This window comes from Protopterus annectens, chromosome 16.part0 (assembly GCF_019279795.1).
Source record: "Protopterus annectens isolate FY-2018-M chromosome 16.part0, PAN1.0, whole genome shotgun sequence".
NCBI classification, from domain to species: Eukaryota; Metazoa; Chordata; order Ceratodontiformes; family Protopteridae; genus Protopterus; species Protopterus annectens.
Genome location: NC_056750.1, coordinates 721,412,345 through 721,484,433, shown reverse-complemented (window position 1 = coordinate 721,484,433; position 72,089 = coordinate 721,412,345).

Below are 72,089 nucleotides of genomic sequence, written 5' to 3'. Positions count from 1 at the left end.
TATGATCATTTTCTATGAAACACACGTGATAGATGATTACATGGTAAGTTCTCTGTCTGCGCAGACCACACTTCTAGCTTTTAAACTTTAGTTTCAAAGTCCTCCTCATAATACCAGGCTAGCAGAACTGACAAACTGACAGCCTATTCAAACTTCATAACTTTCAAATGCCTCTTGCCATTTCTTTTACTGAATTGGGAACTCATCCATGTCATGAAAAAGTGCATATTACTGCAAGCCATTATTTTAAAGGTAGGATACTGTCTATTTTAGATAAATAATATACCATTTGCTATTTATCTGGAATTATTGTACTGAGCATTATAAATGACTTTTTGGACATGGTAGAATGGCAACCATGCAATTGTAGTAGAAATGAAAAGAAACTGCATCACACCACAGGACAAAATATAAAAAAATGGCATTACATCTTTCATAATATATACAGAAAATGGGAAGCAATATGAAAATCAACAGGAAATATCAGAGCCATGAGAATTCAAAGCCCCCTTCCCCCCAACAGTGTACACTTAGAATTAAAATAAACTCATTTACAATTTATTTGTAAATGAAGAAGAATCCAAATTCATAAATAATATTTACTTAATGGCATGCTGGTATTTTCTTCTAGAAGGTAAATTTATTTCAATGAGAAAATATGAAAAGTGTGCAATAATTCTATAGGTATAGCAAAGAATACATTCTTTTTTTAAAAGGGACCCATCAGAGATGTCACTTCATGAGTGAACATAAAAGTGTGGAACTCAAAGTGAGTAATTGATAGCAGTGGAACAGAATGCTGCATCCTTTAAGTGCCCACATTGTCATCCTGTGAAATGCCCTTAGCAACAGTTCGATTGTTGTAAATCAGAAAACATACATTGTCAAGCTTTAGATAGAGAACTATCATTAGAGAAAAAAAGAAGACAAGAAAAACATTGCAACACCCGCAGGTTTGATAAGGAATGATGCTATAAGCATACAGACTTCTAAAGTTGCAATGAGTATCAGTACTCACTAAAACTAACTAATACAATACTAATGCATTTTTAATTAGCCTTCTTACCAAAACTGAACTGAGGCAAATATAAAGGTCATCTTAAATCATGTAATCAATTGACAAAGGCATCTGTAGACTGGGATTTACAATATACAGCTATACTGCAATATCTCACTATAATTCACTTGCCTAGTTCATTGTTTTGGGATTTGTTGTATGTCTTTATTTTGCACTTTTGGCATTCCCGTCTCACTGCCTTCCAGTATGGTGTTGTGGTCTTTTGTGCTTTTGATAGGGACCCATATATAAATAGACAGAAACAACAGTACCTTCAGACATACTTGGCATGAATAATGACACCATTAGGGGTGGAGTTTTGGTAAGATAATTTGTCCAATCAGAGTTGAGTATTAGCTGGGTTAAGCTTAACTGTATCATTACACAAAAGACATTCACAAACGCACTTCACATACCCCATGAAACATGTATAACATTATATCTATACCCTTACGTAGCCCTTAGCATGCACACACATACACACAAACACACACACGAGCACGATCTTTAACAAAAATGAATACATATACAGACACACAAACTAGCAATCCTTAAAATGAACACAGATATACACACATGCACATATATATATATATATATATATATATACATATATATATATATATATATATACACACATGCAGTCTTTAACAAAGATGAATATACATACACACAATCTTTAACAAAAATTAATAGTCACATAAAAAAATCAACAATACTGAATACCTACACATATATGCACATACACACAAAGCTGCAAATGTAATGCAGACGTTTTTAGTATAGCCACATTTTTTTTTTCTTTACAAACAACTTCACTTACCATAACATGAACAGCCCAAACAACAAAGGAACAGTTAGTGTTCCTACGTTTGAAATTTGCTTTTGACAAGCTGAGATTATTTCTACATAGAAATAAACATTGTTGATGAAAGGTACATTAAAGTATATGATCAGGGGATAGATGAAAAGAAAAACCTGAAGTGAATTAAACATGTTTTAAACAATTAATGATGTTATGACTCCAGAGAAAGAGTCTTGCAAAATGTTTAACATTTTGTTTAAAAAAAAAAAAAAAAAAAAGTATTAGAACTCGCTTCTTAATCGCTTGATTTTTGGAAATAAGGTAAGTGTTAATTGCCTTAAGGAAAATCCTCCCTGTAAATCAATCAGCAACTGCTTGTTATACAGGATAAGGTGTTGTGGGAGAAAATTGCTCTTCTTGAAAACTCTTGTCCACTAGTAAACCTGAATGGATAACACAAAGATAGCAGTGATTTTGCTTTAACTCACAATGATTCGAAGTAACCATTATGTGAAAATAATCCATTAACCAACAATGAAAATTCAAGTCAGGTCAGGTATCCTGTTATGTATTGAACTTGAACAAAGACGGACATAATTTTTTTTTTTTTGGTGGGAGGGGGGAGTTGAACCAATAACATGATTGTGCATATTTTGCATGTCCCGTTTCTTTTTCTGCATTAAAATTCCCCAGTGCATATACAATGGCTATCTCCATAAAGATCCATAACCTTGGGCCAACATTTGATGTGGAACATACATGCAGAATAATGCTCCAGAAGAGTGAGATGTAAAGGAAGGCAAGAAATGAGAAATTTATGTAATGCTATGGTGAATAAAAAATGCCAAAAAGAAAATGTATGCATACTGCATGAAATTAGCAAAGGAAATATTTACTTTGGCTTGTTTTCTTTTCTACTAAAGTATTTGCATCATTTCTTAAAATGTGATATTGTAATAAAGATGTTTAAAAAATGAAGTCTTTAGAGAGAAAGAGAAAGAAAAGGAACATTAAGCAAAGGGAGGACATTTTCCTCCGTTAGTCCTGCTAATATGCTGAGCCTGTAAAGGCAAATTGATGACGGGAGATTAGCAGAAAAAAACATACAATGCTTGCCGGATGTTAAAGCTTCCTCTGCTACCATCTGCAGCCTTGGTGGTAGTAAGGGCTATAATTCTGGTAACTACCAACTTTAGTATCCATTTCAGCCTCTAGTGGTTGCGGGGGTTGTTCATAGGCATGTACTAGGCTAGCTGCTCTCGCTAGACATTTTAAGACTAGCCAATTTTCCTTTATGTGCTATACATAGCCCATATCATTTGGTTATACAGTAAACTCTCAGTTAACAAGAACTGAAGCAACCAGCACTCTCAAAGCAACCAGCAAAAATATATTGAAAAAATACAATACAATTTTCATGGGTTGCACTTTCTGCCCCCCACCCCACAAAAACATACCTTACGTTTTTAGACTTTTAGTGTTTTAAAAAGGAAGATAGGAATAAATTCCTTCTCTCCCAACATGAGAACAAGTCAAACCAAATAAATAGTATAGGGTACAGTATTAGTCAACCTTATTTGTAATAGCAACTCTCAAGCAACCAGAAACTACAGTTATCCGGCATCTACCAATACCCATAGGTGCCGGTTAACTGAGAATTTACTGGAGAGTGGCTTTACCCATTACCCAGTTGATTAACTACAACTTCCTCCTCTGTTCTCCTGAAACCCATGGTGACAGCAAGAGTTACAATACACTTTTTCTGTCTCCCGAGCCTTTGATGGAAGTAAGGATTGCAGTTCCTGTAATTATTACCTCCTTTCCTCTTCCCCACAGTCTTTGTTGGCATTAAAGAATCTCGTCACTTTACTACACAGTTTTCCATCCCTATCTTTCACAGGCTTCAGTTGCAGCAAGGACTATAAGCTCTGTAGTTCATTCTCTTGCTCTGTCTCCAACATACTCTGCTGACAAGGGCTAAAATACTAGTAGCTGCCTCATTCTTTTCATTCACACATTCCTTTTTGTAATAGCAAGTGATACAATTCCTGTTATCACCTTCTCATCTCTCTTCTGCAGCCTTTAGTGACAGCAAGAGTTCTAAACCTCGGTGGTAGCACTATGCTCCATTTTCTGTCACTCCCCTTCTTAGTCATTTTTTTATAATCTTCAAACTCTACTTTTACTGACACTTGAAATAGGAGTACTTCAGTCTTACTCCTGTTTTTTTTTCTGCAAGGTTGCCTGTACCTTGTAGACTGCTTGCCTATTCAAATTACACCTAAGACCAGATAAAAAATGAAAATCCTATTCAGCCCTAACTTCTTTATCCCCCCCACCCAATTCCTCAAGATCTGTATGGCCTTAATCAGTTAAAGCACCAGCCTTAAGTAAATAATTCTGCACTCATTTTCTTCAACTGCAAAACTATCCTGGCATGTTCTTACTCATCAGAAAGATTCTCACTAAACTTTATTTCACTACTATTAAAATGATTTCAGCTCTGGATGTCCAAATGAATCCATGATCAACAATAACTACTTCAACATGTAACACACAAGTAAAACACACAAATTGCTTAGTTTTGCTCAGGAGTACTCCATTTCCTTAATCAAACATCATTGTTAAATGCACCTCTATCCCTGAAAATTAATTGAAATAACACATGCCCTGGGATTCATTAATGCCTACACTAAGTGTACACCATTCTGAGTGAACAGACAATGCAAGCATAACTCATACCTTCTTCCTCCTAGTTTTAGTTTTCCTACTGATTTTCTTGTCACCTTAAATATCAATTGGGATTCATAAATGCTACCACAAAGACTAGACTACTTAGTTTAATCTTTATGTGTGACTAGAAAGCACAACAAATGTGGTAAGGATGTTCAGAGCATTTGTACTTAAGTACAGACATTAATGAATCTAGCCTCATCCCAATTACCTGTCCAGTAAATCCTACCTATATACAGCTACTCTATAGCCAAAACTTGGAATTCCTTTCTCCAGCAACTACTATCTATACCCAACACTCATAGCTTCAAACAGCACCTCACAAATTATTTCACTAATCACCTGTTATGCTCCTGTACTTTCTCTGGCTAAGCAAAGACACACCCCTACTTTCTGTCTCTCTCCCTTTGAAACTCAATATTGTTTGATGTTATTGTTTATTGATGTCATTTGATTTTTGGTTTGTATTTTTGATTTTATCAGCTATTAACTTGATTTATACTGTACTATGCAATTATGTAAACTTCTTAGTAATCATTTTGTACTATAACTTGCATTCCTGAATACAAATGTTGTAACCTTTACTTTGGGATGTTTTCTCCCTGGGTTTCCGCTAAAAAAGGGGCTTTTTTTGCCAGTCGGACACTACCCGGTTACCAAATGTAAATAAACAAACAGATAAAAATAAATGTATATGCAGATTACTATTCCTCAGTAAACAGAAACATTTCCTGTGGATTCCCACAAAAGTCCATTCAGTAACAACCTCCAGGGAAACCTCCTACCAGTTGACGGCATGATGATGTACTGTTCACTAAGCATGGGAAATCAACTTGGGGAAAATCCTACAAAGCTGCTGTTTGATTGTGAGCTACTTTGGAACTGGTTAGCTAGCACCAAACTTGTAAATACCAGCAGGATTACTATCATTCTGTTTGGCACAACTCAAAAGATTAAACATGGCACTACCTCTATAATGACTGATCTGTCTTGTAACATTTTGCCTCCAGCTACCTTTCAAAGAAATGTGTTAGATCGTTTTCTGTCTTTTACTCTTCATGTAGTTACCTTAGTTAACAATATACTAGGACAACAAAGCAACCAATTCAATATCCAAACTTCTCATTCCAGAAGCCAGATACTCTACAGCCATGAATGTACTCATTCCTAAGATCGAACAGAGCCTGCATCTTATTACTGAAAAACTCAGCTGCTAATACCACCTTATTAAAACAACTGGGAATAAAACACTGCACTTTATCAACTTAGCTAACAAGATCAATGACCACTGCACTATAATGTAGAACAGTAGATGATAATTAGTTTCAACAAGAAATGAGCTACTGCTAAACGCACTAACTTAAAGGCCACTCTTTAATACTAGATACTGTCCTCATTTAATGACCAGACTCCTTAAGGACTGTAATTAAACTCGTAGAAATACAGTTAGCCAAACACCATTACAAATTAGCCATGACTTAAAAAGCTTTCTTTAAAAATAAACCTTCCATTTGGAACAAACTCCCAGAAGAAATGAGAAAAGTCAACACACTTACTAGCTTCAGACCATAGCTATAAAACTATCTGATAAAACAGAATGCCTGTTAGTGTTTCAGAGAACTGTTCTGGAAAGCACTTATAAGGTAAGGAACAATTATGCATTCTATCTACTTGCATAACACTAATTAAGCTCTTATCATATTCTGTATCATTAATGAGCTGTACCTACCTGAAAATTCAAAATAATCTGATCTTAAATGAAAATTCAGTAATATGCTATATCTATAACTATATCACTGTCAATGCCAACATAAATTTCTATGTAAATAGATGTACGTTCGGTTGCATGTTCAGCTGCATTATCTGGCCTGACTGACACTGGTTGTGATGAAAGAGTGTCTTTGGACCAGTTTTCCAAACAAATTAACAAATTTTAAACAAATAAATGAGCTTCTTACAACATTTTAAGTGTTTTAGAATGACCAAGTGGAGAAATTTCCTTTGTAGATTGACCCACAGTATTACTGCCCTGGAGCAATATTACCTTGGCTTTGGTTCAGTTACTTTATTTTATCTTTTCAAACCACATTCATGCATTTATGACAGTGTTACATCTCTGATAGCTCCTTGTTAAATCTCTTCATTCTGTAGTGTTGCACTGTCCATAAAATCTAACATCAATTTTTGATATGACGTGTCTGAATTTGCTAATTATTCTGCAAGGTACAACCTAATTTATGCATCACAACTAGCATAAACAAATTATTTAGATCGGAAATCCTAGACTTGATATGTTTCTGAACATAAGCACTGGTTGTGGTTCCTTATAGCATCCCCTTTTCAACTTTAATCATGGTTTCACAAGCAGCTTGTATAAAAGTTTGCTTTTGAAATGAGTGTAATTTATGCATCTCGTTCCTAAATAAACTTTACTTTATTTTTTCCAGTTAAGCTGAGATATCAACTGTCACATCAGGCGACACAGAAAGAGGAAGGAAGAAACAAAGGCAAAACAGGTTTCTAAAGCTTGTGTGACTTATGAAATAAAAGTTTTAATATCTTCAACCCGAGTTAATGTAATATTATATTATGAATGCTCTATAGATATTTTCTAAAAAGGTTCTACACAGACATGAACCTGGTGGATACATTTGTGGAATCTGGGTTGTTTGTAAGAACGTTAAACTTGATATTATGTTTTAAACAATATAAAGATAAACAATACAGCCTTGGTAAAAATATCTAAGTGCAAGAGCGTCTTCAAACTCTTGTTGCATCCCAGGGTGGCCATTTTTAATAAGATGTGTGCATATATGGGGAAAATCTAAGAATATATTTTATAATCTCAGAAAACATCAACATGCTGTTTTAAAAATGTATGAAGTGATTAAGGATATCTGAATAATGAAGCCTGAAACTGGTTAAGTGGTGGTAGTAATTGACTCCTGTACTTATTCTGATAAAATGTTACAGATACTCATGGCTTGCAATGGGTTAAGTATTGCATAATTTAACATCAGTATTACATCAATATTGGATGATTTATTTCTACAGGGTATGAATGATCTGCTGCAGTAGCATTGTCGCCTCACAGTTAGACGTTGCCCGTTCGATTCTCAGTTAGAGCGTCTCCTGTGTGGCAACATGCGTGAATGGGCGTTCCTTCGTTGAAGGTTGTGCATTAGGCCCGGCAAGCCAGTATGTAAAAATCTACTGCCAATCATTAGTGGACCGGAGTTCCACTGTGGTGACCCCTAACCAGGAAAAGCTGAAAGACACAAAAAAATGAATGATCTTGAATTAAAAGATACCTGTTTGTTTAAGGCTGGTTATTCTCATTTTTGGAATTCCTTAAATACACAAATTGATTGAATATCCCCCTTTTGAATTGTAATGTCATCTATTGAATCAGTTACCAAACAACTGGCAGCTTCTATGGATGCAAAATAAAAAAATAGAGCATACACATATTACACTATTAATGGCATTTTATTGAATTACATTTATCAATACTAACATACTGCAGCTCCTGCATAACGGTGTCTACAAGATTGCAATTGGCCACCACAGTCACTAAAAGCAAAACTTGTTTTTCTCCAAGCAATTAATCAGAGTAGGTTACACATATAAAACACATTTCAAGCTTTCTCTTACAGCACTGTGTAACTAAGCGAGTCACTATTTTGGTCAGCCATATGGCTCTTTTCTACTTGACTGTTTGCCTCCTTCCCCTTTAACTAAAGTACAAAGACTAACATTTGTCTCTCTGACCCCAATTTTTACAGGTATACCTTGTACCTTTCTGGCTTTCTACACTCATAGATTCCTGTTTGAAAGTTTTACTTACTTGTCTGACATTTGAACAAGTAACCCTTGTAAAAATCCTAAAAATTGTATACTTCTGGTCTGTCTTTCCTACTAAACCTAAGTAACATTAAAGTGCTGAGTCCAGGTTTTAGGCCCTTACATTAAACTTACCGCTGGTGCGGTGTCTTGAGTCAATCAAGGTCTCCCTCTGACCTCTCCTACTGCCTTCTCTTTTCCCCGCCCCCTCTTTCCTAAAACAGATTAAACTGCTACAACTTAGTACAGGCATTGGTCCATCCCTGCTCCACCTGCCGTCGCTTCGTTTGGGCTCGCTTCACACCCCACCTTGCACCCAAATCCATCCCGCCCCTGGTGCTGCTACATTTACTAGTACTAGACCACACCCCACTTTTTTAAACCAATCTGTAACAACCTGTCACTCAACAGCACCACCCTAAACTGGATACCACCAGTCCTCTAACTCTACTATTCCTTTTGCCTAAGTTTCAAGCCTCATTCAATAGCTATGCTATCACCCAAAATATTCTTAACTCTACTGCTACCCCTGTCACTCATCCCATATCATCTTACCACCTACGAATAATCAGGGTAACCCAGGTTTCCACTACCCTAAATTCCAAACATCCATCCCATCTACAACAGATAATAATGCACCCTTACTCACCTCCCTCATGCTTACCTCCTTAACCCATAAATACTACCATCTTACTAGACCTAGTTACATTAGTCCTAAAACTAGACACTATTACGAAACTTTATTCAAAATCTTAAAACTCATACTCAGTATACACTACAACCTTAAAAAGATGGTGACATCCACCCAAACTCTGGTCCATCCCCACCTGTTGACCCTAATCCCCCTACTATATTCCCCTACCAATATCACTCCAACAAATATGCCTCCTAACTCACTGCTGGCCAGCCTTCTAAACAAATAAACCTCCTCACTCACTGCTGGCCAGCCTTCTAAACATTAGGAGCATAAATAACAAAACTCAGCACCTGCATGCCCTCTTAGCTATTCATTCCCCAGATATATTATGCCTAACAAACATGGCTAAAGCCTGCCACCAAGGACCATGAGATTCTGCCACCAGAGTACAACATGATTTGACTAGACCATACCACCAAAAAGAGTGGTGGGGTAGCCATACTATACAAGTCTACCCTGTCAGCATAAACACCCAACAACCACTCCAGTTCAATAATGCTGAGATTCTTATCTGAAAACTACAAATTAATAACAAAAATATAAACTTTGTCTGTGTCTACATTTCCCCAGGGAGAAACTTAAAAATGTTAGAAGACTTCTTATATTGGTTATACAATAACTACCCTGAAGAAACAAATGTTCTTGGGGATTTCAATATTGACCGGAATACTTGCTCTTGCAAAACCCCCACAACCCACATAAACCTCTATGGATTTGGTCAAATCATAACCTCCCCCACCAGGATAGGAAAATCCAATAACAGAGAAAGTACCCTAGATTGGATAGTCATCAATACCCATCTTCAATCCTATAAATCTGGCACTTTGCCTGATGACCTAAGTAACCACTGTCTCACCTATGTAATCAAGCTCAAAGTAGACTGCTCCTACAAAACCATCTCTAAAGCATTAAGAAACAACAAGAATTTTATTCTCACCAAGTTTCAAAATGAACTTAAGGCATGCATCTGGTCAGTGCTAAAAAGTCTCCCTATAGATGAAGTAGTAGCAAACTTTAACACAAAATTCCTTGCTATTCTTAACTTCCATGCTCCCAGCTGCACTATTAGAACCAAAGTTAATACTGCACCATGGCTTTCTAAAGATACCAGTACCAACATTTCAATCAGAAACAAGCATGGGGCACCTACCGAAAAACAAAAGCCCCACTTGATCAACTAAGATTCAGACAGCTAAGGAATGACACCAAAAAGTCCATACCCTTCGACAAAAGGAACTACTAATACCATCTACTGCAAAAACACCAAAAAAGAGTTCTGGGCAGGAATAAACAAACTACTCCACCAAGGCCAAACCACCACTCCACCCCCCTCAGCTTCCCAGCAAAAATCCACAGTAGACACTGCTAATAGCTTCAACAGCTTCTTCAGACCCTATCCAGTCTCTAGCCAGCCAATTCTCTCACAATGGCTCTAATTGTAATGCAGCCAGACCCAGTACCCAAACATACTTCACCTTCCAACCTGTTCCTACTCAACTTACTCATGCCCTACTTAAGAAGCTAAGACCCACCACCCTGTCTGCAGACGTACTCCCAGCAGATTATCTGCAAAAGGCTGCTGACACCATAGCATACCCCATCTCAATCTTGATCAACAGAGCTATATCTGAAGCTACTGTACCCGCTATATGGAAAATCTCCCATGTCATACCTCTCCATAAAGGAGGCAGTTCCACTGAACTGTCAAACTTTAGACCCATAGCTATTCTGTCACCTCTAGCTACAATTATGGAGACGAGTGTACACACACAGCTCATGCATTACCTCACACAAAACAAGCTGCTGTCCAACTTTCAGCATGGCTTTAAGCCACACCACAGTGCTACTTCTGCCCTCCTCTCTCTCTCTAATGTCATTAACCAGAACTGTAATAATAGCAAACTATCCTCAGCATTCTTTCTACATCTATCCAAGGCTTTTGACATAGTTGACCACAAAATGGTTATAAATACCTTGAAGTCTTTCTCCTTAAACAACCATGCACTCCAATGATTCATAGATTCATACATTAGTACTAGGCCAACTGCCCTTGCGAGCTATTTGTAAGCCTAGCCAGTTACCCCTTGTAAGACTCAAGCTTTGCACCTTGTGTTTGTAAGGCAAACACCTTAACCATTAGGCCACCCTCCCAACCCTTATGGTTTCAGTCCTACCTGCAGGGCAGGCAACAGGTAGTCCTATGGCAGGACAAGCTATCAGCTCACCTACCCATCACATTAGGAGTCCCTCAGGGCTCAATACTAGAACCCCTTCTTTTCTCCATCTTTATCAATGACATTCATTCAGTCACCCCAGATGCTACCTGCATTCAGTATCCGGATGACTCCACCTTGATTTGTTCTGACACCTCATCAGCTACTCTACTCACATTAACCCAAAATACCTTCAATACAGTGGAAAAATGGCTCTCCAATCAAAATCTAATCCTAAACCCCAACAAATCTAAGCTGCTCCTCTTTTCCCCTCCCACACACAGGACCCCCCTGACATCCTTCAGCCTAACCGCTAACAATGGCACTCTCATCTCCCCAGAAGCCCAAACTAAACTACTGGGTGCAATAGTTGATAACCTGAAGTTTGATGTGCATATCAATCAAACTATCAAAACCATTAATAAAAACTTAGCTCTCTTTACAGAATCAAACCTTTCCTTACCCCACTTGCTAGAACTGCAATTGCCCGTTCCCATCTACTATCAACTCTTCTCTATGCCTCACCTCTATTCAACAACTTAAACAAAACAGATCTTAATAAACTATCATCCTGCTATAACCACATTGCCAGATTTGCTACTGGCAGAGCCTACCGGATACAGCACTGTCACAACCTAAATCACCTAGGATGGCTTGAAATGCCTAAAGTCTTTTACCAACCAGAAAATACACCTGCACTAAAAAATATTATCAGCCTCTAGACCAGTACCCGGCCACTGCAATCATCCACTAGACTTCTAGTTCAAACATACAAATCCAACTACTCAGCTGTGGACTCTCTGTTTGCCAACTCTTTTGGAAAAACATGGAACAGACTGTCAGCTGACTCGATCCTAGAACCCTCACTAACCCTCACTAACCTGATTCAAAAACAAACTCAAGAAATACTTCAAAACTCATTTATGATGTCCTTGCACTAACCCTGACTAGTGACCTCTCTATTACTTAGGTGCCTTACCTTCAACTACTTCTAACTTTTTCTACCACACCATTTCAGGGAGGGTCAATTGTATACCTGCTGCTAAATGTGTGTTAAACCTGAATGTAATCTTATGCTCTGGGAGGGTGGCCTAATGGTTAAGGTGTTTGCCTTACAAACACAAGGTGCAGGGTTTGAGTCTCACAAGGGATAATTGGCTAGGCTTAAAATGGCTCGCAAGGGCAGTTAGCTTAGTACTAACCTATGAACCTATGTATGTATAACTTTGAAAATAATGTTATGTTTTGTAAAGTGTTTTATAATAAGTTAGTACTACATGTACTAAATGCTGGTATTGCTTATTACTGTAATCTGCTTGAAACTAGCATTTACTAAATGTTCAATGTGTATTATTATCTTGGAGCTTTTCTGCCCGGGCCTCTGCTGAAAATGGACTTATATCCAATCGGACTACTTTGGTCATCAAATGTAAAATAAATAAAAATAAATAATTTGGTGAAAGATTATTTGTAACAACTGATATACGAGAATTGTACACTTCTGTACTACATAATGAGGAACTAAAGTGGTCCTCTGGGGCACTGTTATATGATAAATCATTATTCAATGCAATAATAAAATTGTATGTTTATGGAATTAATCTTGAAGAATAACATTTTATATTCAGAGGGAGAATATTTCCAGAAAAGTGTGGGTGGCTACTGAAGTAAAATTAGACCCTCTTTTTGTGAATGTTGTTATATGGTACTGAGAATCAGAGTATAGGGCACCACAAATTGGCAATGAAGGTTGAGTAATAGTTGATGTTTTAATTGAGATTTTTATCTTATGGAAATATAGTATTTAATAATTTAAAGTAATTATTTATTTAATTTCTACATGTCATTTCATTATTTTAATTTATGTACAGATATACAACAAAAATAGCCTACATGGATACGTTACTGTACAAGGATTATAGAATGGGAGGCTATATGTCAACTGTTTCAGAAAATCTACCCATTATGGCAAAAAAAGAAACCCAGTGAAAAAACATTTCTGAGGTGCTTTGAGAAAACTGTATTATGCCATCATGTGGAATAAAAAAATAATGAATTCTAATATTGTAACACTACCCTGCAAAAAAGATCCATCATTTAGTGAATAGTCAGCAATTTTATTCAGTAAATGTTCAGTTTATTTCCCTTAGAAATGAGCCTTATAATCTTAACACTGCAAATGCTCACATCCTGGTGAGAAAGTGATTCATTTCAGTGCTTGTGAAATTGTTAAACAGATCTCTGCAAGCCGTATGACACAGATCATGGCATTGATCCTTTACATCAAGGAAATAAATGGGAGACTTAAGGTTTAGAAAGTGGACTGGCTACACTGCCATCTCTTACTGATTTGCTTATTTAATAATAATAATAATAATAATAATAATAATAATAATAATAATAATAGTAAACCGAGGAGCCTCAAAAAATGTAATATAGTGTCCACATTATGTATCAATGTTTTACGGCTAGACTTTTGATTTTCTACTGCTACTGGACTAAAATAAAAGTTTGCTAAGGATCCAACTTAATTAAATATAATCTACTGCAAGGTTTCTGAAACCGGAGGTTAGAGTATTTTAATAAGGGTGTCCAGAGTTGAAAACATTGCATTTGAAGACAATGTATGCCTTTTATGCCTTTGTTTGAATAACTTTCAGTAAAAAATAATAAAATAAAAATAATAAAAGTCAGTATTTCATATATAATACAGGGATCAAAGTCACCACATTATTATTATTACTATCATTCTCATTTTATATTTTAATAAAATAGCTATTCTGCAGCTATATGGCTTTCTGATAAGTTAGCAGCTTCATCTACAGGGGTTGGTTCTGATCTCTAGTCACTGCCTGTGTTTGAGTTCTGCATGTTTTCCCAGGGTCTCTGTCTGTTATAAGTACTCTGGTTTCCTGCTGACAAAAATGAACATTCTAATTGATGGGTAACACTAAACTGTACATTTATTGTTTGCATCTATCCCTGTCATTATGGCACAGATCATGGCTAAAAAGGGTACTAATTTTCTTATTATATTATCAAATAAATGCATTACATTAAATGCTACTACTAATACTACTAATAATAATCACAAACTGAAAAAAAAAACATAAAAATGTAATACCCAGCTATGGGGTGTATTGTCACCCCCCACACAATGCTTTTTTTTAGGCAGTGCCTTAAGGACAAACTTCCTGATGTAAAATCATCCTCAAGGTTATGCTGCTAAATGCTAGGAGTCTTAACACAAAACTTCACTTATTGGAAGCAGTCTTCATCTTGAAGACGCAAACATTTGTGCAGCCACAGAGACATGGTTCAAGGCTGTGGCAAGTACCCCAGCCATACTGGGTTATACCTCCTTCCACATCAGACCACAAACTGAAGGACTGAAAACTAAAGGAGGCATTGTGTCAATATTCATTAAAGATAAATACACTTCCATATTTGTTAAACAGTATGATTCCCTGGAGATACTTCAAGTGCAATTAACTGTTGGTAGGACACCTATTCAAGTCATTGCTAGCTACGGAACCCCCTCCATGAATCAGGACACCAACTATGCCTATTTGGATCTACTTGAGTCTATCAAGATACATCTGAACACCAGGATTTTGGGTGACTTTAAATACCCATCCATTGACTGGGTAAATTACTCTTGTTCAAACTCACTTGCCCAAGGGTTCCTCGACTTTGTTAACTCTAATGCACTGGACCAGTCGGTTGACACCACCACAAGGGGTGTCAACATCCTGTATATGCTGCTTACCAGTATGGGTGACCGCTATTCCACCCCCACTGTGATATCTTCCTTGGTGAGATCTGGTATCAAATCAGTCTCATTTGAAGTAACTATCACACCTGCCCCCCCAGCAGCAACTAAACTAAAATACTTCTCCAAAGCAGATTATAACCTCTTACCAGATGGTATAAATAGCTTCACTGCACCTCCCCCCTCAGATGGAACTGGCAACTATATCAAGTTCTATACCAATGCTTTATACAAACGCATGTATAACTGCATTGACTCAGCTGTACCTGACTGAACCAAAACAAGCTCCTCAAGGAAGAGCAAACATTTCTGGAGGACAACTGCCATTAACAGAATTTACAATAAGAAGAAGAAATTGCTATCTAAAAGTAAAAGGAAGTGAGCTGTAGACTGGAAACACTCCCTCCTCAGCTTAAACAAGAGAATAAGACTTTTTGTAAAGTCCTCCAAAGCAAACTATGAATCCAAATTAGCTTCCTCAACTAAAGACAAACATAAGGTGTTCTTTAGTTACATATGCATCCTAAAAGAAAAGGCTCAGACTTGTGCCAAACTGGTAGTTAATGATGCCACATATACTGAGGATATAGCTAACATGTTGGTCAACAGGTTAGGGGAAAACTTCACTTCCTTTTCCCTGCCACCCATATGCCATGACATCCCTAACACCTGTCCACTACCTTGTATCTCTAAAGAGCAGGTCATAAACACTCTCGCTAAGGTCAAAAAGACAGCATCTACAGGAACTGATAACATCCGAAGCTGCATCAACACGGGATCCAACAAGAATTAGCAACACCATTAGGTACTCTTTTCAATCATAGTCTAAGCACCGGCTTTGCCTCAGCTGAGTGGAAAATGGGAACTGTTATTCCCTTGCACAAAGCTGGTACTTCCACTGACCCCAGGAGCTATAAACCTATTAGCCTGACTAGCCATATCTGCAAGGGAACGGAGCGAATCATCATGGACCTTATCAACAAAGATACAGGCAATCTCCAACCACTTAACCCTACTCAGTTTGGATTTGTCAAAGGGATATCATATGCCTGTTAAACCTGGTGGACTTCTTCAAGATAGTCACTGAGGCCCTGGATACAGCCTACCTAGACTTAGCCAAAGCATTTGACAGTATGTCCCACTCAAGCATCATTGACAAACTCACCCCAGCTAGGTATCAACCCTTATATCATTAGATGGGTCTCTAAGTGGCTCACTGATGGAACCCATATAGTCAAAATAGTTGAATCTTCCTCCAGTAGTAGACCTGTAACCAGCGGTGTTCCACAGGAATCAGTGCTGGGAACGCTAATGTTTGGAATCTATTTCTTTGAAATACTGGCAAAAACTATACGTCTGTGGCTGACTAAGTTTGCTGATGACTGCAAACTGGGAGCTGTCTTAGAATTTCCAAATGATGTCAACATCCTACAAGTGGGTCTTATACAAACAAATGACTGGTGCCTAAGTCATGCCCTTAAACTCAATGCCAAAAAAATGCATTATTATCCCTTTCAGTAAGGGTGATGTTCCTGCTAAATAGCACATCAATAGCAACACCTTAAGTATGTACTCAGTGGTGAGAGACCTGGGCACACAGGTTGACAGCAACCTTACCTTTGCCCATCATGTCTCCACATTGGTAAGAAAGGCTCACCCAGACTCTGCTACACTTTGCTGTGAGGGAAAGGTTAGTTTGCTTTCTATTTGTTGTATTTTGTATTACTTTGTTGCCTTTTTCTATTTTGAATACTGTGATTTTTCTTTACCTTGTCTTTTACTTGTATTCTGCTTTTAACTGCATATTACAACTTGAAAAGAGACCACAGCTCTGTCTCTTGTGAGACAGGCAGAAATTAGAACAGGTCAATTAAAAACTCACACAGAAGATAGAACAGGTCAGTTAAGGTTAATCATATGTGAACTGAGGGTGTGGAGCTAGGAACTAAACCTTCTATTTAAGGGGTAAAATAGAACATTTCAGAGTTTTACTAGAAAGGCACGCGCAGACTCTGCTACACTTTGCTGTGAGGGAAAGGTTAGTTTGCCTTTTAATTGTTGTATTTTGTATTACTTTATTGCCTTTTTCTATTTTGAATACTGTGATGTGTTTACTTTACCTTGTGTTTTACTTGTATTCTGCTTTTAACTGCATAATAAAACTTGAAAAGAGACCACAGCTCTGTTTCTTGTGAGTCAGCCAGAAATAATTTGTCCCACCCAGTTACTGTTGTGTTCTTAAACACCACTGTCTTTCTAGTTGCCTGCCCCTTATGTTAATTTGACCATATATCTCATTTCCTCTCTGCTTTTACTGGCTTTTGTGAGTAAGCACAAAAGTATAATTTTGTGAAATCACTCCCCTTCAACTATTTAAATTTATTGGCCATCCTGCTGTAATCCATAGTACCAGAATACAAAAGTGACCACCCCCTTTCAATCTATCTTGCCATTTTAAAAATAGTGACTCTCCACTAAAACTTAACTTTTTAGACTGGTAAAACTTAAGTTACCTACTTTCACATCTAATTCCTCTAGTGTACACTGCAGTGTTTAGGATAAACCATTTTTTTTCATCTTACCTTTAAGCATCTATTGCAAGACCACCAGTTACTGCTTCTCAGTAGTCATCTTGGGATTAGTGCTTCTGTTTTCTCCTGGTGAGAGAAGGAGTGCAGTTACATTATTTCATGGAGACTGCTGATCACCAGAAAGCTTAATAACTGCTTTATAGGTGACAGCTTGGAATTTGTGCTTATATTCTGATCCTGGTGAGAGTAGGAGCAGAGTGCACTGATTCCTTACTCTTTCTGGTTGGAGTCCCTTTGACTACCACATGCTCTAAAACCTGCTGGAAAGCACTAGGAAGCTTTAAACTGATACAACCACTCAAATCTCTTTGTTAATAAGGGAGAAATTAATCATAGGCACTAAACAGCCTATAATTGCAAAGGACCTTGCCAAGGTAAGGGAAAACAGCTCTTGTACTTTACAAAAATAAATACATAAAGCACCTAACCAGGCATGTCCAAGGGTGAGCTTCCAGTGATTTCTCCTGACCACCTGGTGAATCTGGACATACTGGGGCAATGCAACAATTGCCTCATGTACACAGACAACCTTGTCCTCCTGCCACCCAACACTAGAACCTGCAAGAGATGCACTTACATAGTCAAATTGGAAGCAAAGCTCTCTCCAGCCAAGATTGTGCTAGACAATCAAGAGAAGGTTAACGTCCACATTACACCTCAAGCAACACATAGCCCTTTAAAACCATCACCACCAACACCCACACATAGCAACAATAAACCCACATATAAGGAGGCCCTTAACATTAACCTGCCCAAGCAACAAGGACCTCCAAAGCTGAAACGCAAACAGACACCAATCAAAGCCAAAGTATCACATAGCTCACAACACCTATATGCCACCCAACAACAGCCCCTAAGGCAAGGCAACGTACCCAACACTTTAGTCAAAGGTAAATCTATAGTCAGGTACACTGATGTCCCACTCACCAGGCTGAACAAGGAGAAAATTACAGTCAGCTGCCTGTCAGATGCCAGGATCCACCACATAACGCATGCACTCAAGTCACTCCACAACAAGTACAAATACGGCTCTGTCATTGTCCATGTTGGAGTGAATGACTTGAGATGTACCTCCCTGGACTACATGAAGAGAGACATGGAAGAGCTCTTGGATCATGTGGCCCAGGCAGGTATGACCCTTGCCGTGAGTAGCATCCTGCCTTCACCCAGAATGATACCACAGTACAAGAACAAAATGACTGACTTCAACAATTGCTAAGCTTCTGGTATCATTCAAAGGGGATCCAGTATCTGTCTGCCTGGGACGACATTATTGACACACACCACGATGCTTTGCCAGAGATGGTCTGCACCTGTCGTTCCTGGGATTCAGGTTGCTGGCTAAGGCTTTTCCACCCCTATAGTGCCTTTTTTAGGCAGGGCTCAAAGGACAAAACCACCACCATAACAGGTACAAGTATGCAAAATCTGAAGGTAATGCTACTCAATGCTAGAAGTCTAACCCTCAAAATGCACTCTCTCGAGGCACTCCTAAAAATGGAAAACATCGATATCTGTGCAGTAACTGAACCCTGGTTCAAGAGAGCACACCTGCAATACCAGGCTACAACTCTTAACACACTTTTCGGCCTCCAAACCAGGACCGAAACACTAAAGGTAGATGAGTGTCCATGTTCACCAAGGATATTCAAACCTCCAGGCTAGTTGCCCAACACAATGCATCTGAAATTCTCCAGGTGTACTAACATTAGGTAAGACTGCAATCCAAATTATAGCTTTCTACAGACCCCCCACCATGCCTCAAGATTCTCACTACACCTTTCCAAGACATATGGGGAAATATTAAGATACAAACACCCTAATACTTGGTGATTTCAACTACCCTGCCATTAACTGGGAAAACTGCTCATGTACCAACACCTTCCCCAACGGTTCTTGGAATTCATAAATTCCAGTGCCTTGGATCAACTAATTTATAGTCCCACCAGGAACTCCAATATCCTGGACCTGATCATTACCAACATGGGAAATCGATGCTCCAAACCAGTTGTCATCCCCTCGTTGATTAGGTCTGACCATAAGCTAATCACCTTTGACATCCACATCCCACCCCCACCCCCAGTAAGGAAACATCTGTAAAAAAAATTCTTCAAGGCCAAATTCATGCTACTCAAATCAGACATGACAAATTTCATGACACCCATGCAGATGGGAACTGAAAGTTCGACTGCTGAATCCTACACTAAAGCACTGTATGAGCACATCCACTCATGCATGAATCGTGCCATCCCAAATAAAACCAAGACACTTTCCTCCAAAAAAACTAAGCTGATCTGGTGGTCCCCTGTCATAAACCAACTATACAACAGAAGGAAGAAACTGTTGCAGAAAAGAGGAAAATCCCAGGATGCAAAAAAACTCCCTTACCTGCCTCAGGAAGAAGCTAAGATCTCTCATAAAATTCTCCATACCTAGTTACAAAAATAAAATTGCCAAAGATTCCAAAGACAACCACAAGGCATTCTATTGCTATGTCAAGAATCTAAATGGCAATGCTCAGATCTGCTCTGACCTACAACAGAATGGCATTAAATATACTGACCCCAAGGACATTGCCAATATCCTGGCAGATCGATTCAGTGCAAATTCACCCCCCTCTCACCCCCTAAAAGGCCCATCTCAATAGAGAAAGATTGCCAAATTCTGGTAATCACAGCCACACAGGTAAAAATGCACTCTCCAAAGCTAAAAATACAGCATCCATGGGACCAATAGACATCCTGGGCTATGTACTACATGAACTACAAAATGAACTGGCACCTCACCTAAGTGACATGTTTAAACATAGTCTCACCTCAGGCTTCATGCCCACTGAGTTGTGCACAACTACAGTTATCCCACTCCACAAGGAGGCATCCACATTGGATCCTGGGAACTACCTTCCCATCGGTCTGATGAGCCTGATATTCAAGGCCATGCAACATATTCTCATGGAACTTGTTAACAAAGACATTGGCAACCTTCAAACATTGGACCCACCCAGTTTGGGTTTGTGAAGGGCCGATCGTGCCTCCTGAACCTGACTGACTTCTTCGAATCAGTATCCAGAGCTGTGATTGAGGGTAAGACGGTCCACACAGCCTATCTGGACCTCACCAAGGCCGTCGACACCATCCCCCACTCTGGAATCATAGATAAACTTACTAAGATGGGCATAAATTCCTAAGTTACTCAATGGTTTGCCAACTGGCTTAATGACAGAACCCACACTGTAAAAGCAGCTGAGTCCAAATCCAGCTCCAGACAAGTGACACATGGAGTACCTCAGGGTTAAGTCCTGGGATCGCTCTTGTTTGGCATCTATTTCTCTGAAGTACAGGCCAACACTAAGGCACTCTGGCTAACAAAGTTCACAGATAACTGCAAACTGGGAGCCATTATTGAATCCCCAAATGATGTGGATATTCTACAAAATGGCCTTACAGAAACAGATGCTTGGTGCCAGAGCCATGGGCTCAAGCTTAATGTCAAGAAATGTATAGTTATCCCCATTGGGATAAAACATGTAGCCATGAATTACCATTGCATGCAGTACTCTAAACACCAAAAGTGTGATGAGAGACTTAGGGACACAGGTTGACAGTGGTCTTAACTTCAATAACCATATCGCCATTATAGTCAGGAAATCCTTCTATGTGGTATACCTCATCACTAAGGGCATTTCATCTAGAAAAAAGAGGTCATTGTCCCAATGTACTCATCCCTCATTAGACCCATCATAGAGTACAACACCCCATTTGGTATGGACCTCACAAACCATCTGCAACAAATGGAAAGGCCACAGAAACAGCTCACTAAAAGAATCACAGGCCTAAAGCAGATGCCCTATGCTGATCGACTAAAAAACCTCCAGCTATACTCTGTTGCATATCGTCTATTCAGAGGCAATCTCTGCTTAACATACAAGGCCATGTCAAACCCAGAGCTGTTGGACATGGTACACTTAAAGAAATCCCACTCCGTCAAAGCCACACGGTCTAGGGACCTAAACCTTGTCATCACAATGAACAAAACATGCTGGAGGGATAGGGTCCTGACCCAGAATCTCCCCATACTCTGGAATAGAATGCCCATACATGTCAAGAACACCACCTCCTTGGCCCTCTTTGAAAGGAACATTGATGATTGGATGGGAGATAGGAATTTTACCCCGGGGATCACATCAGTCGCCCTGCTAGACAGTGGTCCAGGGAAGTAAATATTGTCAGAAGAAATATCCAGTGAATTGTTATGGCTAGGCTTGTATAGAGCCTAGGGCCGACAGCCTAGTACCTACCTATGAACCTACAAACCTAAGAGCATTCTATACTGCTCATCTCCTAAGGGAACTGCATCCAGAAAAAAAAAGAAGTTATAACCTCCATGTACTCTTCCTTCATCAGGCCAATAATAGATTACAATGCCCCTTTTGGCATGTACCTTTCCAAGTACCTGCAGCAAGTGGAAAGACCACAAGAAAACTTCAAGGTCTTAGGCATCTGTCCTATGTGGATCATCTGAAATCACTGTCACTTTATTCTGTTTCATAAAGACTACTCAGAGGTGATCTCTGCCTTGAATACAAGGCAATCTCTGATCAGGCTTTATTGGACATGTTGCACCTCTGTTAGTCAAATGGTACATGGGTTACTTACTCTAAACACTTTAACCTGGTATGTGACATTAATAGAACCTGCTGGAGGGAGAGATTTGTCTCCCAGAGGTTAAGACACCTTTGGAAAAGACTCCCACTTCATGTCAAACAGAGCACCTCATTGGCTCTCTTCAAATGCAGTGTGGACGATTGGATGGGTAACCATAAATTCACCCTGGGGGTTCCACCTGTGTTCCTCTTGGACAGAGGCAATAGCTGCTGATCACGGAAATAAAGATAGAACTTGGCTAGGCTTGTAAGGGCCCTATGGCCATTAGCCTAGTAACTTCCTATGATCCAACTTAACTCTTTTTCAGTTAGCTTCTCCAATTTGATTGAAAGCAAGTAGGTTTGAATGAGCACTATCAGGGGAAGTGGGAACACATTTACAGTGGAATATTATTTGCATGACAACTTAAGATACACTGTGACTATACAAGAAAATCTGTTGGATATATAGGAAACAGAATTTATTCAGTAATTTTATATTATTCTCCTGGGCTTGCACACTGTGATGCCATAGAAATATTTAGTATGCTAAATGCTGACTTGATAATTGTTTAGAGAAAAAAATATCTGTATTATATTTGTTGAATGCAAGATATTACTCATGCTTTATAAAGACTTCAGAGTTTTTGAGTGATCAGGGTATCAGAATAGCTAATGAGAAGTAGGATTAATTCTGCACATATGAATTGACCGCTTGCCAGGAAGGACATTTCTAGTGGTGGGAGTTATTGTTGTTCATTGAGGAGCATGAGACTCTCCATGAGGAATCTCCATGACAACATCCGGTAAGAGACATGCTGGGTTTTGCACATTTTTGTATACAATGTATGTCTCTAATGTACCTTTAAAAGCATTAAGGGGGCATAATGGAGATGATTTCAGTGCTGACTAAACTGCTTAACTGTAATCATCTTCTTTGTGCACATCTCTTTTGACATATCATGACAATGCATATCCCCTATAACTTTACAGAGATTCACCATGGTGTATGGAGAAAAGAGATCATCATCAAATGGAACCTGCACTATTGCTTTGGGCCAGTTTTTGTCTTTGCTTGTTAGTATACAATGGTTTAAGCTTTTTGCTAGTGCCTATACCACATGTTCTAGAAGAATGCAAGGCCTAAAGTAACACCAAAAACAGCTACTATCTAAATATGTCATTAAATCCCACTTTTACAGCTTCAAAGAGTTTCTTCAAAACAAATGTGTTTTAGAGCATTTTAGTTATACATACCATCAATAGTGTTTCCCTTTTTATTTATTTATTTTTTTAGTGATGCAGGGACCACCAACATATTTTAATTTCATTAATGGCTGAAGATGACATTATAACCCAACCTGACTTTACAAATGTAGGTAAACAGCATATTAAAAAACTATAAATTGCAGCTTCAACCATTTAAGTTGTATGCCACTCTAAGCGGATTTTGGACAAGCCTGGAGAAAGACAATATGACACGTTTGTTCATGTCCTTGCTGTTGAAGAAAATTATTTACAATTTTGTATCTAGAGATGAAAAAGAAAGATTATTGCTGTTAAAAAATCCAAGCATATTGCAAGTACCATATATGAACCCTTATTATTATCATCTTTAACATTATTAATATTACTCTTATTTCACTAGAAATCATGGGAATCAGGTCCTTAATTGGATGAATTCAAACACAGAGCTCAAGATTCTGATTTTGCTGAGTAATTCAAGTCACTTAAAGAACGCGGCCACGGACTTGCCTGAGGCATGAACAATAATCATTTAAGGGACAGACAACTAACAGAAACAGATTTAACACTGGCTTAAGACAATTTATGTATGTGTAACAAATGAACTTCCAAACATGCAACTTAAAAGTATGATACAGGAGATAAAACTAGGAACAATAGGCACTTTGCATAAATCAGAGTAGAAAACAAAACCTAAATGCTGTAAAAATAAGAAAAGGGGAAAACCCTGTAGAGGCTGCATGTTAACAAACTTACAGACAGGAACCACAACCTCCCACCTAGTAGGCATGATAAAGGTATACAGTAAAGCACTGAATTAAATCTGTAAGCACTTTGTGGGTAATATTCCTTTTGCCATGGGTCTGTAAAAACTGTAAACAAGTGCTGCAGCTAGAAATTAATGTTTTGGAGAATTAAGAATATTGTAAAGATGAAATGTTTCTCTGTGTCACTGAACTATATTCAGTGAGCACATTACATGATACCCACAGTTTAGAGGGCATTCAGTGATGGCCAGAATGACTCTATAATTTGGTTCAAACTGTAAAGGACAGCAATCAATAATTTCTGTTTAAAAAAGAGCAAAATTAAAGAAAAATGTTTACAGTTACAGTGGATACAGGTGAATAGTGCAACCAGCTGAAAAGCTGCTGAAACACCTGGTGTAGATATTTGGACATGGAAGTATGTACTTCTGAAATCCAACAGTGCAGGGCTGGACCAAGAAATCAAACAAGAAAATATGCATAAAAAGGGACACCTGGTACCATCCAGATCAAATGTCACTAGTAAATGAAAAATATTCAGTCCAAAGTAAACAAAACAAAAACAAAAAAAAACCATTAAAAAACACCACCAAATTTATTCCAAGGCACCATATAAAATGATGAGAGGAATAAAGCAACTCTGTTCCTTTATCAACAATATCTGATCTGGATGGTACCAGATGTTCCTTTTTGTGCAGATTTTCATGTACTACTAAAGTACTACAGTTGAACTGCATGGCTCACATACATGTATGCATGTTTCTGTCATATTCTGCACATCTACTCAGGTTTCTAGGTCAAGTGTAGTTGAACATAAAAATTATAAGCTATAATTTCTGACCCTGACATTACAAGCTCAGTTAAAACTACCAAATAGATTACATTAATTTTATTTTGCATTTTGTTTTATTCATTCATTAATAAGAAAAACTCAAGCCAAAAGCCTATTTTCATGGGTGACGAAAAGAATGTTGTAATTGTAAGTGACTTGCTCAGTCACAAAATGATTTTATAAGGGCAGAGGGAATCGAACCCTTGACTAAAAGATGGAGTTTATTAGCAATTTATAGTCTTAATCTTGTGCAAGCAAACTGCCAAGGAAAAAATAAAGCTGACATGTTTTAGTGAAATTTGAACTTGGCTAACAGGTTTCAGAATCTAGAGTGCTGTTAAATCATGAAACTGTGTAAGAAACAATGTGCAGCAAAATGCAATACAAATTCAGTTAGCAGCCAGAGTATGCATAAGACACACAAACAGAATATGAGGGTTTTTTCCTGATAAAACATGAACTGATTAGCATCAGATCTTGTGCTGAAATAATTGGGCTGGGTGACTGGTCATGCCCAATCACCAGCTTGAATGCTGGAATAATTCTGAATAAGATAAAGTCCAATACTGAATTTAAAGTGCAGAACCTAGTGACAGGGCTAGGGAATCATGATTTTACTGCCACTCAGTCCACTATGAAAAGCAGATACAGTAAAACAAAAATGTATCTGTAATTATCCCTTCTTTACAAGTAGAAAAAACATATTCACATCATTAGCAATATGTTGCATAAGATATTAATGATTTTCTAAAGAAGGCTGGTCCATTTGAAGTCAAATGATTTCTTCAAGCTGAATACCACATAACGGTTACAGGTGAGGCAGCCCCCGTGATTGACACTCTAAGCAGAGGCCATAATGTGCTTAAGGCCTTGCAAGACAAAACTACATGAAGACAATGTAAGTGAGAGACTTCTCAATGCTTTTATGCAACCTAAGAGCTTGGTATCAAGTTGGATGAATCCAGATTTAAACACTGTACTTTCATTACGTAGATTTTGGGGGCTAAGAATGTGACATATCGTCAGTTCTTGAAATTTTCCAGAGGACAGTAGAAATTATAGTTGAGAGTAGTCGACAAAGTACAAAATTGTCATTTGAAGTGCTACAAAGCAGTGGTGTGATAGATGAATGATAAATTTGTAGATACTGAGGTCGACGTCTCATGGTTTGCATCTCAATAAAACTGAAAGTTAGATAAGTGTCAGTCATTTCAACCACATGGGACTATAGCTCTCAACTTCCTTGTTAAAGAATCATGAACAGAGCAAAATAATTAAGGGATGAGGCAAAGGTCCAATATCAAGAAAAATTTTAAATATCACTGTAGTTCACTTAAAAGGTTAAAAGAGCAATGACTTTTTTTATCAGCATGCATTTTCAGAACAATAGGACGTATAAAACTCTTCATGTCTGGCATTATTGTCATACTGTAATCCTCTGTGATTTGCCAGCAATGTAAACATTTTAAAACAGGAAGTTCAAAAATAAATATGAAATAATATTTTGGAAGTTCTGCCAAATCAGGCACATGAGAGGTATACATGGGACATGTGGCAGGACCATGATAAGGTTATAGCTATTGTTACCATGCAGAAACATACTGACAAAATCATCTTTTCATTGGTCTCACATGTCATAAATACCAATAAGACTGTTGCTGGAACATGAAACAAAATGATGTTGTTCCTAAGGTCAAGAAAACAGTTTTCAATTGTAAATGAGTTTACTAACTTTAACACCAAATTATTTTGGTATAGTTGTGTTAGAGTATAGCAGATCTACAGTGTATGCACTAAAGCTAGATATGTTATACACAGAAAGAAATGCTAGCTACATTTTTGAATATTAGCTGTTCTATGATTTTATTTAAAATAACTTTACTCTAAAATCTGACCACAGATCACATAAGTGTTTTAGAAACTTCTTACCTTAAGATCCAGTTATTTTGCAAAGAATTATGTTATCACTAAAGAAGTATGACCTGCATATAAAAAAACAAAACAGAGAAGGTTATTCATGTTATGGATACACCAAGTAGGATATATTTAAATGAGTGCATAATGTATCTGAAAATGTACTAGTCAATCAGTGACCACTGCAATGAAGTTTGTATTTTACAGGCATACTACAATGGAAAAAGTTACATCTTACAATATTGCATAGTTTATCAGTCAAGAGATTCAATATACTGGAAAGGAATGCTAATTCACTGCTAGCAGGTCCAGGATATCTTCATTTATATAAATGGTTGGAAAGCATGGCTTGTAGTCACTAATGAGTAGGAAAAAGAAAAGTGAATATTCCAGAAAGATCACTCAAACTAAATGCGTATTCCTAATTTCAGATTTTTTGGATGGAAGACTTAAATCTAAACTCCAACATCAATTTAATTTTAAGTTCATGACAGCAGTGATAAAACTCATGTGAGCAAAACAACAGAACTGTAAAATTTGTCTATAATAAAACCGTGAAGATTGTCTGTATTGTAAAGGAAGAGGAAAAACACAAAATAAACCAAAATTCACACAAGCAATGCTGATTAATAAATCTCCAGTTCCTTTAGACAATATCTGTTAAAAGATTATGATGGGCAAATACAAAATATAAACAAGAAGCATCTCGAGAATTGGCTAGAAATATGCTTTAATATATATGCAAGACACTGATCGAGGCATAGATAAAGACCTGAAGATGTCTGCAGAAGCATGGTACAGAGCACTGCTGTTAATGGACGCAAGAGACCCATCAGGGATTAGATAAAGGTATGACATAGTCTGCAAATGCAACTTTCTGTTTTCATTTCATAATCTACCCGAAAAGATTGTTTAGGTAAAGCACTTATATGAAAAAATGTTCTGTTTTAAAAAATAGAAATGCACAAAACATCCACGCCTAATTTTGGGTACACATGTTTAGAATGGATGGCATGCGCTTGTCAAGATCAGTGAAGAGAATTTTTGCAGCAGACACTTTGTAATATTTGACAAACACAAGGTAGAATTGTTGCAAGGTTGAACATTTAGCAGCTGAAACACATTTAATGGTTCTCTGATGGCTGTCAATGCTAGGAGCATATATATATATATATATATATATATATATATATATATATATATATATATATATATATATATATATATATATATATATATATATATAGTGTACACACCACTCTTAAAATCCAAGGTTTAGTGATATAAAAAATAAGACCACAATAAATCATTTCAAAACTTTTCCCACCTTTAATGTGATCTATAAACTGTACAATTCTATTGAAAAACAAACAAATCTGTTAGGGGAAAAAATATAAAAAAAATAAAAAATGTACAGTAAGCTGGTTGCATAAGTGTGCACACCCTTAAACTAATACTTTGCTGAAGCACCTTTTGATTTAATTACAACATTCAGTCTTCTAGGGTACACACCTGCCATCAATTAAAGAGACTCTGATTAACCCCAAATAAAGTTCAGCTGTCATAGTTGGATTTTCCTGGCATTCACCCAGTTGTCTGCTACAGCAAAAGCCATGGTTCACAGAGAGCTTACAAAGCATCAACGGGATCTCATTGTTGAAAGGTATGAGTCAGGAGAAGGGTAAAAAAAAAAAAAAAAAATTCCACAGCACTGGATATACTATGGAACACAGTGAAGAGACAGTCATCAAAAAGTGGAGAAGATTTGGGACAACAGAGGCGTTGCAAAGAAATGGATGTCCCTCGAAAATTGATGGAAAGACCAAAGGAAAACTGGTTAAGGTGGTTGCCAAGAGACCTACAGCAACACTGAAGGAGGTGCAGGAATTTCCGGCAAGTACTGGTTGTGTATTACATGTGACAACAATCTCCTGTATTCTCCATATGTCTGGAATATGGGGTTGGGTTACAAGATGGAAGCCTTTTCTTACACAGAAAAACATCCAAGCCCAGCTAAAATTTACAAAACAATACATCAAGACTCCCAAAAGGATGTGGGAAAATGTGTTATGGTCTGATGATACTAAGGCTGAACTTTTTGGCCACAATTCCAAAACATACACTTGGCGCAAAAACACTTTGCATCACCAAAAGAAAACCATCCCCACAGTGAAGCATGGTGGTAGCAGTATCATGCTTTGGGGTTTTTTTTCTTCAGTTGGAACTGGGGCTTTAGTCAAGATGGAGGGGATTATGAACAATTGTAAATACCAGTCACTTTTGGTACAAAACCTTCAGTTGTCTCCTAGAAAGCTGAAGATGAAGAGGAATTTAACCTTTCTACATGACAATGAACCCAAGCATATATCCACATCAACAAAAGAATGGGTTCACCAGAAGAAAATTTAAATATTGGAATGGCCCAAGCAGAGCCCAGAACTAAATCCCATAGAAAATCTGTGGGGTGAATTGAACAGGGCAGTGCACAAGAGATGCCCTCACAATCTGACAGATTTGGAATGCTTTTGTAAGGGAGAGTGGGCAAATATTGCCAAGTCAAGATGTGGTACGCTGACAGACTCCTACCCAAAAACACTGAATGCTGTAATTAAATCAAAAGGTGCTTCAACAAACTATTAGTTTAAGGGTGTGCACACTTATGCAACCAGCTTATTGTACATTTTTTTCCCTTAACAGATTTGTTTTTCAATAGAATTGTAGAGGCTATAGGTCACATTAAAAGTGGGAAAAGTTTTGAAGTTATTTATTGTTGTCTCATTTCTTTTATATCACAAAAACCTGGCATTTTTTTATTACCCATCTATATGTGTGTGTGTGTGTGTGTATATATATATATATATATATATATATATATATATATATATATATATATATATATATATATATATATGAGTCTACTTTGATTCACTGAAAACTCATTTCACTGAATTTCAAAACATACACACCACATCATTGAAAGCTCAAATCACTGAAAACTCATTTCACTTAATCAGATTTCACTGAATGTAAGTACTGTTTGGCAAATAAAATGAATATGCCCTTTTCCCCACTGTAGTGCGATCCTGAAGTTAACATATATAGTTGGGGGGTTTTGGGGTGCATAGCCCCCTCTTACTTTTGGTTTTATATTGTTAACTTTCAGTGAAATGAGATTCATAAATATAAAAGCTAAGTAGGTGGGGGCTATGTGTTCTATACCCCCATAAGTATATATACTAACTCTAGGATCATACTACAGTGGGAAAAAGGGCATATACATTTTATTTGCCCTCGGTGAAATGAGTTTTCAGTGATTTGAGCTTTCAGCGATTTTTATGAGGGTGAACTGAAATTCAGTGAAATGAGTTTTCAGTGCATCAAAGTACACCCACACACACACACACACACACACACACACACACACACACATATATATATATATATATATATTACAATATAATTATTGGAAGATTCGATGTGTTCCCATAAGACTGATGCTGTTGTTTGTGAAACATAGTTAAAGAACAATGACTGGAAACAGTTCTGTCAGGGTATAAATGTTTTAACTGTAACAGACATTCTAACAAAAGATCAGCTATAGCTGTTATAATAGGCATTAAAGATTATGAGACTTGTGATTATTACATGTTCAGTGATAACTCCAATATTATAGATAATGTAACTGTGACAATAAAAACATGATATAACTGTATAACCCATAAAAGTCAAGTGCTGCTAAATTTGATGAATTTATACATTTCTTGCATAAAACACATGAAGGAAGAATAATAGTTGCTGGGACTTAAATTTACCATTAAATTTACCAAAAACAGACTGGAATAATATCGATTCAACAACATTAATAAAGAAAGTATCCATATTGCATGTTCAGGGACAATAATTGCTTAAGACTGAAAAAAAAAGCCTACCAGGGAATGGAACATACTAGACATCATTTGCTTTCCATAAGAAATGACTTGTTACATCATGTGAAGTTTTACAACCACTTATGTGCAGTGATCATAGGATTATAACGTCTAATATGTTGCTGGATATTTCTGCCAAAGTGAAATGCAAACCAATGAACAGAACATCAATAATAAATTATATGGAAGCAAAACAGTCAGTATGTAAAACTAATAGGAGTGATGCTTTCAGTGGAAAAACTGCAGAAGGAATATGAACAGCTTTGAAACAAACTGTTTGAATTAAAAAAAAATAATGTCAAGGTCTGGGTACACAATGTCTGGAAGATGTATTTGTATAAGGACAAGACGCTTGATTAAGGTTAGAGACAAAAAATAGAAAAACATGGAAAAAGGTCAAACTATGCCTTTGAAAACTGAAATAATCAAGCTGGACAGAAAAATTAAACAGTGTGAGAAGATAAAAAAAATGTGCATAGCATTTATATAAATATACTGATCATAACATAAACATTAGTCTATATTATGCTCAATATCAAATTAATAAAGTGTGTGTATATTCTAAAATTTGTTTTCAAACATAACAGATTAGAAATATATTTACAAACTCTTATTTAAAGCAGTTTGGCTCCACAAAGGGGGTGATAAATTGCCCTAGTGACGTCCAGCTAATCTCACATACTGAAATCAAATTAGATTACATTGAAAAAGAACTACACAAAATGGATCCAAACAAAACACAATGAAGAGATGAACTTAGTAATAATGACCTGAAAACACTTTGGCCTGAACTTACAGTGCCATTATATATGTGTTACCTACTAAGTCATATACATATGGGGAGATTCCGCATGATTGGAGACATACACTTGTTAAACCTATCTTTAAGGAAAAGCGAAATAGGACAAACCAGAAGTCATACAGATCCATATGTTTACTTTCATGTTGTGGAACAATAATGGAGAAGACTGTACCGGATAGATTTTTGTGAGAACCAGAAAACTTGGGACTCTAAACCATATCAGCATGCATATGTTGAAAATAGATCTGTTACCACTTGTAACATTATGCTCTATAATAGTATAATAAAATCTATGAATAACACTGAATTAGAACAGCTATAGGTACTGCTGTACTCTTGAGAAGACTTAGAGCTACAAGGCTTACAAACAGAACATAGTATCATACAGGAATTGGACAGATGAATGTCAAGGTTACAGTCATGGTATCCTGCAGGGCTCTATCCTAGGCCATACTTGTTTAGATTGCATCTTTCAGATTTATCTTTTTCATCTGAGGTGTTCTACAGTCTGTATGTCGGTATGCAGATGACTTGAAAATGGGCAAACGGATCAAAGGACATGACTAAACTGACTATGTGAGCACAGGAGAGTAATATGATGAGAACTGCATCAAAAACTAAAATATGAAATTTAGGAGACAAACTGAAATGTTAATATTTAATACAGCATACAGTGATTTAATCTGTAAATTGAAATCAGAAATGATGAAGACAGTGGTTTGAGTATGGAATAACAATATGGAAGTCTTATAATGTAACAAGCATAACTAAACTGGAAAGATTAAAGCAGAAATATAGTAAGGACATATGTGGATATGAAAATATAAGGTATTACGAAAATCTAACATGTCCGAACTTGTACAATGTTTCATTTAAATATTCAAGGGGAGACCTTATTATATAGGTGATTTAGAGACAACTACCTCTGGGAATTTTGGGTTTATCAAAAAGTGGTAGAGAACCATCAAACTACCTATGTAGAAAATTGTATAGGAATGAGAAGTGCACAAATTGGCTCTCCGAGAGAGTTGTTGATGCATGGTATGTACTAGCAAACTACTTGAAAGCAAGCCCAAGTTTAGATATTTTTTAACTACAGCCTGGACACTTATTATGGGAAAAACCTGTTTTGGCATATTGGCAAGTTAGAAATGCATTATTGTGCATGCTTGAAATACTTGTATGTATGCATGTAGCAGTGAAGAGCTGAGTTATCTATATGGGTTACAACTGCTCATGATTTGAGGGCAAATAAGAAAACTAGTGATTCTAATAACCAAATAATGACTGAAAGTACTCTAGATTCTGCCACCTCAAGAAACCACTCAGATTTTAGGACTGTATCTAGTTGATTTAAAGTTTCAAATGTCAAATTTATTATGACAGTATTTTCACATAACTCATAACACTGCGTATAAACTGATATAGTGATGTAATGTATAAAAAGGAAAAATCATCTTTTACAACAATTGCATGCAAAGCATGTTTAGTAAAGCAGTCTATGTGATACAGGATATAGTGCACCATGTATGTGAATGATGAAGGGTGGTGTTTAGACCCAAAATATAAAATGTGGGAGATGTGATCATTGGGGTGAAGTCAGTCTTCAATAACTGTTAAAATACAAGCATCTGTTTGTGTACATCTCTTACCTGTCTTAACACTGCATAATCTTTATAATGACATATGGATGTATCATACTTAACTCCCCCTGCCATTACCTAATGCCCCACTGTTGGGGAAAAAAAATAATTATTTACAAATGAATTCGGTGGCTTGCAAGTGTTACTGTTGCATTCTGATGTAGTATCCTAGGTCCATACTTCTTGTTGTCTGGATGGTGTTGTCAGAATAATTCTAATGATTTCAAGTAGTAAGTTATTAGACCTGCAGTGATACTCAGTTAAGTAAGAGGTACCAGGTGCATCCTCTGGCAGTAAACAAGTAAATGAAACAGGGAATAATTATGCTCTTGTCATTTTAATGATGACAACTGAACAGGAGAGTAGGAGTTGCTAGTCAGCCAACAACAACATAAAGAACTCAAAGGAACATTTCAGCACAAAACATTACTAAATAAATTGACAACATTAATAATTGTCTACTAGAGAGTTGGGATACACAAAAGAAAATATAAACAAGTCTTAAAATAAAATGAAAGCTAGAATTAGACAAATGTGCATTACTGCACCCAGATGAATGCAAAGTGAAATTACGTAACAACTCAAAGAGTTCTTAAGGATAGAAACGTCTTTGTTTATTTAAACTATATGTTCAGAGGATGAAATCTGTTTCCCTCTCCCTGTGCAAATAAGTGTGTGTGTGTGCATTAAAAGGTTCCTTCATTGTAACATGTTTGTAGTTTTAGTAAGAGAAAGCAATAGTGTGGCTAATGGGATTGTTTATATGTATATGTGAATATATGTATTTAATTTATTTGAGACTATGACACTTATTAGAAATTAAATTTAGTTTAATTTTAAGATACCTAATTCAAATGGTTTGAATATGATTTGATAGAAATATCATATAGTGCAATCACAACTGAAGGAAGCATCATTCAGTTAAAAGTAATTTCAAACTGATTAGCCCACAAATAAATTAAGTTTCAACTTAACCAAAAAAGGCTGAAGCTTAAGCCATACTGGAAAAACTCTCAGAAAAATTCCTTTGCAAGGGTAAACCTCATCACCACCCCTAACAGTATTTGAGTAAAGGGAGTCATTGCTGGGACACAAACAGAAATTGTACTTTTAGTGCTAGGCTAGTGCAATGACCAAGATGTGGGAAATCAATCGGGGAAAAGAAAGAACCTCTTGGCATATTTCTTACAGACTTGTAACTTTTTCAAATCTCCAACATGGGTTATCTAATGAAAATGTGAGATTTTCTGGGGCAAACAATTCTTAAAACCATCCAATAGACTGAACTTTTCTTTTCTTTTTGCAGGAAATGGCTGTCAAAAGAGTCACTGTATTGCACGGAGACAAGTGGCAATCCTAAGTTATTATGCAAGTATGCCACAGATGACTAAATGTTATTTCAGCCATATCACAGTTCATCAGTTAACTAAATAAGATTTTAATGTTTTGAAATAATTTTACACATACACACACAATTCGATATTACAAGATTTGAAGACTTTGGAAAATGACATTCCCCTTTAACGAAATTAGACATTAAAGAAAAAGTGAACACAAAGCCATGGATGAACAGAGGCGATGGGAAGCTAACCCATATCCTACACATTAAAATAAGATACTGTAGGTATGCATAACTGCTGCATAAGTTATACATATTTCTGAAATTGGGTGTTCGATTTCTTAGCTGCAGCTCCACATCTAAATACCTATATAATATACACATATGGAGTCTATGTCATCATTGCTAAGTGTAGGCCAACACTGAAGTGACTGAGGGGGCTTGGCTATCTCATGAGATGTTGGCAGCTTGATTTTCCCATGAGCCACACCAAGACGGTGAAAACAATATTTTCTTGCACAAAGAGTGAGAATCATGCTTAATTAGTATGACATAAATAGACAATGGCATGCACTAATGGTAACCCACTTCAGAAAATTGTGCTTTGAGGCACAAATGAGAAGGTGTGCCTTTTTTTAGGTACATCTCGCACTCTTGACAAATGATAGAGGTTGAACCCGGTGCCAATCTGACTACATAAGAAAAGATAAAAGAATATGGATAAAAGTGGAGAAAATTGTAGAAAAGCTGAACTATAGCAAAACGTTGAACAGAAAGTCAGGTTACCTCAGAAGGAGGTGAATGACCTGGAAAACAGGCTGCAATGCTGTAAAAAAAAATAAGAGTTATAGGCCTCCCACAAAGCATTGATCAGCTGAATTGAATGACTGCATTAGCAAGACAGTATATAAAGAAAAATGTGTGTCTGATATTTCTCCTTCTCAGGAGCCTGCATTCATTGTGTGGGAAAGCAAACATGCACATGCATTCCAACAATGGCATATTTTGATAGAGTTAGAATCCTTTTCCATTAAGGACGGTATAGGTGATCACCCGCATTATGAAATGGCAGTCTCAGTGTTGCATAAGTAGATGATGTTTCCATCAGAATTGTTTAAAATAAAATGAGATGGAGGAATTAACTCTTCACATAATGGAGCACAGCTATGCAATTTCAGTTTCCTTTCAGAGAAATCCTACTATAATCATAGAGAGGCAGAACATAGAGACTGGAAAGTAAATAGAGGTCTGGAAATGTTTGCAATGTTTAACATCTGTCAAGACGATGATGTCAGAAAACTTCCACTGACTAATGAAGACAAGACTATGGCAGCCTTTTGTGGTCAAGAGAGATAATGAGGGCAGACTGAGTTGCAGAAGAGTAACTGTGTGTAAGGGAGGAATGCCAGCAGCTGGGAATACCACTCGGGTATTGGGAAGAATGGAGAGATGTTCTGAATAACCATCAGAACACTCAAAGAACAGGGAAGAAACTCTTCTCAATTGTTGTGATAAGTGTCTGTCATAAGCATCAGCAAGGAGGATAAGGACTACAGACATTATGTACAGACACTCAGAGTCACTCAGACTTGCAGTCTGTAATCACTAGTCGGGGTGCAAATTAGCTCATAAATAGAACCCACAGTGTGAAAGTAGCAGACTCCAAGTCAGGCTGCCGACCAGTCACAAGTGGAGTCGCACATGGATCAGTACCAGGTCCTCTCATGTTTGGCATCTACTTCTCAGAAGTCCACGCCAACATGGAGGGACTCTGGCTGACCAAGTTTGCAGATGACTGCAAGCTAGGAGCCATTATTAACTCCCCAAGTGATGTAGACATCCGCAAGAAAGGCCTCACTGAAACCAATGACTGGTGTTGAAACCATGGCCTTAAGCTTAATGCCAAAACATGAGTTGGCATCCCCTTTGGGAAAAACTCATTTCCCACTAATTACCACACTGATGGGAGCCCACTGAAGGCATTATAAGAGATCTGGGGACACAGGTTGACAGCAACCTCTCCTTTGATCACCACATTGCCACTGTGTTCAGAAAGCCCTTCTATGTGGCACATCTCATTACCAAGGGTTTTGCATCCAGGAAGAATGAGGTCATCATCTACTATCTTGCTAATGTAGTCATGCACTATCTTGCTAATGCAGTCATGCACTATCTTGCTAATGCACTCATGCACTGTCCCTGTAATCACAACTACGCAGGTAAAAGCTGCACTCTCTAAAGCCAAAAACACAGCATCCATGAGACCAGACAACACCCCAGGCTGTGTTCTACACGAACTTCAGAACAAACTGGCTCCCCACTTAAGCACCATGTTCAATAATAGCCTCACATCAGGCTTTGTGCCCACTCCACAAGTACAAATATGACACTGTCATTGTCCATGTTGGTGTGAATGACCTGAGACATACCTCCCTGGACTACATGAAAAGAAACATGGAAGAGCTCTCAGATCTTGTAGCCCAGGCAGGTATGACCCTAGCCCTGAGTAGCATCCTGCCATCACCCAGAATGATACCACAGTACAAGCACAAAATTATTGACTTCAACAATTGGCTAAGCTTCTGGTGTCATTCTAAAGGGATCCAGTATTTGTCTGCCTGGGACACCATGATCGACAGACCATGATGCTTTGCCAGAGATGGCCTGCACCTGTTGCTCTTGGGATTCCGGATACTGGCTAAGGCTCTTGCCACCCTTATAGTGCCTTTTTTAGACAAGGTTCAAATGACAAATTCACCACCCTAACAGGTACAAGCAAGCAAAATCTGAGGGTAATGCTACTCAATGCTAGAATTCTAAACCTCAAAATTTACTCACTCGAGGCACTCCTTAAAATGGAGAACATCGAAATCTGTGCAGTGACAGAGACCTGGTTCAAAGCTCCAGAGAGCACCCCTGCATTACCAGGCTATAATTCATACCACACCTTTCGGACACCTAACCCGGAACGAAGCACTAAAGGTGGAGGCGTGTCCATATTCATTAAGGATATCCACATCTCCAGGCTAGTTGCACAGCATAATGCATCCAAGATTATCCAATTGCAATAAACCAAGTAAGTGTTCGGAGTCAAGTCCACAGATAAGGTGTAACGGTATGCTGTAAACTCACAATAAGGCACCAGGCTGACTGATAATAATGATACCAGAAATTTAATGCAAATGTACCACATGTTTTCATCAAATAAGACTTCATCAGACAAACAGTCAAGAAACCCTCAGGTTTAAATACACATATTAATCACATAAATTGGCAATTAAGTTAATTGATCTAATTTAAAACCACAGTAATATTTTGCTAAAAGAGCAACATGACAAAACAATTATACTGCCCTTGTTAAAACCAGTGAAGGAATATTCCCTAAAATGTTAAAATTCTAAATAAATTTTATAGTCATAAAACTGGTTAGTATTTAACTTTTTATGTTTATTTCCATTCTTATTCTATCCTTTTCACCAAACCCATATTATAGTCTGACAAGCTATTCAATGGATTTGTGAATAAGTAGCAGGTGAATTATATCCTGTCAGATTTTAGTTTCAAGTAAGGCACAATAGATATAGCTTCATTAAGCCCTGGGAATCTGTTGGATTCCAGGAGGATCTGCCAATGTGTTTCCCTATGGGAAAGTAATGTCTCCCATGGACCACCCCTGGGATCTTGTATAACAGAGTCCAATAGGGTAGGGTGTGTATCGGTTACATGTTAAGCAAGGTTATCACATATATAATTATAGTGACATACCGGTTACAGATGCACATTTCAATTTACTTACCAAAGGTTATAAATTTGTTCCAACCCGGGGTTGCCAACTGGTTAATTGTATCTTGGATGTAAAAATGCTTATTCGTAAACTCAATTTTCAGCATTTATTTGGATATGCTCCAGTTGCTCCAACATTGTTTTTAAAAAAGTCCAGTGCCTTTAATCCACCTCTTCATCCACAATTAAGTAATTTAGAGCTAAGATTTGAAAAAGAAATTCGTAAAGAATTAGGTCGAACTAGCTTTGAATACAATCTTAGTGATGAAGAGTATGCAGTTTTACATGACCTAGCGTATAACCATTCCATCAGGGTCATGCAACCAGACAAGGGTGGGGGCACTGTACTCATGAGCCAGGTCTTATATGAAAGTAAGATGGGAGACATCCTATATGATACTAACAAATACACTGTTTCTTCCATCCAAGAGGTATATCTTTCATACAAAAAGATTGACCTCACTATAAAAGATATGTTAGACCAGGAGGTCATCGAATTTGATACATATTCTTTCTTGGAAAACAACCATCCTAAGGTACCTACCATTTTTGGAGTACCCAAAATACACAAGTGTATGGAGGACCCTCCCGTCTAAGACCCATTCAATTGCTAAATTTCTTGATTGGAAATTAAAACAGGTGTGGGGCAGAGAGCCTTATTTAGTTAAGGACTCTTGGCAATTTTTACGAAGTATTACTAACAATTTATACAACCCCAACCTAGTATTTATAACAATTGATGTGGTCGATTTGTTCTCTGTTATTCCCACAGAAGTGGGTTTGGAATGGTTGGAAGAGGCCCTGTGGGAAAGTAATGGGACTACAGCAAATGAGGTGAACATGATCATGACCTTAGTGGAGTTGGTCTTAGAAAACAACTATATAAGCTATGGGGTGAGTACTTTAGACAAATCACGGTGTCCATATTGTCATGGCCACCTGGGAGAAGAAGTTTATCAACAATAGTAGGTTTGTGAAGTACTGGAACCATTACATCAGATTCCTGGATGACATCTGTATTTTTTGGGTAGGCCCCCCAGAGACCATTCAGGAGTTTTTTACTTACATAGATAGTACAACCAGTTTTTTAAAGTTCACCCACGAGACCTTTGAAGAAACAGTCCATTATTTGGACGTTACTATCAGTAAGGTGGCAGCTGGCTTTTCTTCTTCAGTATACAGAAAACCATCTTTTTCTAACAGTTATTTGCACTTCTCCAGTTCTCACCCTGAGTACCAGAAAAAAGGTATTATTAAAGGACAGATGGTTAATGACATCTCAGGACCACCTTTTTAATGAAGAATGCGATAAGTTAACTGCCATGTTCATGGATAGGGGGTACCCCGAACATATGATCAAACTAGTTAAACAAGAGGTGCTCCTAGGTAGAACCACAAGATTCAAGCCTATTTTAGGACAGGACTCACCTAGTATACAACAGGATATGAGTATATCCAATGGTGTAGGACAAGAATTACTGTTCATCACAGAATATAGTGGTAACGTTAGGAAATTCCGACAGATAGTTGAAAAGGAATTTAAGGCTTTTCAGGAGTTGACCGATTTGGACGTATTTAAAACTTTAACCCTTAAAACTGTTTATAAAAAGGGTTACAATATTAAGAGAATTTTAGAGAAAGGGCCTATACAATATCCAACTGGAAACACACGTAAGGGTACATTTAGATGTGGACATTGCTCTCAGTGCAAGCATATAATTAACAAAGAGACTGTGTATGTGGAAAGTAGAAACAGGAGGATTGGTTCCAGTATATTATGTTCAGATGCGGCTTAATGAAGCTATATCTATTGTGCCCTACTTGAAACTAAAATCAGACAGGATATAATTCACCTGTTACTTATTCACAAATCCATTGAATAGCTTGTTAGACTATAATATGGGTTTGGTGAAAAGGTTAGAATAAGAATGGAAATAAATATAAAAAGCTAAATACTAACCAGTTTTATGACTATAAAATTTATTTAGAATTTTAACATTTTAGGGAATATTCCTTTACTGGTTTTAACAAAGGCAGTAAAATTGTTTTGTTATGTTGTTCTTTTAGCAAAATATTACTGTGATTTTAAATTAGATCAATTAACTTAATTGTCTATTTATGTGATTAATATGTGTATTTAAACCTGAGGGTTTCTTGACTGTTTGTCTGATGAAGTCTTATTTGATGAAATTTCTGGTATCATTATTATCAGTCAGCCTGGTGCCTTATTGTGAGTTTACAGCACCTCATCTGTGGACTTGACTCCGAACACTTACTTGGTTTATTGGTTTTTTGCTTAGTATCTGGTGTTTGGTGTCATGGATTCGAGTTCGGATTATCCAATTGCAACTAACTTTGGGCAAGACTGCAATCCAAATTGTAGCTTGCTACAGACCCCACACCATGCCCCAGGATTCCCACTCCTCATTCCGTGATACACTGGAAAGTATTAGGGTACAACCCAACACCCTAATAATGGTTGATTTCAACTACCCCACCATTAACTGGGAAAACTACTCATGTACCAACTCTTTTGCTCAACGTTTTCTGGAATTCATAAATTCCAATGCCTTGGATCAACTTATTCACACCACCACTGGGGCAGCAATATCCTAGACCCGGTCATTGCCAACATGGGAAACCGGTGTTCCACACCAGAGGTCAATTCCTCATTGGTCAGATCCGACCACAAGCTAATCACCCTAGACATCCACATCCTGCCCCCATCACCAATTAGGGAAACCACCATAAAAAACTTCTCCAAAGCCAACTTCACACTTCTTAAGACAGAAGTGGCAAACTTCATGACACTCATGCAGATGGACAATAGAGGTACGACTGCTGAATCCTACACAAATGCACTTTATAAGCACTTACACGAGTGCATGGATCATGCTATCCCTAATAGACCCAAGATGCTATCCTCCAAAAAAAGGAAGCCAATTTGGTGGTCCTCTGCCATAAACAATCTCTACAACAGAAGAAAGAAAATGTTGCAAAACAGAGTAAAATCCCATGATTGGAGGAGCTCCCTGGTCAACCTCAGTAAGAAGCTGAGATCCCTCATAAAATCCTCCAAAGCTAGTTACGAAAACAAAATTGCCACTGACTCTAAAGACAACCACAAAGCATTCTATAGCTATGTCAAGAATCTCAATGGCAACAGTCAGATCTGCTCTGAGTTACAGCACAATGTCACTAAATATACAGAACCAAATGATATTACCAACATCCTGGCAGATAGGTTCAGTGCTTTTAACCCACTCTCACCCCCTAGAGGGCCCATCTCTATACCAGAAGAATGCAAAGTTCCTGTAATCATGGCTGCATAGGTAAAAAAACACACTCTCTAAAGCTAAGAACACAGCATCCATGGGACCTGACAATATCCCAGGCTGCGTTCTACACGAACTACAGAATGAACTGTCACCCTACCCATGTAATATGTTCAAGTCATAGCCTCACCTCAGGCTTTGTGCCCACTGTATGGTGCACTGTGAAGGTTATCCCACTCCACAAAGGGGGAGCCATGATGGACCCCGGGAACTACCACCCCATTAGCCTGAAGAGCCTGGTCTGCAAGACCATGGAATGTATCATCATGGAACTCATAAACAAAGACATTGGTAATCTCCAAACTCTGGACCCTACCCAGTTTGGGTTTGTAAAAGGCAGATCATGTCTCCTAAACCTAAATGACTTCTTTGAAGCAGTCACCAAAGCCATAGATGAGAGTAAGGTGGGTTCACACAGCTTATCTAGATCTCCCCAAGGCTTTCAACACCATCCCCCCACTCTGGAAATATAGATAAGCTCAATAAACTAGGTATAATTCCCTGTCACAAGATGGGTTGCCAACTGGCTCATGGACAGAATCCACACTGTGAAAGTAGCAGACTCCAAATCTGACTTCAGACCAGTGACAAGTGGAGTAAAACAGGGTGTAGTCCTAGGTCCTCTCCTGTTTGGTATCTACTTCTCTGAAGTACAGGCTAACACAGAAGGTCTTTGGCTAACTAGGAGCCATAATCATAACTTCTAACGATGTGGGCATACTACAAAAGGGCCTCACTGAGACAGATGCCTGGTGTCAAAGCCATGGCCTGAAGCTCAATGCCGCAAAGTGTGTCATCCCCTTTGGTAAAAACTCTGTACCCATGAACTACTACATAAGTGGTAGTCTACTTAATGCCAAAAGTGTGATAAGAGACCTTGAGACACGGGTGGACAGTACTCTCTCCTTTGATAATCACATCGCCACAGTGGTCAGGAAATCCTTCTATGTGGCTCACCTCATCACAAAAGGTTTCTCATCCAGAAAAAAAGAGGTCATCGTTCCCCTCTACTCATCACTCATTAGACCCATTATAGAGTACAATGCCCCATTTGGTATGTACCTCACAAGACATCTACAACTGGAAAGGCCACAGAAATACCTCACAAAGAGGATTACTGGCCTCAAACAGAGCTGTTGGACATGCTCCACTTAAAGAAATCCCAATCCCTCCGAGCTACACTCTCTAGGGACCTAAACCTTGTCACCACAATAAACAGAACATGCCGGAGGGATAGATTCCTGTCCCAGAGACTTCCCATACTCTGGAATAGACTACCTATCTATGTCAAACAGAGCTGCTCATTAGCACACTTCAAGAAAAAATCTTGATGATTGGATGGGAAATAGGAAGTTCACCTCTGGGATCACTTTTGTGGCTCTGCTCGACAGGGGCATGGGAAAATAACTTTCTTGGGTGGCGTAAGCCAGGGAACCTTGTTGGATAGGCTTACGTAGGCCCTTGGGCTGATAGCCTAGTACTTACCTATGAACCTATGAATATCTCTCTACTCTTTCCTTATTAGGCCAGTCATAGAATATAATGCCCCATTAGGCATGTACATCACTAGACACATGCAGCAGCTGAAAAAGCCTTAAAAGTACCTCATGAAGAGGATCTTAGGCCTTAAGCACATGTCCTACACAGACAGACTCAAAAAACTAGCTATTCTCTCTCTCATATCGTCTACTAAGATGCAATCTCATCTTGACTTACAAAGACATGTCTGACTCAGCTCTGTTAGAAATGCTACATCTAAAGAAATCCCAATCCCTCCACACCACATGCACCAGAGACCTCAACCTCATTACCACAATCAACAGAACATGCTGGAGGGACAGGTTCATAACCAACAAACTGCCCATGCTCTGGAATAGACTTCCCATACATGTCAAGCAGAGTATCTTACTGGACCTTTTGAAGAGAAATCTTGATGAGTGGATGGCAAATAGAAAGTTCACCCTGGGGATCACTCCAGTGGATTTCCTTGATAGAGGCACTGGGAACTAACATTGGTCGGTATGATGCCAGGGCACTTCTATGGACTAGGCTTGTAACAACCTATGAACCCTATGTATACTGGTGGTCTGCACTGGATCTACACAGACTGGACCACAGTTCATTACCATATCATTTTGGGAATTCTAATTCTCAGAAAACAGATTTCTTCACAAAAGCAGAGGAAAAAAGGTACTGCATAGACACCAATGAAATAAACAAAATAGTTTATCTTAACTAGTTAATCTTTTCTTTCTTTTTCCTTTGCAGGTTTCCAGATTTTTGAGTTTAATCATAATGTAGTTTAAGTTAAAGTTAAGTTTAATCATAATGTAGAAGATGGCTTGCCATATTAGAAGGTGTATTCAAGAGATTTCTTGTAGTTAATAAATTTGCAGGTTACATGGCAGTCTGTAAGAGCTACGTCAGTATGAAGAGAGGTCTAAAACAAATAAGTTAACTTAATATCTCACTTAGTTATTGAAAAGTAAATTGTATTGATAGGGTGAACTTGTTTAGTTACAGCATGATTCTGTTCTTTCACTCAATGCACAAGACAGAGTACTTTCTCTCCCCCGGCAGCCCTATCATGAATTACTGCTTACAGTGGTCCTAGAAGAAAATAAGTTGTTAAAATGGATCGCTTTTGCAAAAGGCTGGCTAATATGATACTCTGAGGTGTCACTGCATATAAAAATGGGGCCTCAATTGTCACTAATAAATCAATGTAATTTACTTGTAAACTCCTAGTAATTCTTATAAAAAGAGATACCTTTTGCTACAACTTTTCGTAATCATTTAATTGCTTGTGCTTCTTTGTGATCATTTAATTGCTAGTGCTTCTTTGTAATCCTTCAATTGCTAGTGCTTCTTTGTAATCATTTAATTGCTAGTGCTTCTTTGCAATCATTTAATTGCTAGTGCTTATTTGTAATCCTTCAATTGCTAGTGCTTCTTTGTAATCCTTCAATTGCTAGTGCTTCTTTGTAATCCTTCAATTGCTAGTGCTTCTTTGTAATCCTTCAATTGCTAGTGCTTCTTTGTAATCATTTAATTGCTTGTGCTTCTTTGTAATCATTTAATTGCTTGTGCTTCTTTGTAATCATTTAATTGCTTGTGCTTCTTTGTAATTGTTTAATTGCTAGTGCTTCTTTGTAATCATTTAATTGCTAGTGCATCTTCATAATCATTTAATTGCTAGTGCTTCTTTGTGATGATTTAATTGCTTGTGTTTCTTTGTAATCATTTAATTGCTAGTGCTTCTTTGTATTCATTTAATTGCTAGTGCTTCTTTGTAATCATTTAATTGCTAGTGCTTCTTTGTAATCATTTAATTGCTAGTGCTTCTTTGTAATCCTTCAATTGCTAGTGCTTCTTTGTAATCCTTCAATTGCTAGTGCTTCTTTGTAATAATTTAATTGCTAGTGCTTCTTTGTAATTATTTAATTGCTAGTGCTTCTTTGTAATTATTTAATTGCTAGTGCTTCTTTGTAATTATTTAATTGCTAGTGCTTCTTTTGCTGTCTCCACTTGCTGCAATCTTTTTTTGGAGAGGGTTTCCTAAACATTTGTGTATCTGCAGCAGATCAAATTCCACTAAGTAAATTAACCCAATATGGTGATAAATATGAAGTAGAAGTGGAATGTTAGGTAATAGGTTTCTCAGTAGGGGATATCCAGCAGCAATGACAGCCACATCATTTCCAGAGATGAAAGAAGGCAAGAGAACTAAATACAAGCAATGGAGGCAGTTTGAAGTACCATTAGGTATAAAAACAATTAACGAGTACAGGAAGAAAAAAAGTAATGTTCTGATATGGGGAGCCCAAGCTTGGGGAAACAGAGGGAAGCACTGAAGGGTGTGTGTGTGTGTGTGTGTGTGTGTGTGTGTGTGTGTGTGTGTGTGTGTGTGTGTGTGTGTGTGTGTGTGTGCGCCTGTGCCTAGGGCACTATTTCACCTAAACACAGACCTGTACATAGAGCTGTTGTAATGCATCATTGTTGCAACTAAATGCCAATAAATGTGAATGTCCCTTTGTAAGATGGGCTAACACAGTGCAATACTCAGGCTTACTATAATGTAAGAGTGATGTAGCTACAGGTTATTCTGTGCTTACTACTCTTAAAAGTTTGTAGCATGAACTAAAAGGTTCCTTTGGAGGGGTGGCAGTGACCAGGTAATACTTATACTAGAAGTGCCCAGGGCCCCCCAAACTGACATTTACTGTGGGCCCTCAAAATGCTAACACCAGTCCTGGTTTTATTTCAATGTATATTTTATTTTTTGCCACTGTTTGTTACTGTTTGTAGTAAAGAAGGAATATTTTATAGAGAAGATTTACTGTGATTTACATTTTATTGTTTTACCTTGAATTTTCACTGTTGGTTGTTAGAAAAGGATAGGTTTTAGTTAGGCAAGCTCTAGCCATTCCCAAAGGGGCCTGGTCAGCTATAAATTCACACAGAGTGCAAAGAGGACAACCCAGAGTTTAGCTAAACAATCCTATCTTTGTTTGTGCCTTATTGATCTTTACTATTAAAAAGAAGTGTGATTGCAATCAAAAGTGAGCAGAAGCTAATGCGGGCAATGTAAAGGAATTACAGCTTTTGTAGTTGTATACTGCTTGTGTGATTTTTCTCATAGAAGTTGATTTTAGTTATCTTTGAATTCTGTGGTTACTGTTTTTATTTATTATTTTCTAATTTTTATTCATTTGAACTGAATATGGATTCCTCTGTGGTTACTAATTTTGTTTATTCTTTTCTAATTTTTTATTCATTTGAACTGAATATGAATTCCTTAAATGAGCATGCCATTAATGATTTGCTAAAGCACAAATATTGTGTACAGTGTAATAGATGCTATGCATACTTAAAGGTAACACCTGATAACACTGGTCATGTGTGTTCTTCATGCCAAAAGTTGGATGATTTTCTTGACTACTCGCGGCGGTGGTGCTGCGGTAGCTTTGTCACCTCACAGTAAGACGCTGTCCAGTTCGATTCTCAGCTAGAGCGTCTTCTGCGTGGAGACATGCGTGAATGGGCGTACCTTCGTTGCAGGTTGTGCATCAGGCCTGACAAGCCGGTACGTAAAAATCAACTGCCAATCATTAGCAGACTGGAGTTCCACTGTGGCGACCCCTAACCGGGAAAAGCCGAAAGACACAAACAATTAGAACTAAGTCTAAACTTACTGATGATTGCACTTGTGCAATTGGCATGGCTTGGAGAACTGTTGTTACATATATTAATGACTGGACTAATTAACTAAATAATGTTAGGCATAGAACAACTAGAACACATTTAGGAAACAATGTGTCTATTTTATGTAAAGATCATTGAACCCCTATGAAACAAGATGATGCCGCTGACAACTTTAGAATTCTGGATGCAAGTATTTAGCAGTCTGAGCATTCTGACTGTTTAGACGGAAATAAAGAAAGAAAGGAAGACGTTCTCAACAAATAAGGAATAAAAAGAAACTGATAAATGTCTGCAAAGAGAATATGTACTAAAATGGATGCTTCTTTTTTATGTCACACATAGACTGCAGGGAATGATATTTTTCTATCAGAAAATTTTCCATCTACAGAAAAAGGCGTAACTTTTTTTTTCAAAAAAGAAGATAGAAAAAAGAGGCAAGGGGTGGGTGAAAAGGAAGAAATCAGAATTGAACATGGAAGGATTGAAGAACATTACTGTAAGAAAAAAAGAAAGACAGCTGTTGACTACATGGCTGAAACTGTGGGTGTACCAAGCCAGCCGAATGAGAACTGTATGCTTGCAAATTTAAAATGCAATGAAAACATTGGGATTAATTACACTAATGGTGATGAAGATCATTCCTTTGTAACAACTGACAGAGCAGATATTGGATGCTGAAAATTCTTCAAAGCTGGTCAGAAAAGATATTCTTGTAATTGGAGATTCAATTAGAGGAACTGATACTTGCATATAGACAGAAGATAATGAACAATGCATTGTGCCAAGCTTGCTAGGAGCAAAAATAGAAGATATGAGAAGGCTTGGAACACCTTAATATAATGAAGTAAGGAATTGTTTTTATTCATGTCGGTACAAATGATCTCATCCACAAGGACTCTCTGTTAATAGGGAACTTACAGCCCTCTTTGATAGTATAGACTGTACTGGTGTTAGGACATATTTTTCACAAATCACATATAGAAAGGACAGTCAGGTTACCGTAAATAAAAATATTTTTTAGGTAAATACCTACATGGAAAAAATGTCTCATTTTTAAAAACGGAAATGTGTAGAGCATCCAAGCCTAATTTTGGGCACAAGTGAGTTCAGACAGGATGCGATGCATTTGTCAAGATTAGGGAAGAGAATTTTTACATCATATATTTTGCAATATTTCACAAACAATTGCTTCAGACTGAAAATAAAAAAAAAAAATTCCAAGCAATGGAACATACCAGACATTATGTTCCTAAAGAAATTGCTGTTACTTCAAGTCAGGTTTTACCATCATTGATATGCAGGGATCGTGGGTTATAAAAGTTAATTTGTTGATAGATAATTCTGCCAAACTGACATCTAAACCAATGCACAGAAGATTAATTACAGATTATATGGAAACCTGTAATTAATCATTCCAGTTAGTCCCTATGTTAAACTAACTGCAATGATGTGTTCAGTGGAAAAACTGCAGAACAAATGTGACAGTTTTAAAACAGGCATTATTTGAGTGGAAAAAAATAAAAAAATATATTTAACATCAGGATCTAGGCATATAATGTCAGGGGGATAAATTTTCCATAAGAACAACATAACTAAGATGAGAGACAAAAAATATAAGAAATAGAAGAGAGGTCAAACTATAACTTTGAAAATGGAAATAAACAAGCTGGCCTGACAAATTAAGCATAGTGTGAGACAAGATCAAGAAAAAAATGTATTTACGGATATTGGGCATAATATGAAACCTTTTTATAGACACATACAATGTGGAAGGAGTAAAGACATACATATTTATAAACTGTGTGCAGATTCTAAAATATTATTGTCAGACACAACAGACTATGGTTAGATTTACAAAATGGTATGCAAAACAGTTTGGCTCCACAATGGGGGTGATAAGTTGTCCTAGTGACATCCAGGTAACCTCAGAAACTGGAATCAAATTATTTTATACTGAAAAAGAACTGTGAAAATGGATCCAATCAAAGCAGAGAGAGGAGGCAGAATTGGTAATAATAACCTGAGAATACTTCACCAAGAACTTACAGTGCCATCAGTACTGGGCATATTGCAGGTGCAGTGAAGAACAGATTTGGCTGATGTCAAAGACTGAAACAATACTAATTTCATGAACTTTAATCATACTTTGCCTTAGCAATGGGGTCCATTCCCATCATGGTATTAGAAATCTAAAAGATTTGGAGAAATTAAAAAGGGAGATACCATTTTATCTTGTATTTACTACGTCATATAAATATGGGGAGACTCCACAAGATTGGATACATGCGCTTATTAAACCTGTCTAAGGAAAAGTGGAGTGGGACAAACCTTGAGTCATATAGACTTTTGAGTCTACTTTCATGTCATGGAAAAATAAACGGAGATGGTAATAATGGATAAGTTATTGTCAAAACTGGATAGGCCGGGACTTGAAACCATATATCAGCATGCATATGTTGAAAATAGATCTATCACCACCTGTAACATGATGTTCTATAAAAATATAACAACAGCTATGAATGAAAAACTGTGCTGTGATGTAATTTATATAGATTTAGCTTCAGCATTTGACAGGGCCATACACAAAACACTGAGCAATAAATTAGAATGGCTAGGTACTGATGTACTGTTGATAAGATGGATAGCTGCATGACTTACAAATAGGGTATGGCAAGTATCACACAGATTGGACAGGTGAAATTCTTGTTTACAGTCAGGGTGTCCCACAGGGCTCTGTCCTGGACTCTTACTTGTTTAGATTGTACCTTTCAGATTTATCTTTTTTTCATCTGTGGTGTTCTAAAGTCTATATGCAAATGACCTGAAATAGGGTAAACTCATTACATGCGTTACAGTTAAGGCATACCTGCAAAATAACTTGACTTAATTGATTATTTGGGCACAGGAAAATAATATGCTGATAAATACATCAAAAATTAAGAATATGGGATTTGGGAGACATAAAATGAATGGGTAATTTTTAATACAGCACACAGTGATTGAAACTGTAGATTTATTTAAGGACCTGGATGTATGGATAGATCCAACTTTGAGTTTTTCTAATCATATCAGCCAATTGGTTAATGATAGTTATAGAACTACAGGTTTTATAAAAAGATGTATAAAGTCTAGGAAATCACACATGATGATGTCATTGTGTGTTAGTTACATTAGACTCAAACTTGAGTATGGAAAAACAATATGGAAACCTTATAAGACTACAAGCATGCACAAACTGGAGAGAGTATAGTGGAAATACACCAAGGGCAACCACTGATATGAAAACGTAAGTTATTATGAAATATCTGAACTTCTACAGTGCCTTTATAGATACTGAAAGGAGATCTTATTCAGGTATATAGGGCATTTCGAGACAACTACCTCTGGGAATTTTTGGTGCTATCAAAAAGTAGCACAGAATCATTAGACAATTTATGTAGAAGATTCTTTAGGGATGAGAAGTTTACTAATTGGTTCTCTGAGAGTGCAGCTGATGCATAGAACAGACTACCAAATTACATTAAAGCAAGTACTAGTTTAGGTATTTTTAATGACAGCTTGGGCACTTTGGGAGCAAGTGTTTTGGTATATTGGCAGGTGGCTAGAAGGGCATTAATGCCTGTGCTTGAAATACTTGTACGTACGTATGCATGTATGCATTCTGTGTAACTGATGAAGTAAGAAATAAAGAAAATTTGATGAAGAGGATGATTTAGAATAAAAAACATACACGTTGTAGCTTGGCTTAAATGCCTGCATTTTCCTTGGGTTAAATGCCACAGAGACCTTTAAGACTTGTATTTAAAAGAAAATGTTGAAACATGAGTAGAGAAAGTTCTATTTCTATTTCACTTCAGTCTAAAAGTGTTTGTTTAAAGACAAAATCGCAAAAACTATGTGAATTTGAAAAAGGAGTTCATCTTTTCCTTTTTTTTTTCCAAGTCGTCATTTTTGGTGTTTTTATACATGCTTCAACAACTTTTACTGCTATTCAGACTTCTTCGTTTATTTGTTTTTTCACTCATTTATATTTCCTAACAAGGATGATCTGACTGGGACATGCGTGACCCCTTTTCAGCAGAGGCCTGAGGAGAAAGTCTATCCTTAGAACTCCACTGACCAGGGGGGGGCAACTGTGATTTGGATTATCCTAGTTAAAAATAATCATAATAAATAAATAAATGCATACAAATGTGAATACCTGCTTGTATACTTACATACATATATAAAAATACTTGTTTTATAGCTTTTGCCATGCTGGCTGTAATTCTCAGGTAATCACAATGATACTGCTTTAGTTTGGTTTCGTTAAAAGGATCTAATAGGTAAACTGTCAAAACCAATACGATTAAGACCATATGGTTTTGACAATTCAGTCCATTAACAAAAAACACAAGTGAAAGCAACACCCAGAAATGACAAATAATGCTTTTGCAGGGGTGGGGTCAAACCCCCCTGCACTTCCCACATCCCCTGCTAATTACATATATCAACTCTTAGATCACACTAAAATGTGGAAAACTGCAAATTCCCCAATCCCCACTGTACCGCATTCTCAGTCAGAACGGTACAACGGACTGAACTGTTGACCATACTAGTTTTGACAATTTGTACTTTCAACCCATTAAAGTACACCATTTAGGTCATCTATTTCAAAGAATCAGGCAGACAAATTGTCAAAATTAATACGGTCGAGAACATATGGTTTAGTTGATTTAAAGTTTTAATTAATGATGCTTGTACTAGCATGATTTGGAGTAATCCAGAAAAGCAAACTTGTCTGCCTGGTAGTGGTCCATGTGCATGAATAAATTGCAGTGGGTCATAATTCAAAAACAGATTATGTATGGGTATGGAAGAGTTTCTCTTTCAGTATGCATGGCCAGACTTATTAATTATCTTCACATTACAAGAATGTAATATCACAAAAATAATAAAAATAATGTGTCGCACCATGTTATTGGTTTAGGAAAATCTATTATAATAAAGCCAGGAAAATTCACAGCTTACTCCACGAGGTATCTCATAGGTTCATAAGTTCATCGGATGTTACTAGGATAATGGTCCTAGAGCCCTTACAAGCCTATCAATATTTAACCCGAGTTGCCCCAATTTTTAGAGGTTAGGTAAGTGAAGTTGGCAGAGGTAAGTGTCTATGGTAGTTAATACTGGCTTCCTCTGTCCAGGAGGAACACTGGCACCACCCTGGGAGTGAAAATGTGATCACCCATCCATTGATCTAGGCTGCATTTAAAGATGATCAGGGAGGGGATCTGTTTCACATGAATTGGAAGCTGTTCCAGAGAAGTGGCAGTTTGTGAGAAATGTATCTATCTCTCAAGCATGGCTGGTTCATATCAGAGGCTAATTTAAAATGACTGGAGTTAATGACCGTCCTGCAGTTTGATTTGCAAATATGCAACATTTACATCAGTGCTAGGTCAGAGACTGCCCTCTAAGCCAGTCACAGGTTACCCCTTAGAAACCTATAGGAGAAGGAATACAGTGACAGGGTTTTCACTCATTCTGTGCAAGACTTGTTTTGTGTACCTTATAATTTCTTGATAAGAAACCACTGCAGTGTCTCCAGTTGTTGCAGGTGTCTGGTGAGATACAAGCAAAAGGGAGCATTGTACTCAATTATCAGTCTGATGAGGGTTGGGTATAATGGAAATGATAACATGCTTAGATCCGTAGATCTAGATACGATGCCTTTACATATAAGATGTGCCACATAGAAGGATTTTCTTACTACTGTGAATATGTGGTGGTTAATGTTCAGATTGCTATCAAGCTGAGTACCCAGGTCAAATACCGGTGGGTCTACACTTAAGAGGAAGCTGCCTATAATGTAATTAGCAGGGATTTCAAGGGAAATAATGTTTTTTTTTTATTTTTCTTTTTTTGCATTTTGCTGTAATGCATGGCTTTTTCACCATTCATGTCTCTGAGTTAACCCCATCTGCAGTATATCATCATCATCTAGAGGCTCAATGATTGCTCCCAATTTGCAATCATTAGTGAAATTGGTCAGCCACAGGCCATTCAAGTTTGCTGGACTTCTGAGAAATAAATTCCAAACAATACGGGGCCCAGAAACAGAACCCTGTAGTACACCGCTGCTGTCTACTTTTTTGTTAGATCTCCTAGGAGTTAACTCCATAGTGGTCTGGCCATTCCTTATTAAGGTGTAACAATTACAGAAGTTATATACATTTAACAAGAAGTTATGTGCTCACCATAACATTCGATGTATGTAATCCATCTCACCTCTCATTCTTACCTGTGGGTTCGGAGCCTAATGTCGGCTCCGACTCGGCCATACTTTAGCTCAAAGTCTTTCAATTGGCTGGGCTAAGATGGTATCCCATGCTGCACTGCTCTCTATCCCCAGATCTAGTTTTCTGCGAGCACCAGCACTCACTCTCCATGCATAACAACACTTAAGGAAGGAAGAAAAAACCAAGAATGAAGGGAACTCTGAAACCAGGCCTAACCTCCAGATCCTCCAGGACAGGGGAAGGTGGGGGGTAAGTAAGAATGTGAGGCAAGATGGACTACATACATCGAACATTATGGTGAGTACATAACTTCTTGATGTCATGTATTCCAATCTCGCCTACATTCTTACCCGTGGGACAGCGTCCACAGCACATAAATCCTGGGAGGCTCAGTGGAAAATACTCCTGAGCACTGTGGAACCAAAGGAAGACCTGCCTCTAGATACCACATCTAACTTGTAATGAGTAACAAAGGTGTGAGGAGATGCCCAAGTAGCCGCAGCACAGATATCATCCATAGAAAATCTGGCCTGAAAGGCTGTAGATGTAGATATAGACTGGGTAGAGTGAGCCTTCACATGGAACGGTAAATCTCTTCCCCTGAAGTATAAATGAAAGAAACACAACTGGAAATCCACCTGGACAATGTGACTTCGGAAACAGGAGACCCAATTCTGTTTTCCAAAAATGAAACAAACAACTGATCAGATTTTCTGAGGTCCTTCGTTCTGTGCAAATAAAATCCTAATTGTGCGCATCCAACTGATGAAATTTGAATTCTGCCTTGTTCGAGAACTGAGGAAAAAACACCGGTAATTCAATGGCTTGGTTAAGGTTACTAACTGATGCTACTTTGGGAAGAAATGAAGGATTCAGTCTGAGAGAAACCCTGTCCTTATGAAAAATCAAATAAGGGGGTTTAATTGATAAAGCTTGAAGCTCCGAAACACGTCTGGCTGACATGATGGCTACCAAAAAGACAGTCTTCCAAGTTAAGAATTTTAAATCACAAGTGGCTGCAGGCTCAAAAGGGAGGTGAAGTAAGACCCTGTAGAACAAAGTTTAAGTCCCAAGGCATAACAGGTTCACAGACAGGAGGACGAAGCAACAAAATGCCTTTCAGGAAAGCTTTACAGAGTCTATGTGCCATTAGTCTAAGTTCGTCTGACGTGAAAGGTAGAAATCGCCACCAATTGGACTTTAATGGTTGCAGCAGCTGATCCCTGGTTGAAAAGCATAGGAAGGAACTCCAACACTGACAAAGATTGGAGCTGTGTAAGGATCAATCTGTTTGGTATGTGCCCAGATGGAAAATCTCTTCCATTTGCTGTAATAAATCTTCCTGGTCGAAGGCTTATGAGAGGAAGATAGAATATGAACAACCTACGGCGAAAAATGGTGAAGCCTAACTAATGATGAAGTGGAGTAGCCAAGCTGTCAACTGGAGGGTCCGAAGAGAGGGATGGAGCTGCCCTGACATGTGAGTCAGTAAGTCTAGTTGTGGGTCCAGAATTCAAGGAGCGTACATGAGATAGGGATGGAGAAAGGGGAACCAAATTTGACAAGGCCAGTGTGGAGCAATCAGGATCATTTGCTTCCCAAGGATTGCTCTTTCTGAATAACCTTTGACAGCAAAGGAACCGGAGGGAAGGCATATAGCAGACCGGAGGGCCAATGGTGGACTAGAGTGTCCCTGGGTGACTCCCCCTGAGGCTGGCAAAAAGGTCACAGCAAGGCTGACCCTATCTGCGGAAAATCCACTCCGCAACTTGACAGTTCAGGGACCATCCACGAGGCATCAGAACAGCTCTGCTTAGCCTGTCTGTGATCACATTGGATTTCCCGAGAATGTGCACTGCTACCAGAAAACATTGGGAAGACACTGCCTACTGCCACACTCACATGGCCTCTCTGCAAAAGGGGTACGACTTGGTTCCTCCCTGTTTGTTCAGATACCATACCACCGACATATTGTCTGAGTGGATTGCAATAGTCCCGAGAGGAATAAATCTTTGAAGTGCTTGCAATGCTAGTAGCATTGCTCTCATTTCCAGGACATTGATATGCAGATGCATCTCGTGCTCTTGCCAAGTGCCTTGCACTGTCCTGCCTAGATAATGCCCCCCTACACCATCTGGGAGACATCCGTGGTCACCATGGCAACCGGAGGCGAAGGAACGAAGGGCTTTCCTGCATTGAGGTTGTCGGTGAGAAGCCACCAACTGAGATCCTGTTTGCACCTGTCTGTGAGTAGAATAGGGTGAGAAAGTGGAAGACATTGAAGAGACCACTGGGTGAAGAGTAGCCACTGAAGGAGCCTCATATGTAACCTTGCCAGGGGAACTAACATAACCATAGCAGCCATCGTCCCCAACAATTGAAGGATCAATCTTGCCTTCACTCTTCTCAGAGGGAGCAAGGCGTAAATCTGTTGTTGTAAGACTCTTATACTTTCCTGCGGTAAAAACACCCATATGAGGACGGTGTCTAATTCGGTGCCTATAAATGTGACATGCTGCGAGGGCAACAAGGCAGATTTTTTCCCAGTTCAAGGTGATGCCCAACAGTTGACATAGGTTGATAGTAGTGTCTTTGGTCTGAAGTAGCAGATGCCTGGTGGTGGCAGTAAGGAGCCAGTCATCCAGGTATGGAAGCACTTGGAATCTCTGACGTCTCAAGTGCAGTCACCACTGCCATGCATTTGGTAAACACCCTGGGAGCTGTGGTGAGACCAAAGGGCAGGGCTCGAAACTGAAAGTGACTGGCTCCCAGCCAGAAGCGTACGTGACTTCTGGATGCCCTGTCCATCTTTATTTGGTAGTAAGCATCCTTGAGGTTGATGGAGCACATCCACACTTCTTTTGGAGAACAGATTGCAATGTGACCATTTGGAACTTGGACTTTTGCACATGGGTGTTCAATCGGCTGAGATCCAAAATGGGTCTCAGATCCCCTGTCCTTTTCGGCACCAAAAAGAATCTGGAGTAAGTCCCTAATCCGATCTGGTCTGAGGGGACATATGTTGGATGGCTCCTTTTTCTAGCAGCTTTGAAACTTCTAAAGCTGCGGAATCCCTTTGACTGGGTGGAACATCCGGGATTTTCTTGATTGGAGGGGGAGTTGACGAGAAGAGAATGACATATCCTCTGGAAATTATTCGTAGAACCCATTGGTCCTGGGTGATATCTTGCCAGGCCTCCGGGTATAGTGAAATTTGACCCCCAACTGGCTCCGGAAATGCACAGTCGGGCCTTCCATCAGGAGCAGCAGTAGGGAGAACTACGAATGGAATCGCGGTCTCCCGATTTACGAGGTCCTCGTCTGCTCCTAGGGTGATGTCTACCTGAATAACCACCCCCTCCCCTGCCTCTGGAGAGGTGCTCACCTTGTGCATCGGGAAAAAACCTCTGTGATTTCTTGAACCACATCTTTCCACCCCTCTGGGCTTTGGGAAAAGGCCTAGAGGGAAGGGAAAAAAGGACTCCTACGGCAGACAGAGTTTTTCCCTCTTGCTCGCACTTAGTGAGAGTGTCTTTCACCTTGGTTCCGAACAAAGAGGAACCATCAAACGGGGCATCGGTTAATGTAGACTTGAAGGCCTCCGCGAAATGACAAAGGTGCATCCAGGCATGTCTCCTAAGAGCAACTCCAGAACTTGCTGCCCTACTCGCTCCCTCGGCTGCATGAGATCACAGCCTCATGGAGGACTTCACAACAGAATTGAGGGTAGAAATCTGAGCATTGACCTTCTGAGCTACTGCCTCAGAAATGTTACCCAGTAGAGTATCTCCAAGCTCCTTTAGGAGATCTCTCTGGAGCCATGTAAAGTGTGATAAGTAATTCAGTGACTGCAAAGTAAAGGCCGCTGAAGAAAATGTATGCTTCCCTTACCAGTCCATAGTCCTAGACTCCTTGTTAGGAGGATGGACGGTGGAAGTCTCCTCAGCTAATTCCTTCTTGGTGGCCGCTGCCACCACCATGGCATCCCACAGGGACTCCCTTGGATAGAAATTCCTTATCACGAGGGGCAGACAAAAATGTATTGGGTTCCCTGGGGACTGGTTCCACAGAGTCAGGGGTTTCCCACACCCCTCGACAAACCAGATCCAGAAGTTATCGATGGGTGGAGACACCCAGGAGGTGGTGGGCTGAGCAACAAAGGCCTTCAGGAACACAGACTCCTCTTCAGAGGGGGCTTTGGATGGCCATTCACCTCTTTGCTTCAAAATCTCTAGGATGTCAGAGAAAGAAACATCCTCAGAGCATGACTTAGGGGACCCCTCAAATTCCTCGAAGTTGGTGTCTGACGTGAGAGACTCATCTTGGGAACCTATGTGCTTCCTCTTGCACATTCTCTTTCTGGGTGGCTCCTCAGGCAAAAACTCTGAGGGATCCTCAGAAATATGGGGACCACTCGTGGGGGTACCCTGAGGCCTGGGGGCTCCACTTTCAAGAGATAGAAGGTGATCAGAGACCTGCACCAGTGCTGTAGGGGACAGAGTGACCGAACCGTATGATGCCACTGATGACCTAGTCAGCGAGCTCCGCATGGCTTGGAAAGCTGGTTCTCCCAGGTCCAAAGATCGACCAGCCTCTGAAGCAGAGACAGGAGTCAGGCTTCCCTGCGCTGAAGCACTGAGAGGGAGACTAGGAGCCGAGAGATGTCCCGAATCCTCTCCCTCGGATCTGACTGAGGAATCCTGAGTCCTGAACCCCGTGGACAACGCCAACGGGGTCAGAGCTGACTTAGGAACTGATAAGCCAGGAGGGGCTGTCGGAATCGACCTAGGGACATCACACGGAGCTGAGCACTCTGGCTCCAAAAGCTGAGATGCGCTCCAAGGAGTAAGTATCGATGTAGGTAGAGGGACCAGCTCCAGAACCAACTGGGTCGGAGCTGAAAACAATTTTGCCAGTACCGGTGACTGAAGAAGTCTCTTGACCACTCTATCGACGTCCACATCCGATAAGGTCCTGGAGGATTTGGAGGACAGGGAAGGAGACTGAGACCTCCTGTCTGAAGGAGACCTGCGAGGAGGAGATACCAGCCTAATGCTAGGTGACCGGCTCCGAACAGGCTGCAAGAAAATTGGAGCCGAAGCAGGTTCCATAACCACCGACACTTCCTGCGGCCCCGAGGACAATGGAGCAGAGGATGTCATTGAAGATTTTGCTGTTTTCTCTGGCAGCTCTGATGATGCTGATGGAGCCAGGATCACTTTTTAGCCTTGGAAGATTTAGCTTTTGATGGAGAAGACTTAAAGCTGGAAGGACTCTCCAAACCCTCCTCGAAGGAGGGTTTGAGAAGTCCCTTCAAAATCAATTTGTTCTTCCTTTCCTGAAGAACACGCAGGCTAAAAGCATGACAAAAACTACACGATTCCTGGAGGTGAATCGCTCCCAGACAGTACACACAAACAGAGTTTCCATCAGTGATGGACATCTTATAACTACACTTGGTGCACTTCTTAAAGCCAGATGCCTTATGCTCCTTATTATCTTTAGACATAGTTACCACAAACACTGAGTATCTCAAAAACTAGACCAACGGTCAAACAGCCACAAGCGCGGGAATAGGACAAACAGTACACCACAAAGACCTCTAACTAAAACGGTCCTAGACACAAGTACAAGGTGGAGGACTAATTCCTCTAATTTAAATGGTTTTAGCCCAAGGGAAAAAGCACACAAGGAAAGCAAGGGGACAGGCTAGGTCCTCTAACTGAAACGGGCCTAGCCCATTGGAAACTGCTAATGGGATACCACAAGAACACGCTATAAGGAAAAAAACAACTTTTCCACAACACAGTTCAAGAAACACACACAAATAGCTATAAAGAAGAAAGGGTACTTAGCCACAGCCAAGAGTGAGACCACGTCCAAGCTACACGAATGGCAAACGAGATCTGGGGATAGAGAGCAGTGCAGCATTGGATACCATCTTAGCCCAGCCAATTGAAAGACTTTGAGCTAAAGTATGGTCAAGTCGGAGCAGACATTCGGCTCCGAACCCACTGGTAAGAATGTAGGTGAGACTGGACTACATAACATCCTGCAGTTTTATGTCATAAAGTACAATTACTTTGAGTCACCTGAATACATAACTCTTTGGTTCATATTTTCAATTATATCTTTTAATGTTAAATTCACTATAAAATAAGCTGGCAAAATAAATTACTACTCCATGTTATTTTCTATACATTTAATACTGATACATTTAGCAATTGTTATTGACAGTATTATGGGCTTGTTGCTTTGATGTAACAATACATAATGACTACACAGCTGTGCTCAGAAAAGGAGGAACCAGTCAAAACCATGTCTGACTATCCTTGACCATGCATGATAAAAAAAAAAAAAAGTGTTTCTAATATTCATTGTAATGTTCAGTTTCATGATGGAACCATTAGTCTGTACAATACAGATATGTAAGGAAAGCTATTATCTATGAATAGGTTTGGAATTATAGAAGCTTTCATTGTTTAGACATTGCTTTCTGCATCTTCTGACATATCTGATTCAATCCAGAAGATTGGCGTACTGTATTTGACCAAAACATATTCACTCTTAAATCAATAGTGTGCATACTTCCACAGTTAAGTCTTTAACTCCAAGTATAAAAAGATCTAAACAAATGTATTCAAGCAACATGGATATTCAAGTAAATAACAGAAGTTTCGATAATAATTTTGTACAGGGCTCAGGCTATACTATACAGACATTTCATAGGCTTTACCACACACCCATTCCCATTATTTTTGTATTCTAACTCAGAGGTCACTCCAGCATGAGAAAGGTATCTTTCATAAAAAAAAAAAAAAAATTGCTCACTATCCGCTATTTTTTGATCCTAGAAATCACTCAATCAATTAGCAAGCATTGGTTAATAGGAGCAAATAATACTTTGAGCCACCACACTGGAGCAAACAGCAATGCAGACAATTTTTCAAGACAGTCAAGGACAGCACTGAACATGGGAATAAACATATGGAACACTTGTGTAATCAACCATAAAACGTTACAAGTAGAAGCTCACCCGACCTTTAGTTGTGAAAACAGTCAGTATGTCAGCTAGACTCCTTAATACACAACAAGAACAAAATAAGTAACTAAGTAATTGTAAAACAGACCTTTGAAAGATATTTTCCTGGAGTTAACAGTGGCAAGAAAAACGCATTAATTATGCATGTTGGTTGCACAAATGTTATGGATTCTGAAAGTTTTAAATACATTACATAAAATTCCTTGGAAATGGTTAATAGACCACCTTTGTCCATTTTCTTGACATCTCATTAAACTGATCACTTCAAACACTAACATTCAGTTTTTTTGTCCATCTACTTATTTGTACATGATAGAGACATTTAAGAATATGGTGATATACTTTGTTATCAAACCATTCTATATAATGGCTGTCACAGGACAGTATCAGTCAGCAACTTGAAGAAGAAACGGCATTTAAGTATCGTGAGCAGATCTTGGCAGATTTATGCAACTGATCATATATTATTCAAGATGAAGTCAAACTATAGAGATAAATGGTGTATATATCAGCATTAAACAATATGTTCACAATATGATATACTAATATAATAAGTATGAAAAAAAAACAGACATTAAGTATGAAATGTAGAAGTAGTAGATAGTGACAAAGCCAGCGTGCTGGTACAAAAATGTACATAGTTAACTACAGTCAGCATACTGCCATCACAGTTTATGGAGGAATTGGAACTGATCATGCGGAATGGGGAGATTGTAACTGTAGTGCTAGATGGGGTTCAGTTGAAGAAAATCTGATTTAAAGATGTTATGACTTTTTTTCTTATTTCATACTAAGAACACATTTGATCTGTAATAAGTAGGTCATCCGATGACCTTTTCTGTTTAAAATGTTAAAAAAATAAATAAAAGTAATGTAAATTCCTGAACCTGCTGTTTGAAATGTAAAATACAACCCCGTGTATCTCCTGTGCTAGAAATTACAAAATGTAACTAAAGTCGATTTCAAATTATTAGCTGACAAGAACTTTGAAAAGAAAGCAGACATTAAAATACAAATTGAGAGATATATGTTAAATCTTGTGTATTGGTTATGTTCACATACTGATTTTTTTTTTTTTTCGGTGGGAAAGGAAACAACTAAAATATGTTGATGTGATGTACTTTATAGCAAAAGAAAATGATATAATGGTTTATGGGAACAGGGCTGATGAAATGGAATATATAAATGATTGAGAATTGTCTTTGTCCTATCCTGTCTTTGCTTGGAAGAAATTAGTGACCCTTTTTTGAAGTTTTTTTTTTTTGTTTTGTTTTTAATATTTTTCTAACTTAAGAGTGGTTAGGTTCAGTGACTCTTCATTAGGTGATAGATTTTTCTGCACATAGTATGTTCAGTATAAGAAACAAATAAATATACCTCATGTAAATTCTGGTTGACAGTGGAATGAAGCCATGCAACGGGATGTCAGTTTGCTGGGAGATCAGCTCATTGTACTGAAAGAGAAAGTTCCTTTTACAAATCTAAATTAGACACGATTCATTACAGTTCTCAACATATTCCTTTAAGGAATATTTTTGTCATGCTCTGAACTCATGGTCATCTTACAAAAAAGCCATACACAAGTATGTTGCCAAGTATTGTTAACGCAAACAACATCTAACATGTCTAGCTGCCAAATTATTGCCCTTTGCTGTCATACAGTAGTTATGGTGAATAACTGTTAAAAATGGTCAGTGTGATATAAAAACAAGGCCTAATTACATTCCTTCCTTCTAGCCTTTCTAGTGAGATTTACTAATGTGTTTGCATCAAACCTTTTCAGAACTCTAAGAATATTTAAAGATAACAGACTCTTACTGACTGTGAGTGTATATGTCTGTCTGCCTATCGGGTAACCAGTATCAGCAGTTATGAATCTATGCCAATTAGCAAATATTAAACATCAATAAGGAAATAAGCAAAATGTAAAACATGTCATTACTTCTGAATGGGAATGTTTACTAAATTAAATTCGTTCAAGATCCTTTGAAGGGTACAGCCAGCTATATATAGGTATTTCATGGGTGATTAAAAGGATACTTGACCTTAGCACAAAGCTTGATTGGTTGTTCCATTCTTTAAGAAATCTGAACAAATAAATATATGAAAATATCATAATGTGTCCACTCTTCTTAACTTTGTAATCAATCAGAATGTTATTAAATGAAAATGTATGTACATCTTTCATGAGAGCATCTGTTTTAGTTTCTTGAACTTATATAATGATGTGGCACAATTTCTGTTTTTCAACCCAGAGGTTCGTGCGGATAATGCTCCCACTCCTTCTTCTGAGCTGAAGAATAAAACATAAGGCCACTGTTGCTGTTTAGTTTAGGGTGCTATTACTGATAAGCTTTGCTCTACTAGCCCTTGAGTTTCACTACAATCTTATTGCTTCATCTTCGTAAGCAGCAATTGAACTGTAATTTTCTGGTCCGAAATGTTACAAATCAAAAATATATATTTCAAGAAAATTGAAAAATATTAAGGTTGGAGGCAACAATGTTACTTTTAAGACTTTCATGTCACCCAAGTTAATGAGTTAAGAATATACAAAATGTTTTGTACTAACTCATCCTATTTGGCAGTTTTGCAGTAAGACTACTGAGCATGGAACAACTCTTAGAGCACAAATTCATCCTACGTTCCAGACAAGTAGCACACAGACGGCAAGTCAAAATGGTGGGTTGTTGTGCTCATGTTTTAGCAAAGTACAGTTTTGTACCTACCATAAATGTAGATGTTCGAAGATCCACATTGCTGCAGTCCTTACATATGGGGTAGTCCGCTGTCCAAACTGACATCAGAACGCCAGGGTACAAAAGCGCATGACCGACGCCATTTCCTCAGTCTTTTCTTGCCCCAGATGTCAGAAGGCCCTAACAAGACAGGCCAAAGCCAAAACCAGCAAAACCCAACCAACCACCTGCACTAACCATATTTACAATATGTACAACACAAACCACACCACCACCTTCAACAACAGAGGGAAGGAATGTGGATCTTCGAACATCTACATTTATGGTAGGTACAAAACTGTACTATGTTCTTCATCTCACATTGCTGCAGTCCTTACATATGGGTAGAATCCCAAAGCAGAGGTAAGGGAGGATGGCAAAACTATAAAGCATTAGGAGCTGCCAACATGCCTTGTAAAATTGCAGTTGCAAATCCAGTCCTAGATTTAGAGTAAAGTGGAAGGTGGTAATGCTTAGAGAAAGTATGCACTGAACTCCAAGTAGCTGCTTCCAAAATATCTTTAGTAGCCACCCCTTAAAAAGCTGTAGAAGTGGCAGTAGCCCTAGTGGAATGAGGCCTAATCCCAGCTGGAATCTCCTTACCATGATGGGAATAACAGAAAGCAATACAAAAACCAATCCACTTAGAAATAGTTTGTTTTGAAACAGGTTTGCCCTGAGAACCCAAAGCAAAAGAAACAAACAACTGCTGAGACTGCCTGAACCCTTTAGTTCTGCTCAAATAATATCGCAACTGTCTGTGTATATCCAAAGTGTGCAAAATCTTTTCCCTTTATTTTGGGGTTTGCATAAAAATAGGCAAATGAATAGTTTGGTTTAAAGCCACACTAGAAACCACTTTAGGCATAAAAGAAGGGTTAGTACGCAAAGACACCCTATCCTTGTGGAAAATTAAGAAAGGCTCAACTGCCATAAGGGCCTGTAATTCAGAAACCCTTCTAGAGGTAATGGCCAACAAAAAAGCAGTCTTCCAAGATAAATATTTCAACTCTGCCGATGCTGCAGGCTCAAAAGGTTGTAGAGTGAGTTTCTCCAACACAAAATTGAGATCCCAAGCAGGAGTAGGAGCTCTACGTGGGGGTCTTATATTCTTTGCCCCTCTAAGGAATTGCTTAAACAAAGGCTGAGAAAATAACGGTGGGTCACAATCATAGTGAGCAGAGATTGCTGCAGCATGAACCTTTATAGAGGAGAAGGACAAACCTTTGTCCAATAACTCAGTAAGGTATTGAAGCGCCACACTTAAATTAGGTTTAGAAACATCAAAGTCCTTTGCTGTACTCCAAAATAAAAATCTCCTCCATTTATCTGCGTAAACTTTCCTTGTACTAGGCCTTCTGGCCTCCAAAATAACATTCAAAAGTTGTTGTGGAAGCTGAGACCCTCCAGGGTTTAAACCAGAATATGCCAGGCTGTCAGATGTAGAGAATGAAGTTTGACATTGAGTAAATGACCGTTCTCCTGAGACAGCAGGTGAGGAATCGAAGGCAAAGGCCATGGAGGCTCCTGTACCAGACTTCTCAGTAATGGGTACCAGTGCTGTTGAGGCCAATCTGGAGCTATTAAAATCATGTTTGGCTTGTCCTGTCTGACCTTCAGCAGTACCTTTGGGAGGAGAGGCAGAGGTGGAAAGGCATATACGTGAAGATCGCTCCAAATGAATGAGAGAGCATCCACTTTCCAAGCTGAGGGATGAAACCTTTTTGTGCAAAACTTTGGCAGCTGGTAATTTAGTGGAGAAGCGAACAGATCTATGTCTGGAGTTCCCCATAACACTGTCAACCTCTGGAATACATGAGGATCCAATTTCCACTCGTGGGGATCCATAATTTGTCTGCTCAACACATCTGCTAAGGAATTCTGTGCTCCTGGCAGAAACCTTGCCTGAAGATTTAGCTGTAAACTGAGAGCAGTCTCCCACAAAATCATTGCTTGTCTGCATAGAGGATAAGAATGTTCCCCTTGCTTGTTGATGTACCACATGACAGTTGTGTTGTCTGTTTGAATCAACACCTGCCCTGGAAGAAGTAAATCCTTGAAAGCCATCAATGCAAATTGGACTGCTAACATCTCCTTCAAGTTGATATGTAGATGTTGAAGTCTGGCAGGCCACGTGTCTTGTATCCATTTTCCATTTAGATGAGCTCCCAAGCTTTGTCTGAGGCATCTGTCGTTAAAATCTGACTCGCCTCTGGCCGGGTCACAGAGAGTCCCTTGTTTAGGTGACATTCCTGAGCCCACCACAAAAATTCCTTTTGAATGCAAGGTATTATTTGAATGACAGTGTCCAAATCTTGGCAGTGCTGTGTCCAAACATTCTTGAGATACCATTGTAGCTTCCTCATATGCAGTTTGGCATTGGGAAGTACCAGAATACAAGATGCCATGAACCCCAAGGCTTGAAGGACTGTCCTTGCAGTCAGCCTGGACTGATGAGACAACTGGTGGAAGTAAAGAGAAAGATTCTTTTGTTTGTCCGGGGTCAAAAGGCCATCTGGGATGCTGTATTCAGTCTCACACCCAGAAAGCACATGTCCTGAGAGGGTACTAGACTGGACTTTATTTCGTTCACAGAATACCCCAGGCATCTTAACACTGCCATCACATACTGTAAATGATGAAGAAGTTCGTCCTTTTCTTGGGCCAGTATCAGGCAATCGTCCAAATAAGGATAGATCTGTATTCCTCTTAGCCTGAAGAAAGCTACCACTGGAGCCAGAACCTTCGTGAACACTCTGTAGATAAGCCAAAGGGCAATGCAGAGAACTGATAATGTGAAGTCCCAGTCCGCAGATACTTCCTGCAACTGGGCCTGATAGGAACATGAAGGTAAGCCTCTTTGAGATCCAGAGTCACCATCCAGTGATCTTTTCCCAGCAGAGGTAAAAGCTGTTGTAACGTTAACATTTTGAACTTGGGAATGTCCAGATATGTGTTGAGGATGGATAAATCCAAAATTGGTCTCCACGTGTTTCCTTTCTTTGGTACTAGAAACAGGCGAGAATAAAATCCTAGGCCCACTTCTGGCAGAGGAACCGTTTGTATGGCCCCTATTTGAAGTAGTAGAGCAATTTGTTTGCGAGCCTCTAGTCTTTGCTGAGGAGGAATGTCCGGCATGCCTTTGAAAGGAGGCAAGGTATGGAAATAAAACTTGTAACCCTGGTGTATGATATCCAATACCCATTTGTCTTGGGTAATCAACATCCAATTTTCCTTGAAGAGTGCTAACCTTCCTCCCAAAGGTGCTGCCAGGCAAGAAGGATCTGGCAGCTGAAAAAGTAGGTCATTGGGCCTGTTTACGAAAGGACTGGCCCCTGCCCTCACCAAGATTGTGCAGGTGAACTCCTGTTCTAGGCCTGAAAGAACTCTGAGCTCTGCCCCTACCATGTCTAGATCTACCCCTAGACTGAGAATCATAAGAAGGATACGTCCACCCCTTAAGCAGGCCAATTCCTACTAAACTTCGGAGGCTGAACTTGCAAGAAATCTTTAACAGCCTGCATAGACTTAGCCTTGTCTTCCATTTTCTTCAAGACTGATTCCACAGGTGAACCAAACAACACATCAGACTGCAAAGGAGCATCCAAAATCCTTGTCTTAACATGGTCAGATAAATTCTGTTCCTTTAACCAGGCGTAAGAACTGAGCCAGTGGCAGCCACCCTAGACGAGGCCTGCACAGCATCAAAACCACACTGTAATGAATGCTTACCCACTTGTTCAGAGACATGCACCAAATCTTGCAACTCTACACTCAATGCCTTCCGCCAGAGCATCCACCTTAGACTTCAATTGAGAAAGAAGAAAGTTTTGATATTTCAACATATGAAACTGGCAATTCAAAGCCCTCATAGCTAAGGTAGAAGATGTATAGACCTTCTTTCCCCATCTATCCAAAGCTCTGGCTTCTTTATCTAGAGGAACCGGATTTTTCACAACAGAGGCCTTGACACCCTTAGGTCCCTGGCTAATAGTTTCTGGGTCCGCCCTAGGACTCTTATAAAGATATTACTGAGCCTCAGGCACCCTGTAATACCTATCCGGTTTAACAGGAGCAGGAGGCAGAGAATCAGGATTAAGTGAAGCCTCTGCCAACACATCTTCCACAACATCCAGAACAGGGGGTATAGCCAAGGGCCTATGTTGGGGTAACAGCAAAACTAGCCTTTTCCTAGAATCAGAGAAGTCCTGACCTTCCCACTTAAAATGTTCCCTCATAGAATGAAGTGTCTCTGAAAAAGAAAAATCCTCTGGAGGAGAAGCAGAAGGAGTGGAATCATCTGCATCAGAATCAGAATAAGGAGAATACTCCTGCAAGTCTTCAGCTGAAAACTCTGAAATATCCGAAGCCTGCTCAAAACTTCCCAACTCTGGCTCCACCCTAGGCCTCTTATCAGGAGGCATAGAACCTCTAATCAGAGTAATTAAATCTTCTGCCATTTTAAGCATGTACTTCTTAGGCACAGACCCTGCTGAACTAGGAGTGACACCAACAGAAGCTGAAACTGGCCTGCCTCTGGGAGAAGCCTTGGAAACAGAAGGAGAAGGCCTAACCACCCTAGGAAGGGAGGGGAGAACAGTAACTTGGGAAGCCCCTTCAGCCTGACCTGCCTCCTGAGAGACCACCTCCTGCAAAATCAAAGTCTCCCCTGAGACTCCAGAGAAGTCTCCGCCGGAACCACCGGTTCCACTGAAGCTCTAAAGAACCGGCGTCCGAACGGACGACTCATCTTGCCTGGGTTTAACTGTTTTGTCTTTGCGGAGAATCCGACAGCATATTATAATTGCACCGCTTCCCAAAGACCAGCCTAGCACAATCCAACCTTCGCTAATAGTGCTTATTGAACCTAGCACAAAAGCGACACCCAACAACGCTCAGGCCCCAAACAAGGAATACACAAAGAATGATAATCCCTATGAATCTGTTTCCCACAAGAAATACAGTTATTCACTTTTTCTGACATCCGTAAAACACTGAGGCAAGAAAACCAAAATAATCCCCAACGGGTACTTAGCCAACTTGGATTCGGTCTGAAACTCAAAATTTCAGAACGCCGAACTGCACTTGCAACGCTGCTTCTGCATCGGACCACACGGCAAAAAAGACTGAGGAAATGACGTCGGTCATGCGCTTTTGTACCCTGACGTTCTGATGTCAGTTTTTGACCGACGCCAGCCTTATACTTTGGTATTTGGGCCGACCGAGGACAGCGGACTACCCCATATGTAAGGACTGCAGCAATGTGAGATGAAGAACATCCATATTTTATTCTTAATTTAATAACTCATGTAAGGTTTTTAAGTCCATTGTTGTAGATTAATCCTGTATAACAACACCACTGCAATACTATTGGGCACGTTTTATGTTGTGGAACAGTATGTTAGTGTTGCAGTCAACATTAACATTAATGAAGATAAAAAAGACTTAATAAACAAAAAAGTAGCAGCATTTACATCGCAATATCAGCAGGCAACTCTAAAAATCCTCAAACTCACCAGAAGCTTAATGCAACATTACTGATCAGTGCACTGTCTGAAATAATACTTGGGTCTCTTGCCTTATTGACTAGTTAAATGTGACTAAGACAGGTGGTGTGATAAACTGGTATATGCATCTCAAATCAGTCTCCTTTTGGACACCTGCCTTATATGAAACAGAGTGCTTTAAAAATGCTAACCTTATCATGTTAAGTTCCATGATGATGTCATATGGAATGAGGGGTTATTTAAATACAAATGGAAAAGGATGTCCTGCTAGCTGACTGCTATCATGACTCTAAGAAACCAGATCTGAGGACTAAACTAATTTCTCCCTGAATGGAAAATAAAGTGCATACGATAATCTTAGATAGCTATTTAGTCAAAAATTGAAAGAATCCATACCCTGCCAGACAACACTGTTGTCCTTGGCTAATTAGAGAACTGGTAAGTAAGATGATCATAGATCATATACTAGACTATTGACCTGGAAGTCATTTTAGCCCTAGCCATTTCAACCCAATGCAATACCATATAGGTACTAGTCAATACCCACAATTCCATTTAGTGATAACTGCCCATCTCCAGAAGGGTTGTGGGTACTGTCCCTGGTAAGAATTTATGGTGCCCCATCCACTCTGCAGTTGTCTGCAAACTTGGTTAGCCACAACCCTTTAATTTTGACCTGAACTTCTGAGAAGTATATACCAAACAGTAGGGGGGTGCAGCACTGACCCCTGTGGCACCTGCTGGTAACAGGTCTGCTGGTTGGTGCGAAGTCATCCTCTATGATAGTGTGTTTGGTTTGTGAGGTAGTTGGCAACACATCTTACAACAATGGGGTTTACATTCAAATTGCTAAGTTTATCGGTAATGCTTGAATGTGTGATTGTGTCAAAAGCTTTTGCCAAGTTGAGGTATGCTAAGTGCGCAGACTTGCTGTCATCAATGGCCTTGGTCACACTTTTAGTTAGTGACAATTAGTTGTAGAGTGCATAGTGAAACATCATTGGGTAAGGTCAAGGTAGGCATGTGTATTGGGCTGGAGGTTCTTCAGCACTCTAGCAGAATGCCTTTTTGGCAATGTGACTGTTACTTTGCTGGGCTTTGGCCTGTTTACAGATTCAGCAAGGGTGATGCACTGAAGAAGGGATTTTTTCCTGAAAGCTTTGTGAGTCTGTGAGAAATAAATTATGCTGCTGCTGCATTTTACTTGTGTCCGTATCTGTAATTTATATTTTATGTACAATGCATAGCCATGGAGTGGTAGTGAATGAGTAATGCCTTAAACACTATTTACAAGAATGAATCCATTGTTAATGCTTAAATATGCAATGTAAGCATGATTAAACATACTATATTTTATATAAACATACTACATGGCTGACAGAAACCTAAGATGCTACTAAAGTGCAATGGTCTAGGAATCAGCAAGCAGATGTTGCATGGCTGTACAAGAAAAGAGGAAGATTCTTAAATTTGCATCGTTAGTTTCATCTTAAGGCAGTATCAAACAAATTACATTAGGCCATTCCATATTAATCCAAATAAGAATTTGTATATACCTTAGAGGTGCAGCTTTCCTTTTCTGTACTGCTGTCAAATATTTTGCAAATATATTCCAGTAACGGTGAAGGGGTACTTACAAAGTGCAGGATAAATTTAGGCTGAGCTTTAAAACAATATTTTGACTGGTAATATTGAAATTTGGTGGTTGATATTAAGAGAAAATTAATTTTGGAGTTCAGAAAAGGTCATGGGTCTGCTGAAAAATGATGAAATATTTAACCTCTTTTGCTCACTAAGATTCCATGGGGATGGACCCAAGCTAGGATAATGAGCATTGGAGTACAAAAGATCAAGTTCCTTTAACCTGCACAAAAGAAAGCCTGATTAGAATTAAATAAATGCCATTGACTTATTGTGATTGGCTGCTTAGTTATTTTTTTTTTCTGACTGCAAACAGCAAAGGCTGTCAGAAGAAATCTGTGTGGACTCTCAGATATTTCATTACCTGGAACATTTTATCAATGCGATATGACTGAAGACAGCTAAAGATTATTGAGATGTTTCTTATGAAGGTTGCTATCATGATAGCATTACTCTAACAATACACACTTGATAACAGATGAACAAGCCAGAAAAACAGACACTTTTTTGATTACTTAACCAAAATGAGAAGCTAGATTTGCATATGGGAAACCATAAAAAGTAAGAATTTCTTTATCCCACTTCCTCAAAACACTAAGTTGCAAATATAATTAACACTATTAAAATCGCAGTTGGTAGCATCCAAATATGCCATACAGTAATATCAAAGGAAAGACTAGCTACACAACTTCTTGATTTAAATAATATATCAACCATGGTTGTCTGCAATAGACAAAATTCCACTCATTTATAACTTACTGGATCTCAGACACTGACAATGGAATTCAGAGGTGAAGTTAAAGTAACCTGTAATAATGACTGATTTATGTCACAGCATGAACTTTTTGCCAGAATCCAAAATCCTGGGCAAAAAATGAAGTGATCCCAAAGTAGGAGTTCTAGGTCAACTATAAGAAAAAAAAAAACATTTTCTCTTGTGCATATATTACTGTTTGGTGAGCTACAATGATTTCAAGTTTACGCCTCAAGTAAATAATAAGCTAATCAACTGCACAGATAAAATAATAAAGGAGTTAGGTTATCCCTACAAAAAGAGGAACTAGGAATAAACTCCCTAGGAAAATATGGATAGGTCCTAAAAGAAAATAACTTATTTTAACTGTAGTACTAACTATACCCAAAATATTTAACTTACAGTATCCATTGCAGGCAACAAGAAAAAGTGAGCTTAGTGACTAACCTAAACAGAAGTTGAAAATTCTTGTTTCTTTGATTGTTTTAAATAGAGATTTGCCAAGCTATGTTCTTACCTAGCTGTACAACTATGGTTCAGGGTAACCGAGTTGGCATTTAGCCAATAGGTTTTGAAGGACAGTTACAAATTCAAAATATAATAGCATAGTGTGGAATTTGTGAGGGGGTATCAGAATCATTTAATGCATAGCCTTAAGAAAAACAGGACACAGAGTAGCCACACATGGAGGAAGATAAAAGTCAGACACAAGTAGTGTTATTGGAGAAATAGCTTGGTACTCATGGCAAATATTTTACTGTACCATATCAAGCAAAAGATGGGCTATATGGAAATTAGTCTCATTTTGTATATAAATGATGAAATGAACCATGGCAGAGTTCAGCTATTCTGAAAACCAGGGACCTCCAGCTTGAGACAATATATTATTGATAGCAGGAGGAGTATCTGAACAACAGGTATAAGTGATCTTGTTTATATCCACTGCTGATGACGTTACACAGCATCATCCCACAAGGTTCAT